Raw genomic sequence first — 72,089 nt, forward strand, 5'->3', positions numbered from 1 at the left:
CACACTGTGTACAGGTAATGCTATTATGCAGAGAAGTATCTTTTTATATTGTGACCTGAGTTAAGTAAGTTACGGACCGCCATATGGGGTTTACCTTGACGTGGTATGGTGGCTTTTCAACTTTATGATCATAACTTTGTAACTAAAAACCCCTGTTTTGTAAACACATGCATTTGCATTTATATTGAATTACTTATGAGACAGGGGACCAGGGAAGTGCATTGTAAGTAGCACTTCCATTATACTTAAATATATTTTGATTTAGCCTTAAGAGTGCTTCCACTAACCCCCCCCCCCTGAATTTTATAAATTGCAGTTGCTTAGATTTGTGGTGTCCTCCATGCTCTATATTTTCCTTTTCCCATTAAACTTTTTTTTGCAATGGAACAATCTATTTTACTGGAGAATCAATTTATGTGTAATTTAATTCATAGCTTTCCATAAAGAATAGTGATTGCATTCCCCCTTTCTGTTGAATTGTTGATTAATTGTCATTTCATAAACCACTTATGTAATGGCTGTGGTGGGTGCAGACATATTTATCTTCATTTTAACAAAGTTCTTTGTTTTTTATGTCATCTGATATTGCTGTATTTATTCATTGTCTGTTTTTTCCCCTTATTGCTTCCCTTATAGTATATGTCACCAAGCCATTCAAACGGGAGTATCTCTTCTCATCAGGTCTTTGACACACAGTATGAAAGGTAATGTATTTGAGTTAATGAAATAAAGGAATGCATGGGGCAGATATAGGGTAATTACAGGACTTTTGTACAGAAGTCTGGAGGAATCAGCAGGTTATTTTGTGCTATACACTGGGTAGCCAGCAACTACACAAAACTGATCTGGATCTGTGAGGGCAGAGCTGTGATTGGTTACCTGTATCCTTCTGTGTCTCTGGCCTGTTGGGACATATCCACAAAGATAGAATCTATTGGATGTTCAAGCAAAGGTGTAATTTGCCATTTTAATCAAAAGCCTTATGTTTTTTTTTCTTTTTTTAAACTAGTTGTTAGGCAATGCCCTTTACCCATATGTCACTTGAAACATAGATCCTATAGTGCAAGGCAGCACTGTCGATTCTGCTTATATGGCATGTAAGCATTGGAGGGGATAATTTTTAAACATTTGCCATTCCTTTCTGCATCTTGCAATAAATGTAAAAATTGCATCATACCAGCTGGTTGTCATTGTCTCCAATCTCAGCAACTGAAAAGTAGATTAATGCTGGCTAGAATTTTATTTAATGCTTATTGACTGTTTCCTTATTATTTGTTTTCTAGTTTTTATTCCAAACTGGGGAAGTTATTTATTGAAAAGTGGTAAAAAAAAATTGGTTGAAAGGGCTGATGTTTGGCCACTCTGTCCTGGTGGGCTCTAGGGAAATGCCACTTGCTTATTGGGATGACTAATTGAAACAATAGAGTAGTTACGGCACAAATCCTTGTACATAGTATAATCTTCTGGTTTGATGACTCCTGGATACCAGCAGTGCAGCAACCATATAGAAAGTAGATGCAGGATTATCTCCCATAATTGTTATCTCTCCCACTATGAAGCTTCAGTAAATAGGTAAAGCACTTAAAAGAGAACTAAACTCTAAAGTTAAAAAACCTCTACCCCTGTCCAGCGGAGTTCAGGGACACCATCTTCAGATGCTTTTGTAATCTTCGGAATGAGACAGGCAATTTTAGTGAAATTCGGCACATGTGCAGTTGTTGCGGGACAGATAAATTGCTACAATTGCACATGCGCCGCTACACTGGTCTCATTCCAAAGAATACCGAAGAGAAGAAGATGGCTGCCCTGAAATCTGCTGGATAGAATCTGCACGGAGGGGTAAGTAAAGAGTTAGGGGAATTTGCCCGGGGAGGGTGGCAGCTAGGCTGGAGGGGGGTCTATGTAGGGTAGGGTTTTTTTAACTTTTGGGTTGAATTATCCATTATGTACATGATTCCTATCTGCAATACCCACATGGTAAAAAAAATTGTTGTCACTCTTAGTATGAAGTGTTTTCAGTGTTTAATTCATCCCAACGTTTCTCTGTTTAGAGCCCTGCAGGAGAGCCTTCTTGGCAATTCCCAAAGTGCCCATTCCAGCCTCAGTAGCCAGTCTCCGTCTCAGTCTCTGAGTTTTGACAAAGACTTACAGTTTGCCATGGAGCTCTCAGCCAAGGAGCTGGAGGAGGCAGAAAGACAACGCCAGCAGGAAGAAGCTCAGTTGGAAGAGATCTTGCAGCTTTCCCTCATGGAAAAATAGACATTTAAAAAGGAAAATAAATAAATAAACAGCTGTAAAAATGCCTATAATACGGGTCTTGCCCCTCTCCTGCTAAAAACCAGCAGCATCGCCAAGTGTGGGGGGGGCCAAGAGGTTCCTCCACAGGACAAAAGATCACTCCACGGACTCTGCATCTACCAAAGAGCTGAGACCTTTTTGATACACCTTTTCTTCTCTGCTTCCTAATTGCAAATCTGGGACCTTTTCTACCATCAAGTTTCTTATATACAGCTGCAGATTTCTGTTTTAACCCTTTGAACCCAGAAACGTGCACTCTACAGACCTGGCACGCTAATTTTTATGCTTGCGGCGTATATTCAGTGTCGTTGGTAGTCAAAGGGTTAATAAAGAACTGCTGTAGGAAAATAAAATGAAGTAAGAAGTTTAACCTTTCTTGCATTGAACGTTTTGCTCCCGCATTTTTTTTTTTTTTTTTTTGGTTTTTTTTCATCCACTCCGTGACCTGGCGCCATATTCTGATACAGAACAAAGATCTCATTTGAGTTTTATCAAAGCAGCTGGTATTGTAGTTATCCATTTGATTCACCGTTTCATAAAGCTAGAGTACCCTGCATGGCAGGGCTTTAAAGTGACATCATACTGAATTAATTGTTTGGGAATCCAGTAGATGTTTTGCTAGGGTTTTCATGACATCTCATACATGACATCAAGCTGGCCAAATCAAATGACTGATCTGTGTGGGCAAATGGAACAAATATTTGAATTCTGTAATATCTGGCTAGTTTGTGTTCTGTACACACCGCTTTGGGAGGCTCTGGTTGACTTTATATGTTGAGACTTATCTGATAATGATTGCAGGTCGATCTATCTATCAACACTGATCACTGGCTGGAAAGTTTGGCTGACATTTATGGTCAGCCAAGGGTCCTCAGTACTGAAAGTTTCATTGTGCTCAGTAGAGCCAAACAGATCATCACTGCTCATGATAATGTGGCAGCTTAAAGCAATCTTTTATTGGGGTTTGAGAAAGAGATTTTATTTTCCCACAGCAGAGTGAGTTCATGCACACACATTAATAAATAGGTAAGCCAGGCTCAGTCTGTATAATAAATGCTTTTCAGGAACGTTAGTCTATAATTTATAGGAATATACATTGTATGGAAAGTTTGAATTAGGGGACCTTTCCCTTTAAATGCTTTTCTTTTCAGCACTGTTAAATTATTATTTTTATTTAAATTATATTCTGCTTTTAACTAGGAACTTGTTTCTCCTTAGAATTATTTCCCAATTTGGAAATCTTGTCCGGAAGAAATGGGTCAAGATGGGATGCAGTAGCACATACAATGATTTGTAGCTGCGTGTGTTTCTTAAAAGCAGTGGCTCCCAACATGAGGCCCTCTCATGTATTTCATTCACAAGGCTGCCAGTTAGGGACAGTGACTGTAACATCTATGTTTTTATAAACAAAGTGGGGGACTGAGCCTAAAAGTTTGAAAACCTCTGCTTTAAAGGGCATGTTCACCTTTGTATTAACTTTTAGTATGATGTAGAGAGTGATATCTTGATACAATTTGCAATTGGGTTTCATCTTTTTTTTTTTATTACTTGTGGTTTTCGAGTTATTTAGCTCTTTATTTGGCAGTAGTTATGTGTGGGCCTGGCCGAAGCCTGTGGGTGGGTTGAGCCTCTGATGGTCTTGACCCACAGCCTTCTGCCCCACTTCCACCTCTGTGAGCGACTTTTCATATACTTGTGCAGGCCCCACCCCCTTCTGTGATGTCACAGCAGGGCGGTCCCTGCTATATAAAGAGGGGTGCTTGTGCTGGGTTAGGTGGTGCATGCTGCTGCCCCCCTCCTCCCCCATGCGCTTACCTTTTTGAGCCTGAGGGGGTCCACAAGGGCGGCAGAGAGGGCCAGTACACTAGTGCAGACAGCCTAACTGCACTTTCTGCGCTAGAAGAGCCGAATTTACCGTTTTCAAACCGGAAATTCGGCTCTTAAAGTACCAGGAGCAGCATTTTTGCCACCCCTGGTACCTAGTGGGGTGCTGCCGTGTGATGCAACAGCCTCAACTCGCCTCATTGGCGAAGCACCCCTGCGGGCATGAGTGTTGTCACCGCTGGGTTAAGGTTGGATGTGGATGGAATTTTAGTCGACCTACACATCACTATTCAGCAGCACTCTAGTTTGCATACTGGTTGCTGGGGTCCAAATTGCCCTAGCAACCAAGTGCTATTATGAATAAGAGAGGGTCTGAATACAAAGATGAGTAATAAAAAGTAGCAATAACAATAAACGTGTAGCCTTACAGAGCATTTGTTTCTTAGATGGGGTCAGTGACCCCCATTTGAAAGCTGGGAAAGAGTCAGAAGAAGAAGACAAATAATTAGACTATACAAAATAAATGAAGACCAGTTGAAAAGTTGCTTCAAATTGGCCATTCTATATAATACTAAAAGTTAATGTAAAGGTGAAGCACCCCTTTAAGGAAATACATACTATTAATATTCAAAGAATGGGATTAAATCACTTCCCATTATATATGAAGTAGTGACATTTCCAACTTATCTGATGCACTTGGCAGCTCCTGCACCTTCAGAAACTTGTCATTTCTGGGAGATGCTGCAGCCCAAATTGATTTCAGTTGCATTTAGTATTTATAATTGTCACTTGTAGTACCATGTGTCACCGGTTTAGCATAGGCAGCAGTAAATAACACCACAGCAGTGACCTGCATGTAGGAAAGCTGCTGCAAGTCTTAACACTCCCAACCAGAGTGCACCTTTGCACCCCTTAGAGCTTTTGTGTCCAAAGTCATTCACGTTAGACTGTAGCATCTCTCAGACGTGGCAGATTCAGCTGACAGAAGACTGGAAAACATAGAGGCACACAAATTTAGGGGATATTTGCTTATGTTTGCAAGAGACACTGCCTATAACGGGAAGTGATTCCAGAAATTACATAGCAGCAGTTCTAACTTGCCCTTAGACAATTAGAGGTTCCAAATTCTAGTTTAAAGGAACCCCTGTGTGACACCATACAGCAATCTGTGGGTTCTGGCAAATACCAGAGGGACTGCTGCAAGATGCCATAGACCGTTTCTGGGGGGGGGGGAGCTGTTTGGCCCTCTGTGTACTTGAAATGCCAGGGCCTATGTTAAATCCCAGTCCAGTCCTGCTTATACCTTATTATTGATAATACGTTTTAGGAATAACAAAGTAGAACAATTCATTTAACCCACTATTTGAGCCCTGAAAACCCAAGCTGCAAATCACTTTTTTTTTTTGTCATCTCTCTATCTCAGCACTAATCTAGAGAGCTCTTATGGCTGCCATAGATACAAACGCTCCAATATTGTGCTTTTGTGCTGGGATGATTCCAGCTTGGTGCTAACATGGGTATGAGTTCCAGTACAATCTGATATGCAACTCTGACAATGCTTTTATAAAGGTAAACATGTTCTTTTGATCGTGGCTGACTGCTCTAATAACACCACATATACCAGGTACAGTCACAGTGGGGTCCAATGTTATTTAAATGTTGTACCCTACAGACTGTTTTGTATACATGCCATTGTATTACTCCACCCTATTTCTTATTTCTACTTTTATTGTCCTTGGACCCTTTTTGACAGTGGCCAGTGATTACCATCTGACTCCTAGGAAAGTCTCTGTCAGTCAATACATGTGTATCTGTATGCACACTGATCACTGGTCCTTCACTCCAAGTAAAATCAGAAGTGTGGAGACGTGTATTAACTTTGTATGGAGACATTGTGTTACAGTCTGCTCCATGGCAGTGCAAGAAGTACAATGTACATGGCTTGTTAAATGGAGTGCACCATTCATGAATAAAGTGGAACATGCTGAAATGACTTTTATCTGACGCCAAGATGGTTCTTTTCATTCACACTTTTTTGGGGGGAGAAAGATCTTATCTTTATTGTAGCCCTTGTGACATTTCATGTTCTGTGTTGGTATCCTAAAAATCCTCTCAATGCATTTATTCTGCTTGCTAATAGTTTGGGTTGATATTTAAGTAAAATTGGTTTAGTTCAGTCAGATGCAGATGCGAGTTACGGGAACTGAGCTTTTACTTTGCAGCAGGACTTGTCTGTGACATGCAGGAATAATGGCTCTACTTTACAATGCAATGTCTCTGTTTGGCTTAAACAGACACCCCCAATAGTATTGGCATCCATTACCAGAGACTTGAGCTCCGGTTATGGAGTTTGGATAAGTACTGGTATTTTGTTAATTGCTCATTGTTTAATCTCTATTGAAACCATATGAATCTGGCCATGCAGTCTTCTCTGATTAAACAAGTCGGCCATTTTTTTGTGGTTATCAGTATGTGTGTATGAGCACTGAGTAAATGCATTAAAGGTGATTTCCCAAAACAGAAATTTGGGTTGGCTTCTGGTGTTCTTTTGGAAGTGTCACTTACCAAAGCAGAACAACATGGAGCCATACTTGCACAATGATCTGCTCAGTCGATATGTTATCAGGGCTTTCCAAATAGCTTTCATCCATATGATCTGACCCCTGCTTGGCTTGGTTTACTTGTTATCAAGTCCAATGACATTCAGAATTAATTTAATATTATGAGGGATTTAGGTCACTACTTTGTGAAAATTGGAATGCAATCCAAGTTTTAAAGCCTTAAATAATTAAAGCTAACTAATGATGGCAGATGTTAAACATGGATAGACTCGTGGGTTCGTCAGATTGTTCAGTGGCTGGATAAGAGCTGCAGGACAGACTGAAGACAGCAGCAGGACCCGTATCTCTGTAGAGTCTGTTGTGGTCAATTTGAGGTTTGCAAAAGCTACTGCTGCCATCCATTGTCATTGTACTTTTCCCCCTGAGACCTAGTTACTATTTTTCCTATAACTCTGGCTTTTTTTGTGATATGTGTCTCCGGTATCTCGAAATAAAACCCAGAACTCCCAGAATTGCAGCCGATAGCAATTGGCTATTGTGTCATGCAAAAGCTTGCAATGGCAATACCAAATGCTATCATGGGCAAAGGGTAGTAGGCCATTGCCAACAAGTCTAAAAAACAGCTTTGGGGCTTTAGGGGCACATTTAGCTTTTCTCAGTGGTACTTGGTACCCATTACCTTATGGGAGTTACCATTAGAACAAATGCTTCTTTACTGATATTAAGATGGGCAGAGTGTGAGCAATGTGAGGGAGAAACTCATGGAAGGCTCAGTTAGGCTCTCTTACAGACTTTTCTGAATTTACATAAAAAGAAAAGGAACAAGGGCAGAGTAATGTAAATCTATTGATTTTGTCACATTTTATTTAGGGATTATATCTCACCCTTCAGGTGGCCAGTGTGATACAGTATCCAGGACTGTGATGCTGGCAGTGTGTTGCTGTTTACTGGGTAAATATGCAGTGTATTTGGGAATGTCATTATGTACTGCTATGATCTAACTTCTTAATAAAGAACAGTGGCCTTTTGACCATGAACTCATCTTGGCATGTATGCATTGTCAGGCTTTGTTCATGTGTTTTTGAAGGTAAGTTGTGCTCATCTGATCCCATGTCACTTTGCAATTTAGAAGTCACTAATTGACATTATCAGGCCAGCACATTATTAAGAGGCCCCTCATAAGAAAAGGAGGAAAAGGTGCTACATAGTACCAATGTCAATAACTCAACAAATGTAACAAGTGGTCCACGTGCATCAGCCCCAGACCCTCAGCTTCAGGGAGCGGCAATCCTAAATAAGGCAAACAAAACAAATGGGGCTATCTGGCAGTCAAGGGAATCCACAGGGCCAAAAAAACAAATAAAATGTACTCATCTCCATGGGCCCAACGTGTTTTGTGCCCTACAGGCACTTCATTAGCAGTCCATGACGAAGTACCTGTAAACTTAACAAATAAATATTTTTTTTTATTTCAGTTTTTTTTTGGCCCTGTTGATTCCCTTGACTGCCAGATAGCCCCATTTGTTTTGTTTGACTTATTTGAGGCCCGCAATACACATGCCAAAAGCTGCCAATTGGGTCTTTAAAAATACTCCATTTTATTGAGAGCAATTGCATTTTTTCTTTTTTAATTTCAGGCAGCCAACTACCATTCTAAAGATACAGCAAACACTTTAGCATCTTTAAATATCTATGCCTTACCCCCCCCCCCGTATACCTCCCCCATACTAACATCCCCCGCCCACACAGTATACCAGAAAATGTATAAAAATGTGTATGTAATAGGAGAAAGTGTACTGTTTTGCCCTGAATATCTTCCTGTTAAAATTCAATAAAGAAAGATTTTAAACTAAATATCTATGCCTTATCTGCCATGCTAATATCCCAGCCTTATTACACATTATAATTGTGTGGGCAAAATATTATGCAAACCATTTACAGCAGCATCATTTAGCCCTATGCAATGTTTCCGTGGAAATGAACCTGACCTATTGATGCAAACTTTGGTGTTAGATGAGAAGAACATGTGTACTTTATTAAATACGCTCCTCTCAGGACAGACCATACAACCTCAGATGGCTTCTCTGTCCCCCCTCAACAATGAAACACGAAACAGTCAAAGAATTTAGAAAGTTTATTCTTAAATAACACAAAAAAAAGACTGAATTACAAAATAAATTACAGACGAACCATTTCCTGAATAAAAGCCCGTTAGTGTTGGAACTCAGCAGTCATTTGATAAATAACTGAAAATAAAAGTAAATTCTGGGTTCCCAACATTCAGACCTTTCAGCTAACAATAAGGGCTCACAGATCTGATGCAGGGGGGCTTCCAACAATACTCACTTAAAGTGGTGGTTCACCTTCAAATTAACTTTTAGCATGTTATAGAATGGTCAATTCTAAGCAACTTTTCAATTGGGTCTTCATTATTTACAGTTTTTGAATTATTTGATGCCTTCTTGTGACTCTTTCCAGCTTTCAAATGGGGGTCACTGACCCCATTTGAAAAACAAATGCTCTGTAAGGCTACAAATGTATTGTTATTGGTACTTTTTATCACTCATCTTTCTATTCAGGCCTCTCCTATTCATATTGCATTGTCTTATTGAAATCAATGCATGAGCAAATTCTTATATGTAATGCATAGGATTTTACTCTTAGCAACCAGATAGCTAAAATTGCAAACTGGAGAGCTGCTGAATAAAAATCTAAATAACTTAAATAAAACACAATAATAAAAAATTAAAAAAGCAACTACAAATGGTCTCAGATATCACCTTCTATATCATACTAAAAGTTTATTTCAAGGTGAACAACCACTTTAAGTGTACCTTATTTACTATGACCTTGGGCATCTTACTGTAATGCATAGGATTTTGCTCTGCAGCTTTACAGCACTGGTGGTTTCAGCATTCTGCATCAACTATAAAAAAACCTGCAATACATGCAACTAAAATTCCGTTATTATTCATTTTAGGGATGCACCAAATCACTATTCTGACCAGTTGAAAAGTTGCTTAGAACTGGCCATTCTATAACATACTAAAAGTTAACTTAAAGGTGAACCACCACTTTAAGACAAATTATATTGGATATAAAGGAGTATCCTTCAAGGGTCCTCATGCATTTTAAACAGAAGCACATGTAGCTCAGTCAATAATTGTTCATTTGTTTGCCTTGTCAGTCCAGGATCAACTGGTTTACAGACTGGTGGTCATTTTGGGTGTCTTGTGTTAGTTGTTACCATTACAGCAGCTGCTCCCTATTGATCAGTTTAACATGGCGATGGCCCTAAGTGCTGCTTCTGCCTGGGGGAGTATAAGAGGCACAGAAAGCTTACACACACATGAACTGGCCTAGAACACTTTATAATGTAAATACAGAGAGAATCCAGTGCTTATTATATCAGTGTACAGCAGAGTGTCCCTGAGGAAGGAACGGCTTTATTCACAATAAACCTATAATGTTCCACACTGAGCCTTGCTTCATATGACACAGGCCTGAGTGCTGAACTACATTCATCTGGTTGACTCCATAAACTAGAATTAAAAACCTTTGTGTCATTGTACTGAAAATTTGAATCATAACTGACCTCAAATAAGTGCATGGATACACTATTGTACAGCAATAATACATATGCTAGGATTAAGGTTTTAGTAAATGCAGAATTGAGACTGTGAGGTATGAGTACTATACTTTTATACAGCTTATATTCTAGATATTATGCCCCTGTGTGAAAGTTCAAGATCTTCTCTGAGGCCTATGCCACACAAGCAGCAAAAGCCAGTCACTGATTGGTTGCTATGGGTTACTGCTCATGGGCAAATTTGCCTGATTTTATAAATGAGCCCCTCTGACTGCTGCACCCTACAGTCTGGACTGGCACAGACAAGTCAAGGGTGTATAGCAGTACGATCAGGGTATAAGAATAGCTGGGTGCACCTACTGAATGCAGGGTTGGTTACTGCTTAGACTGTTCCCTAAGTAGCTATGAAAATAAATATACAAGTTAAAGCCTTTATACAAAACCAACTATTACGCAGGCAATATATCTCCAAGGAAAGAAGAAACCGAGGGAGGATTATGGGAGAGATATTAGCAGCAAGTTGAATGGCGGTTGAAGCCATGTTATTCCTAGAGACAGGAGACATGCCCCGTATCTGCACAACGAGGGGTATCCTGATGCCAGAGCAATCTAGTCCAGGCCTGGGTGTCACTCTCATTATCGCCGTCGGACAGGTTTGTACACACACACAGCCAGTAGGATCATAGCAATGAACAGGATGCAGAGGATGCTGCCCAGCAGAACTGTAACACACAGACAAGTGCAGTTAGAACTCAGCTACACAATCACAATTATCTATTCATTCAATACATATACACACACATATATATATATATATATATATATATATATATATATATATATATATATATATAATGTTCAAAATGGACCAGCACTCCAAATCTTCAATCAAGAAAAAGTTTTTTTCAACATCACTCATGTGTCCAACGTTTTGGCCCACATTAGGGCCTTTATCAAGGATCCTTGATAAAGGCCCTAATGTGGACCAAAACGTTGGACACGTGAGTGATGTTGAAATAAACTTTTTCTTGATTGAAGATTTCGAGTGCTGGTCCATTTTGACTTATATATATATATATATATATACATATACACTTTCCTTGTCGCCTACCCTAGTCTGGTCCCCTGTCCCCTCACTCTTGTGCTGTTCTGCTCCCCTGTAGTCACATACACCCTCTGTAACTAATAATATCCCTATATTTTACAAGAGCAGGTCCTTTATCTACTATATATTATAAATGAAACCTGCAATGACAAGAGGAATTCTTCTAATAATGACAATGGGCAAATCTCTGCAAGTCACCAAGGGGGTATGTAATAAAAGGCACTAAGTTTGCAAAGGAGCAGTAACCCATAACAACCAATCAGCAGGTAGAATCTACTGGTCACCTGTTTAAAAGCAATCATCTCATTTGTTGCAACGGGTTACTACTACTTAGTGTCTTTTATTACATATTGAGGCGAGTGTTTTAAAGGGGGAACAATCCCCATGTCCTCTCCTAAATATCATCACACAGGCTTTCCGTATCTCCCACGTTCCCTGGTACCCGTTGGACTGGCAACCATATCACCAGGAAGCCCGGGCACCTCACATGCAGATGCCGCATTGCACTTGTCAACAGATACAGGGAAGATTCTGAGAGTCTGGCTGAAATGTTCAGGAGGGGGCACTGGGTCCTCTATTTACAGAGAGGCTACTAGTTATAAAGGGGTGGGGGTTGCTCTCCTTTAAATTAGTATTGGATTAACTTTGCACTCTCATCATTTGCTGATAACATGTTCTGGTGGATAAATAACACAGCATCCGAGCAGAGGTTTCCTTACAAAGGGCAGGCATGTAAATACTAGCTTCTGATTGGCTCCACCGGGCCACCACACTCGCTTCTGATTGGCTCCACCGGACCACCACACTTCCTACCTGTTGTAACATCCTCCAGTGTCCCTGTATCTCGGTACAGAGAGGGGAGGGACACTCCCATGTGACACTATGGAGGCGCTGAAGGATTGAACTGATACAAGGTTCAGACACGGAATATTCCCCCAACACCCCCATAAATAGGTGGGGGAGGGGGAGCTTGTGCTCCCTACACTTACACCATATGGACTCCCAGTGTCTCTTTCCTTCCGTGTAACCCCGCTAAGCGCTAACCTAGCCCATCCCCATCCAGTATCAGAGTGCCCAGAGCCCCCTCACCCAGGTTCTGTTTGAGTAGCACCGTGTAGGCTCTGCTGCTCTCGTCCGGGGATGTACTGTCAGTCTGAGCCTGCCCCCTCCATACGCACAGGGACAGCGGCACCAGCAGGGGCATCGCCATCATCCTAGAAGCCGCCATCTCCGTTTAGTTCGCACCTGGGACTCTCAGCAGGAGGAACAAGCCGATAGCAAAAAAAGAGCAGCCCGGAGGCGAGACATCCGGTGGGATGACAGGGTCTGTGCTTCTATTGGTTAAGCCTGGCTTGCACTGGGAGGGACAAAGCTTAATGATTGGCTGCTGGGTCGTGCTTCTATCTGGCCAATGTTTATGCTGCTGCATCCCCATCCCTGCCTTCCCTGCTTCCATGTAGTCGCACACTGACTCATTATTGATTTTTATTCACCGTCAGTGATTGTGCTCTCCTCATGGGCGTCCACAGGGGAAGAAAACATATTACACAAATTACTTGTACCCACATTTTGGTTTCTACACAAACCTAACAACAGCGTTTCTATAAATATATAGAGTAGTAACTGTTGCACATGTATAGCATTGCCATTCTCCAGGGCCGGAACTAGGGGTAGGCAGAAGAGGCACGTGCCTAGGGCGCAAAAGTAGAGGGGCGCCAGGCACTTACCTCTTCCGACGCCTTCCCCTAGTTCCAGAAGCAGTGGTAGCAGTTTTCCGCTCCCCTGCGCATGCGCACTTGTGCACCCCCATGCATGCGCACGCGCTTCCTTGGCGCATGCGCACTTGCGCGTCCTCTGCGCATGCGCACTTGCGCGTCGCGTCCTTGGCGCATGTGCAAATGGTGGGGGCGGAGTAGGCGCTGGGTTGCCTAGGGCAGCCGGCCTTCTTGGCCCGGCACTGCCATTCTCTTAGTGACACAAACTCCTTGTTTGCCAGGCCAGCACTTGGTATTTTCTACTTTCTTAACAAAATTACTAGCCAGAGGTTTGTAGAATGTTATTCCCTCTAGAGTTCTAGTTACAACTAGATACATACAGTAAAGCTTCCATTTTACATACCCTCATTTTAAGTATTTCCATATGTTATACAACATTTTGTGGTCTCACCAATATTTAATGCATAATACATTTCACTGACTTTACACCATTTTTCTGCTCCATTTTTTTTATATATGGCAAGAGAATATCCTCTATTATGAAGTGTGAGTGTGTGTGTGAGAGGGAGTGTGTGAGAGGAGTGTGTGTGAGAGTGCGTGTGAGAGAGTGTGTGTGAGAGAGAGGGAGTGTGTGTGTGTGTGAGAGAGGGAGTGCGTGTGTGAGAGGAGTGTGTGTGAGAGTGCGTGTGAGAGAGTGTGTGTGAGAGAGAGGGAGTGTGTGTGTGAGAGAGGGAGTGCGTGTGTGAGAGTGTGTATGTGAGAGGGAGTGTGTGTGTGAGAGGGAGTGTGTGTGTGAGAGGGAGTGCGTGTGTGAGAGTGCGTGTGTGTGCGAGAGAGGGAGTGAGTGTGTGTGTGAGAGTGAGTGTGTGCGTGAGAGAGGGAGTGCGTGTGTCAGAGTGCGTGTGTGTGTGAGAGAGAGAGGGAGTGTGTGAGTGAGAGAGTGTGTGTTTGAGAGAGGGTGTGTGTGAGAGAGGGAGTGTGTGTGTGAGAGAGAGAGAGAGGGAGTGTGTGAGTGAGAGAGAGTGTGTGTGTGTGAGAGAGGGAGTGTGAGAGTGAGTGTGTGAGAGAGAGAGAGGGAGTGTGTGAGTGAGAGAGAGAGAGTGTGTGTGTGAGAGAGAGGGAGTGTGAGAGTGAGTGTGTGAGAGAGAGAGAGGGAGTGTGTGTGTGAGAGAGCGAGTGTGTGTGTGAGTGTGTGTGTGTGAGAGAGGGAGTGTGAGTGAGAGAGTGTGTGTTTGAGAGAGGGTGTGTGTGAGAGAGGGAGTGTGTGTGTGAGAGAGAGAGAGGGAGTGTGTGTGTGAGAGAGGGAGTGTGAATGAGTGTGTGTGAGAGAGGGAGTGTGTGTGTGTGAGAGAGAGTGTGTGTGTGTGTGAGAGGGAGTGTGTGTGGAAATATTATGTAACAAACAATTTGTTTTTCTCTCAGTCCTCATTAAAGGAAGCACTGCATGCAAACACTGTCCTTGTCAGATTTAATTAGAAGGTGGAAGCATTCCTTAGCGCCTGCTACAGTATTGTACATACAAAATATCTGCGTTTCCCAGAAACTGCTTTGTAGGAGCCGTGTTATCTCTTGGAGAGGACAGGGGCGTATTTATATTAAGGCACCCGAGGGCCTGTGCCTAAGGTGGCAGGTTTTGGGGGTGGCCCTCGGAGGCCTATAAATTTATTTTTTAAATTAAAAAAAAAAGATTCCCTAGCCTCTGCCATGGATTTCCATTGGAAATCCGGTGACGGAGCTGGGGGGGGGATATGGTGAGGGGTTAGGGTGCATGGCATAGGGGGAATGTATAGCCCCTTGCTGGGTCTGCTGTACCCTACTAAAGCATATTTGTTGGGTGCAGCTCTAGTCTCAGTCTCTATAGACAAGTGACAATAGGCTGTGGCAATAGGCTGCAAGCTTCAAGGGATACTACTTGTGGGTGCCAAAGTACCCAAAATCTGCCTGTGTGCCATTGCTAAGGGGAGTGAGACAACATGAGAACTTGCTGTCCCACTGACTCTAAACCTGTGCTTATCTAGCTGTGCCTTAACTACAATTCTCAGCACCCCCTGTGACTGACTTGTAGTAATAGAATATAGTGTGTTTCTGTGGGTATTTCTTGTTTACTTGTTACAGCTTTTGAAGTGTTAGACAATTTACTCTGCTGCTCTTTAGCTGTTAATGTCAACTGCCATTTTCCAACTCCCATTGGCCAACTGTCCCACTCATCCTAGTTGCCTCAGAATTAGAGTAGATGATGGGTAGAGGAAGACCTAAGAAGAAAGACAAGTAGCACAAACCAGAACAATAGTTACATGCCTAGAATTAGGGTGCCTTGTGTTATGGGTGCAGGGGCACTGATCAGAGCTTGACTGGTTATGAAAGGCCCCAGTGGGCCCATTACTCACCTGGGCCTCTAATGGGAACCAGTGTCTTCTGCCCTAAAACACCCTGCCAGTAACATACAGCTTTACAGTAATGGCACAGAGGGGGATTTGGGATGTTTTGTCCCCATGTGATTTCCAGTTCAGTGTATGGCCAACCAAATGCTCACTCCCAAATGATCACTCCCGTTCATTTCTAAATTCAATTTAATTGAGCCCTGGTGAAAGCAATTGCAATAGAAATGAACGAGGGTGATTCCAAGTGTTCATTTAACTATTAGTTTGTGCATTGTGTCACCAGGACCCAACCTTGGTTAGCAGGGGTGTCTAGGGCCCTTGATTGCACCAATAAAGTCTGTCTCTCCCAATCAGCTCATTCATTCTATTAAAGTTGCTGCTGATTGGTGTTACTGGTTATTTATAAGGCACAACCATATTCAGTAGCGCAGTATTGATCTATTAAGGGAAATCCAGTATATACAGATATACAGTATATGGAAGAGAGGGTTCAGTTCACAATCTTCTCTCTCTTTCTCTACCCATAAAGTGAAATACGAGTGATTCGTAGTGATTGTCAGCGATTCCTAGTGATTGTCAGCGATTCTCAGCGATTCCCAGGAGCAGAAGGAGATAAAGAATTTGTGCTTAATGTGCACCTAAATATTACAGGTGTGGGATCCGTTATCCAGAAACCCATTATCCAAGAAGCTCTGAATTACGGAAAGTCCATCTCCCATTGACTTAATTTTATTCAACTAATCCAAATTTTTAAAAATGATTTCCTTTTTCTCTGTAATAATAAAACAATTTCATGTACTTGATTCAAACTAAGATATATTTATTGGAAGCAAAACTATCCTATTGGGTTTATTTAATGTGTACATGATTTTCTGGAATGGTATGAAGATCCAAATTACAGAAAAATCCGTTATCCAGAAAACCCCAGATCCCAAGCATTCTGCATAACAGGTCCCATACCCGTATAAGGATTTTACATAGTCTGAGTTATCTTGTTTGGTTTTACAGATGGTCCTAGGAACAACTCACAAACGGCACATGATACCAGCACCACCAGCAGTTTCCTCGGTACCAAATACCGATGCACCTCAGTCTAGGCACCACATCCTCAGGAAACAGCAGTAAGTATGGGGCACCTCAATTCCACCAGTGATGCCCCCCTTTCATCCACTGCACTTTCACCAGCGGTGCTTTCAGCCACCGTAGTTCCACCAGAGGTTCCCCTCCTTTATCCAAAATATGGTGTTATACACAGGAACTCATTTAAGCCAGTTGGTAGACCCTGCATTCCTTTTCATTCCATCCCTCAGACTGCAAATGCCGGGGTCTGCAGGCTGCACGGGGTCCAATGGAATGAAAAGGAATGAAGCATTCATCGTTTGGCTTAAATGTGCCCATGTTTATGCTGCCATATTCCCATATCTTTTTCATCTTTTCACCGCAGTCCCTTACCTTACCATATTCCCCCCCTCCACTTCCCTTGATTTAATTTGGTGCATTGATCGTAGGAGCAAATCCGATTGCCTTTAAGGGGTCAAGAAGGAATTTTTCCCTCTAGTAAAGGAAATTCGCTTTTCAGAGTTTTTTGCCTTCCTTGCGATCAAAAAGCGCAGTTTATCTAATTATTAATAAAGCTGTGCATTACACCGATTAAACAAAAAGTCATTGTGTGTATTTTTATTGTGGGTATTGGGCTAGGGATATGGCAGGGATAACATATAGAGGGGAAGGGAGAGAATAAGGCTCTTATAGAGCAGGAAATGGTCGCATTGGTTGTTACTCCTTGTTTCCTAACAATGAAACTGAAACAACATAAAACTGCTGTGTCAGTCCTACTATCCTCCATAGGACTTATAGGAACCTATGTAATACTGAGAGCCAATTAATATCCTTCCCAAATCTCACCCTAACTGGCCTTTGGACAACTCTTCCCTTTGGGCCTTTGGAAAAGAGCGGGCCCCACAGTTTAGAAGGGCCCTGATGGTCTGTGTTGGTTTAAGGAAGCCATGGAAATTGAATAATTAGAGGAAAAAACAGTTACATGCAGATCTGCAACCAAATTCTGTTTTAGAATCATCATCTCATGCTGTTTTACCTTAGCCTCTAAAATTCCCTGGAATTAGGAAGGAATCTACTAATTTAGTCTCTTCAGTAGATGATAACAAAGGCAAGTTATACTGGGTTGCAGCTGGATTAGGTGGGATATTTATATAGACTTGACACTGCCCAGCCTTTATCACACCCATTTATTAGTGTAAGAAGGTATAATCTATAGAGGTTTTATGAAACAGATGTTGAGAATCAGACTCCTGGAATGAACACAGGGTTGAACACAGCTAGCTGTACTGTATGGAGGAAGGTTATACAAGCTAAAAGTGCATTACACAATTCCCTCTGTAAAAAGCTGATAAAGCAACAGGGTAATACTGAGACTGTGGTGGTTAAATGACAGCAAGACCAGCAGTTTAGACATGTAGCACACCCTTGAGTGTACTTTTGCTGTGTATTAAGGCGATGTGTGACCAGGCTAAAACTGCTTGTAGTGTGCCCAGACCCCCAGTGTACCCGTGCAACTCCCGGTACCTGGTGTGGATAAATGCAGCAGGATATTCAGCCAGACAGTTTCTTTGCAGTAAACTATAACTGGTTTATTTACAGAGAACAGTGGCAAGGTAGTAGTTCACAAGCACTTTGATGTTCACAGCAATCATAGAATAGCTTCAAACAGCAATATTCCCTCCAGGGGGTACAAGGTACAGCAGACGGCTAATATTCAATATATCTCAAAGTTACAGCAACAATAGACTTGGGGAATAGTTACCACTCTCACTGGGCACTTTCCCTCTGGTGAAGCAATAAGGCATGGGTTTCTCAGCCTGGGGTCTTGTATCTTGGCACCGGACTTGGTCCTCACCTCACCCACTGTATTCAGCCTGGGGTCTTGGGTCTTGGTACCCTATCTGGTCCTCAACTCACCCACTGTAGTCCCTGCTCTAGTGGTTCAAATACCACGGGGTCCTAACCCCACTATTTCTCCTCGTTGAAGCCACATCTGCTCACTAGCTACCCTGTGCTGACTTTCACTCCTAGAGCGACTATTACTGTATTCACTATCACTAATTCACACTTAAAGGACCAGTAACATCAAAAAAAAATTTAAAAAAAATTCGTTAGTATTCAACGAAAAATAAACACCAAGACAAATTAAACTTTTAAATTTCAAAGCCTTTATTAAGAAATAACTTACCGAAACTTCACTTCCTGTCCTCATCAAAAAAGGCGATACGGCGACCATTTATCCTGCAGAGCTCGATTTCTCCTCCTGGCTATTCTAGTGACAGTCTGCAGCGCTTCCCCTATTCCCAGCAGCAGTAGCAGGTACTGGGAGAGCTGGATCAGTGGGGTGTGCATGCCACCTGCTTCCCATCGATGTGCCCATCTGAGTGCCCGGGGCTGGCAGTAGCCGCTGCTGAATCCTCCCAACAGAAAACGGCACCTCGTCTCCTCCTCAGTCCATGTCTCCTGCCCTCAGCGCCGTGCAGCAGCAGTATGTCCAGCGGCAGCCCCCACAGCATCTTGTCCAACAGGTCCGTGAGTCTGGAGGCTGCCCGCTGCTGCAGGAGAAGGCGGAAGAGCCATGCAGGTGCCTACCCGGTGTCCAGCCTCAACTCCATGGAGTTGCCTTGCTGAGCCAGTGTGTTGGTCTGGTGCGGGGAGTTGAAATCTCTGACTCTGCCGATGTGATACACCGCCCTGCTGTCAGAGATGTGGATGCTGCGATACTGCTTATTATACCGATTATTGGCCAAGCTCGTGCTGCTGCTGCTGGAGCCGTCAGTCTCCTAATGGGGACGAGTAGTGTTGGGCAGCCGGCGATGCCCAAGAAATAATCTGGGATAGCGCACCATCAGCATGGCAATATCGTAAGCACAGATCAATTCCTGGGAAAGGCTGCTGCCCGGAGCCGCTGCTGCTGCTGATCGCATATGAAGGCAAAGGATGCACGAGCTGTTCGGCTTCCCTTCCACGCCCTGTGCACTCAGCGTTTAGACTTCCCCGGCCACAAGTTGCAGCGCCGTGGCCAAGACTGACGGCTTCAGCAGCACGAGCTTGGCCAATAATCGGTATAATAAGCAGTATCGCAGCATCCACATCTCTGACAGCAGGGCGGTGTATCACATCGGCAGAGTCAGAGATTTCAACTCCCCGCACCAGACCAACACACTGGCTCAGCAAGGCAACTCCATGGAGTTGAGGCTGGACACCGGGTAGGCGCCTGCATGGCTCTTACGCCTTCTCCTGCAGCAGCGGGCAGCCTCCAGACTCACGGACCTGTTGGACAAGATGCTGTGGGGGCTGCCGCTGAACATACTGCTGCTGCTGCACGGTGCTGAGGGCAGGAGACATGGACTGAGGAGGAGATGAGGTGCCATTTTCTGTTGGGAGGATTCAGCAGCGGCCACTGCCAGCCCCGGGCACACTCAGATGGGCACATCGATGGGGAGCAGGTGGCATGCACACCCCACTGATCCAGCTCTCCCAGTACCTGCTACTGCTGCTGCTGCTGGGAATAAGGGAAGCGCTGCAGACTGTCACTAGAATAGCCAGGAGGAGAAATCGAGCTCTGCAGGATGGATGGTCGCCGTATCGCCTTTTTTGCAGAGGACAGGACGTGAAGTTTCGGTAAGTTATTTCTTAATAAGGCTTTGAAATTTAAAAGTTTAATTTGTCTTGGTGTTTATTTTTCGTTGAATACTAACGAATTTTTAAAAAACAAAATTTTGATGTTACTGGTCCTTTAACTAACTTCACCGGCAGACCTGGACCTGTAGTACCTCTCAGTGAGGCAAAGTCCCAGGACAGAACCAGACCGCATGGTGCTAAACCCTTTTATATTGACAAACAGTGCCATCTAGTGGACAAACTCCATGAACTAATGTGGACCCAGCAAGGGACATAGCTGCCTGAGTTAACTAAAGGACCCTTAGGTGTCCTTTACCAAGGGAAATGCCTGAGATAAATACACCCAAATCTCAGGGTCTCTACAGACATACAGTATGAATGAGGGTATTATAGATAAAGGGATCATGCAGGCAATTGGTTGGTGGAAGTGATGTCATGCGCAAAGTGTAGGGGGCGCGTTTAGATCAGGTGCCTAGGGTGGCATCGGACTTAAATACAGCCCTAGGAGAGAAACAAATTATCTGAAATTAAATGTTAGTTCCTTAAAATATTCAGTATCATGAAAACTTTACAAATAGTAAAGGAAACCAACAGCACTGTGTGGTATTTCTTTCAGAACATGGAATAGTACATTAGCTCTGATCTCTGTTTGCAAGTGATATCTATTGTTAATGTGGCTACACTTTCGAACAAGTTAAGCCTATTGTGTGTATGTCAGAGCACTGGAATGAGATACCTGTACTTGGATTCTTTCTGGCACATCTAGATAAGTACACCAAAAGGGATTCTATATATACACTTACATATTACAGCAGAGTTCTGGTAAGCCCAGAGGAATGTCCAAGATGACAGTTTTATGGTATTTCTCTTCACTAAAATGCACCATTTCAGGGGCCCTTAACTACTCAAAAGTGCTGCACATTATACTTCATGTTTGTAACACAACACAATACCTTTTTTTTTAAAAAAAAGAAATATACTAATTTTTGAGATACTATCTAGGCAGTTTTTATTGTGCAGCATAGTGGGATGTCTAAGCAGTTACTGAATGAAGCAACATTGCAGTGAGTTGGGACAAAGTGTATCATTTACGTTATATAAATACTTGAAGTCATATGGTGTCTGAGCAGCACATAACATTTTCACAACACAAAGACAAAGGAGGTACGATAATAAAAATGTTTTCACCAGGTGTCCCGGTGGGCCCAGGTGTCAGTGGGCCCTCATGCTGCTACACATTTGGCATATTTCATGGTTTATTCTTTATTTCTATGGGAACAAAAAGACTAAATAGATGGAATAATAGATGATAGATTATATTATGTAAAGAAAAGAGACTAGGAGAATAGTGGATGAGCGAGGAGAGGAAGAATAATAGTACTGAGAGTGGGCCCCTGGTCTAAGGTTTTTGGGTGGGCCCCTGGTGTCCCTGGTGACAAGATCAGCATGAAGTACAAGGCAGTGCCCCCTCCTTGCCCCTATATGTGGACGCCCATGGCCCTGCTGCTACTGCTGCACATAAGTACTTGGTAACTGCCCCACTCCCTCACGAAGACACGAGCCCAGCCTTTTACTATCCGTGTCATGGCACATTACACTTCTCCTATGTATTATGCAATGAAAGTATTTAAGATAGGATAAATGGAAAAAAACACCTAATTTTGTAGGCAATTATGAGTAATATATGATGTTGCTTTTACATGGTGCTAAAAATGAATATTATCTATAAAAATAACCCCTTTATTGCAGCTCCCTATAGATGTTCACTGGTCTCTGTTTCATTATTCATACGAGGGGTTTGCGGTGTCCTAACGGTCCCTGCCAGAAGCACAGTAGGAGGGGGATAACCAATTACAGCCCTACAGTCACACAAGCACAGACAGGCTTCAGTTCCCTATCAGGTCCTGCTTGCTGCTGATTGGTTCCTGTCCTACAGAGCAGTGAGCTGAGAGCCGCTGGCTCCCCTGCACAGCCTGGGAATTCAGGGAACAGGAAGTGGAAAAGAAGGGAGGAATTATTAGGGTTTGTGCAGAAATATTTAATTAATCAGCCTGAAACACTACTTTTTTAAGCACAATTCTGCTATATCTAAATGAGTGCTACGTAATGGTACGTTCTTATTTTTTACACAAAATGTCTCCTTTAACAGATGATGCACAATCTAATAGGACTGCTCTGTTGCTCTCTCTACATTTTCCTCAAGGCGTCTCTGATGTTGAAGCTCCAGGGGATGTGATCTCTAATCACCCATGCCAGAAGGCTCAGCAGTGAAATACATTATTAAATAGAAAGATTAACAGTGGTTGAAGAGGGTTAAAAAGTTGAAGGGATGGTATGTGCTGTGTGTGTGTGGCCCACAGTGCTGTTATACTTTTTAAATCAAGTTCTCTCTCTTTCTGGGGCTGCAATTAGGGTTGCCACCCGGCCGGTATTGTACCAGCCTAGCCGGTAAAACACCTGTCAAGGCTGGGGCAGATATTACAAATTTACTAGCAATGTAGCTGCTGGTAAATTTGTAATACCCTTAAAAAAAGCCCTTGGCCTGCCCCCAATTCGCTTAGAGCTTACCGTTTTTTATGGGCTCCTAACCATCGCGCGGCGTGGCTCCGCCCCTTCTGTATCTGCACGTGGCCCCCTTTTTGCATCACGGAATGCCCCTTTTGTTCCTGCCCCCCCCCCACCGGCCGGTAAAAACTTTGAGAAAAGGTGCCAACCCTTGCTGCAATTAACCCCACATTTTATGACACAATAACCCCCAGCAATTTAGGATACAGAAAGCCCATCTTTTCATGAGAAAGTGATCCAGGCAGTTATGGCACTGTGGACTGAGCATTTCACAGCATTCCCAGCTGGCAAGTAACCCCTCTAGCACAGTTGCTCCAGGGAATTTCCAAGAAGGAGTGTGAAGCCCTGAATGTGAGTGTATGATGAGCTCATGAGTGAGGAGTTCTGAAGCAAACACACCAGTTTTACCAGCACAGGGCAACACTACATTCAATTTTAATTACTTTATAAATACTTTCTTTCTTTTTTTTAGTGTGTAGTGTAGTAATGTTCATTCCTAAGTGTCCATTGAGAAACCTCTGATAATGAGCTGCTCAAGGTGTTACTTAGAGAAGGGAGCGGGTTTGTTTGTTTAAAGGTGTTTAAAGGTAGATAAAGAACAAATTTCCCTGTTAATAAAGGGAAGGTGAGAACGTTGAGTGAAAATAACCCAACATTCAAATTAGTGTTTAGGCTACTGCCACACAGGGCAGTTTCTTGGACACTCCATTCTGATCCACTCTCCACCCAGAGTCACTGCCAGGCCCAGACTTGTGGGGGCGGCATCTCCACTAGGGCTAGGCGGGAGATCTTGGCAGCTGTTTCAATCTCCCGCCTGCCCAGTGGAAGAGATCACAAGCTGGAATAGTGGCAGCAGTAGGGACTAGCAGGTGGCTAAGAGGGGTGCGTAGGGTTGCCACCTGGCCAGTATTTCATCGGCCTAGCCAGTATATACCAGCCAAGGTCGGCGCCAGTATTACAAATTTACTGTCAATGTATTAGCCGGTAAATTTGTAATACCTATTGTTCTGCCCCTGGTCTGCCTTAGATCCGCCCCTCTCAGCTCCTCCAACTCACCTAATCCAAGCGTTGCAGTTGCTTCCAGGCCAAACCGGTATCGAAACGTAGTGACTCCGCCTCCAAAACATCACAACTCCGCCTCCGAAATGTCACAACTCCATCCCCGAAACATCACAACACCGCCCCTCTCTGGCCTGCCCCCACCCTCTACTTCACCATCCTGTAGGGCCAGAACTAAAATGTGACAACCCTAGGGGTGCGAGAAGTGAAGGGACAGGTGCGAGTGTTGGGGAAGTGTGTGTGTGGGGGGGGAAGAGGATGCTAGTTATAGAGAGGGCAAGGGGCACAAAAACTTTAAAGCCGGCCCTTGTCACTGCATCAGGCTGGGTGTAGACACACAGACGCACAGTGTGCATTTTCATGCCAAAATCCTCTCTGTGTGTTTGCACTGAGGCCAATACCATGACTCTGGTTGCAGGAGAATTGGAGAGAAAATTGGAGCAGTTATACACAGGCCGAGAAACTGCCCTGTGTAGCAGTAGCCTAAGAATGGCAAAAAATCATATATATGTCCTTCTGTCTAAGGTGGGGACAATATTTTTGTTTTCTTTCAGATTTCTTATCCTTGCAATACACTACATAGAAAGGGTGACTTGTTCCATTATAATAATTTGTAGTTACATTTTCTGTGCTATGGCTATGGGTGTTAATGTATTGCTATTCAGCTAAAAGCAGTGACTATTGATGTGAACTAAAGTTACAATGAACAGGCCTAGAGCTGGCTTAAGGAGACATATGGGATCAAAGTTTTGCCCTATTGAGTAAGAGCAGTGCACACAGTAAAGTATTGGCACTTTAATATATACCAGTATACAAAGGTTTAATTTCAATTTCATTCAGTCTTTCAACCACATGCTAATTGTGTGGATCACTGTTTGGCTACAAAACATTTAATTGGATGCTTTAAAAAACAGCCCATGTGTGGTCACTATAAGCTTTTACTGAACAACAACATTTAGCATTCTCTGATAGTTGCAGTAAGATGTAATGCAGATAAATATTTTCATGCAGCATGAGATTTATACGTGAGAGATATATGCATAAGATATATTCATGGATCTTCTTGAAATGACACCTATTGTTTGTTTTAGCACCTCTACCTGGATGGTTTAATAACACACCATAGCTCCAATAATGCCAGTCAAATAACTAGCAAAATGAAAAATACAGCAAGTCCAGTTGACTTGACTTGTTACTATACTGTAGATATACAATGACCTGGATGAATGAGAAACTTCACAGACATATTGAAATCAGTTTTCTGATGCCTACATCCAGGCTGGGCAGGAGTCACTAACCATTCTAATTCAAACAAACAACACTGAGTGAAATTGTAATGGTTTTGTCACAATTTTATTACAAAATGAAAGACCTGAGATCAACACCCATGATTGCCCTAAGTGATACTGTATATTTTATAAGCCACATGGATGTCTCCAGAAGTGCACCAAAACGACTGAAACTATGAATACTGCAATTCTACAGAACAAACACGATGGCCAAAATAATTACTACCCATCATATAACGTTAGAGTCAAACTGCAATAGTAATGGTCTAAATATCATACTGGTTAGAGGTCATTTTTCCATTCTGTGCTGTGATGTTCCTGTTTGTACAACAATAAATACTCACGTGTGTGTCAGGCAGTTTAAATGGCCTAATGTGTAAATGATAAATAATATTCTATATCTTGTATTCCTACAGAGGTACCCATAGTTACACATTAAAGGGATTCTGTCATGATTTTTATGATGTCATTTTTATTTCTAAATTGCACTGTTTACACTACAATATAAAATTGAATTCCTGAACCAGCAAATGTATTTTTTTTTTCATTTTGCCTGGTCATGTGATTTCAGAAAGAGCCATCACTTTAGGATGGAACTGCTTTCTGCCAGGCTGTTGTTTCACCTACTCAATGTAACTGAATGTGACCTGGATTGAAGTGATTGAAGTTTATCAGAGCACAATGACAAGTCACATGACTGGGGCAGCTGGGAAACTGACAATATGTCTAGCCCCATGTCAGATTTCAAAATTAAATAGAAAAAAAAATCTGTTTGCTCTTTTGAAAAACAGATTTCATTGCAGATGTCTGCTGGAGCAGCACTATTAACTGATGCATTTTGAAAAAAACTTTTTTTTCCCATGACAGTATCCCTTTAAAGACTTACAAATGTTTCACCAAGAACCAGTGTCAGTGAAAACATTAATGGAAACACACTGACATTAGCTGATGCACAGAAAATGATGCAGCAAAAGGCAAAACAGCTTATTCCATAACTATAATATCCGTGTGGGAATCAAGGGGTGCCTACTGAACAGTTAGTGACTCATTATGTATAGTATACATATTATGGAAAGAATCTGTAAGGGTTTCAAGCTTGGGTTATTACAGTTAAATACTAATAAGGTTATAATAGAATACCAGTCTAACTGAAAAAGCAAACAGAGCGTTAAGGGGAGCACAACCTACATCAATTTTCTTTTTTTAACATTTTTCTGATTCATTGCTCGTTCATTCATTTGCACCTTCTGACACCTCTGCAGGTCTGCCTGCATCATCACGGGCATAGGAATGATTCATGGCGTTGGATGACTCAACTCCACTTGGGAATCATTTAATTGTGTAGTGCTTCAACAATGAGGCAACAAAGAGAATACGATAGTTCATGATTCAGTTATGACGTTATTCAGAAAGTTTTTCGATCCTGATAGAAATTAGAAGATGTAATCGTATGACTTCTATATATATATTTATATACATATACACAAATACTTCAGTAGACATGCGTACCTGATGCTTTTTAAAAACAGGCAAAAAGCTCTCATTGGCAGTCATTTTCCTGGATACAGCACCCCTTAAATAAAAATACATATCTTTATAATAATTACTTGATTAACTCCAACAACCGTTTATCAGTGTTACTGCATTTATAAACCCCACATGAGGTGAGCGGACACCATAAAAATGCACCAATGACTGATTCGCTGTTACTCCTCTCCTGTATCTGGTTTATAATGGAGCTTGGAATTATTTATTTAGGGTTCAGATGCCATGCACATGGAATCTAGCTGTTGATCCCTCACTGCCTTCTCTGGTCGGACACAGACAGCCAGACGCTGATGGGGCAAAAAAAAAAAAATAGTTTGACATTTATATAACACTGTCTTATTAACCAAAAGCATCACTAAAATAAAGTTGTCTTATTTCCCCACCAAAAGCAGCACACAATATCAAGGATTGGAAGGTGCATACACATGTGATTTTTTTGGGTTAAGCACCTCTTTGTGTTTAAATAAGAAACACTAACAAACACCGATCCCACTCACCGCTGATGCGTACACTCCAACTGGCAGGGTCTGTAACAAGCCGACTGGGAGTAGCTATCCCTTGGCGTTCCAAGCCAAAACACAAGCAGAAGAAATGAAGAATGGAGCACATATATGTCTAGTAGAAGTACATCTAGAGCAACTGGACTTGCTTATTAATCATCCGAGCAGCTTCTTCAACTGACTGGTACGGGAATTCCTCTGCATATAAACTCTTCCAATAATCCAATCATAGGGGTAAATTTATCAAAGAGTGAAGTTCCGCCACTAGAGTGAAATTCAGAATTCATTTCTATGGGATTTTGAAAGGCATATTTATCAATGGGTGAAAGTGAAAGTTCACCCTTTGATAAATACGCCTTTAAAAATCCCATAGAAATGAATGGAAAGTGGTGGAATTTCACTCTAGTGGCGGAACTTCACTATTAACTTCACTCTTTGATAAATATACCCCATAATGTTGTGTAACTATCCAAAGAGGTAACAAGTGAAATGAAGAAGCTGCTCGGATGAGTAGTGAAATATCTTCAATAAATAAATAAATCAGCACGTCCAGTTGCTCTAGATTTACTTCTACTAGATACAGTATACCATGACCTTCATTGATTCATTTCATGTAGTTAAAAGACACACAGCATACCATGCCTGGCGTATTTCAAGCACCCAAAATGTGTCAGGCGTGGTATGCAAGTGTCTTTTAACTACATGAAATAAATGAGAAGCTCTGTGGCCTTTTATCCCAAATATGTTTATCCATTTATTTCTGGATATTTCTCAGAGAAGAATAAATAGATCATAAATCAGCCACTGCTTAAAAGAGAAGGAAAGCTCTATTTACTTGTTAGGCACCCCAAGTGATTGTATTGACTTACCTGAAACCCCCGCCAGTGCTCCTATCAGCAGAAAACTGCAACGGTCCGGGTGTTCTTCCAGCGAGCACCACGGAGAGATTGATTCCTTCTTCGCATGGGTGCGCATGTGCAGTAGCATGAAAAGCCGAACTTTAACGAAGAAGCCAGCTATTTCGTTCTACTGAGCATGCGTCTACCCCAGGAAATTTGAAGAATGAAGAAGCCGGAAGCCAATCGCTCAGTGGTGCTCACTGAAAGAACCCCCTGACCAGGTATGTATATACAATCACTTGGAGGTGCCTATGGTTAAGTATCTGAATGATATGAAATGCATAAGGCTGTATCCTTGTGTATTGTAATAAAACTACTTGTGATTTGACAAGCCTGCCTGGAGGATTGGTCTTTGGAAGTGCCTGCTCTTTTTCTCTAACTTTTGGCACCCCCAAGTAAATAGAGCTTTCCTTCTCCTTTAATAGGCCTACAAATATGTTTCAGTTCAGCAGTATTATATATTTAAACTCACTGTGGACACGAATGACAAAGCGAAATGAAGGGCATCATTATATTTTATGTACTGTTCCCTATAAGAATGGCAAAATAGAAGTTGAACAATTAAAGCTAGCTATGCTACATTTGGGAAAACTGGAGTGTTGCTCAGCAATACACTTTTAGGCCTAGTTTACACATGTTTTAGTCACAGCCTTGCCAGAGAGAACTGTGTTTTCTTAATAAAAAAAACACATTTTTTACCGCATGCAGGCAGGTATTGCTTAAATACTGATTCTACTTTCATAAGCAATTTGTGCTTATCAAGTGAGAGGAAACAGCAGTCTGATTGCTAAATTCTTCTCAGGGTAAAGGACATCAGTCTGAACACCTGGAACTGCTGATAGCTGCTTCACATCATGGGGCCTATTTATCATGCTGTGTATAATGATTAATGCAGAAAAACAGTGCCGAAAACTATCAGAAATAACTTGTGTATTTTATGCCGTCATTTTACTCCTCTACATGCCTAGCGTAATCTATTAAAAGCCAATGGGAATGATTCAATCATCAAGAAAGCTCCAGAAGACATTGCACTGTAAATAAAGAGATGAAAAGGGAGATGAATGCCATATTTTATCATAGTGTTATATCAAGTGACTGCTGCTTTTTATGCTGGATTTTTTTACAAAGGTATGCAATTGTATGAAATCCATACACAGCATGATAAATATGGTTGTTACATGGCAATGTGTGGTGTATCTGGTTGCCATTTTTCTATACATCCCCTATATGAAAAGGAATTATGTTAATAGGGTTTGTATTCCATGCTAATTGTCCTACATTTGATGCAGTGTTTTTCTCTGGCAACTTTGATAATACTACTCAGCATAATCATATTTTAATAATAAGTTGCTTCACACTTTCAGAGTTAATCTTTTGTTTAATAGGATTCAGCATGGAAAGGCCCACCTCCTTAAGAGATCCTGGAGTCCATACCAACTTGTACACCATGTAGACAGGTATCCAAATGAAAGAAGATGCTCCAATAAGAAATCCAACAGAGGTGGTCCATTCTGGGTATCGATAGTCAAATAATGTAAGAGGTGGCTGATCCATAAGAGAGCTGACAATGATAAACTGGAAAGAAACAAAATCCATAAATTCTTTCATTTTTAACACAACGCCCTCTATTACAAGTTTTCACAGAGATGGGAAGTCTACTGTACTTATAGAATCGTTCAATTAACAGCAGAATAACTACTGCAAGAATATATAAAACATTCCATTGTAAATGTAGAATGAACACCATTGTAGCAAATATAAATAATAAATACTCAGTATGATGATGATGATAAAGACAAAACTCCACAGATTTGTAATGGTAATACATACTGCTAAAAATGCCGGGCTGATTGCTACCCAACAAATCCTCCAAAATATTCCAGGAGCAAAGCCCAGCATGGACTTCACATCATTAGAGAATCTTTGTATCCCTATAAAGAAAAATATATGCTATAATTTTCACCTTTAGTACTTAACTATATAAAGCCGTAATCAATGAGAAATATGGATTCATTGTTTTATTATTTATTTTAAAGCAGCACAAATAATATACTGAGCAGTGAAAATTTCATGGAAGGCACAATGTACCACTGATCACCACCCCTTAAACATGCAGAAGCCAATAGATATGTGCTTGCTATACTCAGTTTGGTCAAATAATACATGAAACGTGTGTTCTCTCCTTTTCCTCTCCTTTATACAAGCTGCTGCTATGGGTACACACCCCAGTCTACATCAGTCACTACTTTCACTCATCTAAAGCACCTTTTGTTGTTAATGTACAAATTAGTGTTGCAAGCAATTCTGTATACTGATTTCTATTTTGCTTACTGAAGCAAAAATATTCCTGTTATGTAATCAGAATAGTGCAAAAGCAATCTAAAATTCAAAAAAAGATGATCTTACCATAAAACCATGATACAGCAATGGCCTCTAAAAATACAACTGCAATAATAGGACAGCCAGCACCAAATTGTTCCAAAAGTTTAACAACATAAGCACCTCCCTGGGGTAAAATGACAAGGTTTAAAATTATTAGCATGTTAATACAATATAAATTGTAGAACATTTTGTTTGCTATATCAACAAGGGTACAATAAACAATATAATGCTATTTATCACTATTTCTATACATAAAAATGGCAAATTAAAGCAGTATTGTATTTCACCATCCCCAACAACACTATCTCACACTTATCTCACATTTTTTCAATAGTTGCTGCAATGCCAAAAATTATAAGAAGGCAAGGCCATAACTAGGGGCAAGTAGCAGAGGGATATGTGTGCCTAGGGTCCTATTGGGGGAGGTGGGGGTACAATTTCAGGTCAAGTAACAGGTGGATGAGCAAATGGAAAGATGAGGGGGCAGGACAAGTAGTATTGCTCATCTCTGTAAGAAGATGTTTATTTTAAAGTTTAATTCTCATATGGGTCACATTAGGCTGGTCCTTCTTTTTAGTCAAACTGCTATCAGTGCTGTCCAGATGGTTGGTCTGCCAGAAGCAGCACTCTATGAGATTGTTTTGTTTGTTTTCCCGGTTTGTTTTGTTTGTTTTCTTCTTATGAAGAGCTGCCATAATACTTCTCTGTATGTATCAACCTCTTAGTTTAACCCAAGGGCAGAACCTTTGATACATTGGATTTATCACACTACGTGGACAATTATGGATTAATCTATTCAATTAAGCAGATAAGTGGGTTTCGGACATAACTCATACTGAATACTTACATGAGTCAGAGTACTGAGGGATCCAGTAAAGCAGACTATGACCAATCCGAGGACAAACAACTCTCGCCTCTTGGACAATATATGTGGGTATTCATCCATAACAGCTGTGATAATGGCTTCCAGGCCTCCAAACTGGGAATAAGTCAATATGTCAGTATTTATGTATTAATTTAGTACTGTAAATTGACTGATTTGTCAGAAATTTCAGGCAGCTTCTTCAAATCGAATTAGGTGAAACATATCACAACCACCTCAAGAGCAGAAAGAATGTTACTCACCTTCCTACTATTTCACACAAAAAAAGCCATAGCCATTAAATGGAAGGATGAGTCCTCTCCTACCCTCAACTTTTGGATAACTCTGGTTAAGAAAATTACCAGCATTGGAACAAATATACACTGCAAGGGGCTGCCCCACGAAATTCAACAAAATTTGGACACTCTGGATCTTACGAAATGAGTCATACACAAATAGGACCAACCACTGGACTGGATTGAAATTACTGTCCAAGACTTGCCTACGTAGTTTCATAATGGGCACCCCAGATACCAGAAACTAATATAAGATTAGTTTAAGTTTAAGATTAGTGTAAGTAATGTATTGAGATTATTATTTTATTTTATTATGCTTTCTCCTCTCATTTGCTAAAAGGGCTAGTGGCAATGTGTTGATGCCTCAAATTTTCGCCTTCTAAACTAGGCAACCTCCCCCCACTATACTATAATTTACTCTCTTTTTCCTCTTTTCCTCCTCCATTTTTCTAATCATCTCTCTTAGGTTGGGGATCCCAAGGTTGAAAATAAAATAAAAAAGTTTCCAGGGGAAACCAAATACGAAAATGGTTATAAAGTTGACTTTGTAAATGCAAAATGTATGGAAACCTCTTGGAAATAAATAAATAAATGCATTGGCAGGTGCATATGACTCAGGAATGAAGACAACAGTGCAGATGTGTGATTCCCCAAGCCAACTGGGAATGGCTGCGGAAAAGTACATTTTGACTGGTTCTTTAATAAAAAACGCTAAAGAGCAAAATTATTTAATTTATAATTTTTTCTGCAATCAGAGATCCCAAATGTATCCAAACTTCATGTTCTCAGGACTCAATTTTCTAGATTTATCAATTGCAAAAATCTTGAAAATTTTAATGAAAAGCTAAAACCTGGGTAGCTTCAATAGAAAATTAGTTTTTTCAACACTAAAGCTATTTTGAGTATTTTTTTTATAATCGGAACAGTGAGATTATTGGGTTTTTTCGGGGGGGGGGGGTTCCCCACAACGAAAATACGTTTTTCCAATTTAAGTTTTCGTAAATATGCTAGTAACAGAAAAAAAAATTATGCTATCATTTAATATACCGTACATTTTCTCTGCAACTAAATTTTTAAAAAACACACAAATACAAAAAATAAATTGGTGTCTCTATATGTGTTGTTGCACTCACATCTGCAATATTCTGTATTTTAAGCAACTAAAGATTTCTGAAAATGCTTGGTTGCACGAGGGTATTTGTCAATAGCCGAAACTGTTCACCTATGCCTGAAAGATACTTTGTTCAAATTGTAGCATGTGTAATACAATGTTTATGTAGATGTAGCAGCAATGTATAGGGAGTAAGGAATCCATTTTTGTCCAGGTGACCCAGTATCTGCTTTAGAAAATCAGCCATGCTTACCGTGCTATCTAGACCAAGGGTTATCATCATCATGAAAAAGATTATGGCAAAGAATGTAGATCCCACCATATTCGCAATGGCTTCTGGATATGTTATAAAGAGGAGACTTGGACCTGTCCATACAATGAAGATACACAATTAAGAATTATATCACTAGCTGATTACATTTTCTCTCAACGTTGTGTGGTTCCTTCTGCTCATAATTTCATGCTGACATAAATAATACAAGTTATTCAGGATAGGTTTAAATGCCATGAAGGTAAATGGAAATACCCCTTAGGCAGCTAAAGGGCAACAGTAACTGTGGCTCAGTCTATAATGCACGGGTGACGTGTGACCCTCCTGATGTTACTGAATCATATTTGCCGGAGGAAAAGTGATGTAAGTTAATTGGGAAATGGCAATAAAACTGAATTTAGTCCTACATTATGGAGGGTAGTTAGATACACATCTTAGTTTTGAAATGGAAACAATTATGATCGAGACATAATTCAGCAGCATAATTCTGACATCAGGTAATGGACATTAAGGAGCTTATTAGTCCAAATGCCAAAAACTCGAAAAGTTAAAAAAAATCTGAATTTTTAGTTAAAAAAAACCTTCATTTTTTCAGAATTTATTATACCCCGAGGAGTCAATTGGGGAAAAACTGATTTTTCGGGCAGAAATTCCAAAAAATTCTTACAATTTTCAAGATTTTTTTTGTTTTTTCACGAACTGGAATTTTTGGGTAAATGTATTGATAAATAAGGGAAAATATCCCCTGCGGATTTGGTCGGAGTATATTTCAGAAAATAATATTATAAATTCCGATTTTGATAAATAACCCCCTAAGTTATAATTGTCTTCCTTTAGTGGGGATTCATTAAAGGCAGTATAAAGTGAAAAAGAAATACACAGAAATTACAGCACTGACCTTTGTCTTTTGCCACATCCTCAACTTCAACACCCCTCATTTCAGCCATATAACCGAGTACTGTGAAAATCACAAAACCAGACAAAAAGCTGGTCAAGCAGTTCACTGTGCTGGTAATAAGTGCATCTCTGAAAGGCATAAAATGAGGAAATAGATCGGAAATACATGAAAAAAAAAAAACTCAGAAAAAGATTTCTCAATATGTTTTTAAAATTATTTATACAAAGTTATCGGACTACAGACACGCAGGATGCATTTTAGAGGGCCTGCTATTGGGGAAGGTGGGTGCCTTGCATTAGGCAGAACATTACTGGGGGCAGCAAAAAGTCTCCAGTGGTAACTTTGAAAGCTGAATTTTCACTCCAAGGTTCCTCTGCACATTTCCCTGGTCTCTTTGCAGCAGCTTGCATCCCTCTCGTATGAGGAATCTTTTATGTAGCAGAATGTTCCCTTAGTGAGCATGCCACCCAAAAAGGGCTTAAATCATACATAGTGCCATTAATTAATATTCTGTGCACATTTTATGCACAATGGGAACTTAATCTAAGCAGGCATTTGCAAGCACAAGTGCAGTGTGCAATGTGCATTTTGGATGCAAGTCACCATGTTTTTTACCCTAACTAGCCAAAAAAAATTTCCAAAATGAGTAAAGGCAATTGAACTGAAGTTATAAAAGGGAAGGTTTCAGGAAGTGAGGCAGAGATGCGTCATGGGAAGCAAGATGAGCAGAGGGCACTACAGCAGTACAGTCATCTCCTGGAAGAGCTATTGAGCCTAGATAGTGTGAGGCCTAGTGGTGTAACAGTACACTCTAGGACAGGGGTGCCCAGACTTTGTTACCCTGGGATCTACCCTCGACACCTGGCCCCCATCAGAAGACCTACCTTGATAAAAAATAGTGGGCCGTCTAACGTACAGCACAAGACCGAGTATTCCAAGCCCATAAAATGGTTATAATACTACACTATACCTGCCATAAAGTAAGACAAAACTGCTGTTTCCTATGACAGAAAAGAAGCGAAGACAGACACAGTGTGTGACCCAGTTATTGATGGTTTTATATGGAAATCAGTACCGGGCCAAGAGGTATATGTGCCCAATTCAATGAGGGGGAAAAGAGAAAATATACAGTAATTGTACTTTACGATTGTGCTCACCTGCAGAAGCCTATTGTGCCTACCCCTAGTTTCTGCTCCTAATGGATATGCACAATCGGGCAAATCAAAGAAGTCACTCCACAGGGAGGGGCCGAGGTGGCCATCTTTACTAAGGGGCCGTGCGTTCCACAGTGGAACACACAGGCCTTCACCAGCAGCTGGAGTAGCAGCGGGGGTTCCATCTCCCCACCTCTCTGGTCCAGGCAGCTGGCAGGTTATGGTCTACCGGGAACATTACTGGGATCTACTGTTAGCCTGCAATCGATATCCTGGGCACCCCTGCTCTAGGAAGTGTAAGTAAGAGAGGTAGCTAGCATGGGCAGCTATTGCCCCAACTAGCAGGAATCCCACCAGCCAGGGTTTAAGAGGAAAAGCTAGTTCTGGAGTTAGCCGTCCAGGACGCAGGGGAGGTGCCTGCTAGTATGTGTCCCCCCTGGCAGTGTGCTATTTGGGCAATGTTTTGCAAAAGGCTGGGAGATTGAGCCCTGTGAATGTGCTGCTGTTCTGCTGAAGACCTTGACAAATAAAGAGAACATGATGAACTAAAACTCTTGTGGGGTCTGGTGTGCTTCACTCAAGGGTTCCCCCACACAAAAAGTCAGTGGTACATTAAGGGTTAACAATGGGTAAGGCACAGGAGATATTTGCCCCGTTACAGTCTGATAATAAGATTGTAACACTTTAATACGGGCCAAATGGACGGTACCTACCTGTAACAGTTGTTGTGGAATGGGTTATAGCTTGATAGTGCTAAGAGAACTCCAAATCCAGGTCCCAGAGAGAAAAAAATCTGTGCTGCCGCATCCACCCAGACCTAGGGAAAAAAAGTTATTTACTTACTATTTATTAAATCACTTTATTAGACAGTTGAAGAAGAAAAGACAGGATTAAATTCTGTCTCATGACAGCAAACACATCTGGGGATGGGCTGATTCTATTTGCTTTATATGCTATACAAAAATTCATTTTCCATCCTGTCAGGTGCAGTAAATGCATAGTTCATATTTAAAAAATTATGTTTATGAGAGGAAAATGTCATTTAAGTAACTGCTTACTATTTCTTCATGTTTTCCTGCATTAATACTTTTTAACCTCTTAAGTGCAATATGCCTGCCACCAATGTCGGACTGGCCCACCGGGATACCAGGAAAAGTCCCGGTGGGCCCAGGTGTCAGTGGGCCCTCATGCTGCTGCAGTTGACCTATTTTATGGTCATTCCCTATTTCTATGAGGCTGAATAGATGGAATAATTGATTATAGTATGTAAAGAAAAGAGACTAGGGGAATAGAGGTTGAGTGAGGAGAGGAAGAATAATAGTTCTGTCAGTGGAACCTGGTCTAAGGTTTTTGGGTGGGCCCCTGGTGTCCCAGTCCGACACTGCCTGCCACTAACAGTGACTATGACCCACTTTTATAGGGTGTACAGAAAACTGCACACAAAAAAAGGGCATCTGAACTTGTACTGTATATCAGTGTATATGAGATCAATATTCTCTGTGCAGTTATGGAAAGTAAATGTTTGAAATTGGGTCTGTGTGCCATAGAAACCATTAAGAAGCAACTATATATGTAAGTGGCTGTAGGGTGGAACGCATACTTAATTATGGCTCTGTGAAGGAGAGTATACACCTTGGCAGCTGCCATTCAGAGCTGGACTGATTTGAGTGTTATTTAACATTTTAATTTGAAAGTGTAAGGCTGATTACATTTCACATTGTAAAGCAATCACTCATCTGAAATTACAAGCAGGAAGAGTATTGTAAACAATGCTTTTAAAATCACAGGAGGCAGCTTTAATACAGACCAGAGGAAAATGAGATGGGTAATTGAATGAATCATTTCCATATCCAAGGGTTTGTTCTGCAAGTCTCTTTCTCTGCAGATATAATAATAATAATGCCATCCCTGCTCTTCAGATCTCTGATTTACCCGGACCCTCTGGCGGGAGTATGTCTGTGATGTGAAACCAGCTGCCAGGACAGATGTGTAGGGGGGATGATAGAAACAAATAAGGCATTTGCCACAGCTGCTTGCTTTATTTTTTGTTTTGTTTCTATTATATTGTTTTCAAATAAAATGTCAGCAAATAAATATGGGAAAATAAATAATTTTAATACTTACGTTTTATATCAGCGTTTATATTATTAAAAATAGCACGCAAATAAATCTTAAGCTTTGTTTTACCTGATACCAAAAGTGTATTTCTAAGCAGTGCTAATGGGAAAACTGTGTTACATCAGTTTGAACAAATACTGCGTTTGGCTTTCAGCTTGTTTACATTGTCTGTGTACACTAGCACTCAGATATGAACGAAAATAGAGTTTGACAGTAAATGAGATCTGACAGAAAACATTCCTTGTGTCAACCATGACTAATAAATACTTTTTATGCTTATGTCATTCTGGGTCAGTGTTCCTTCTATTTATTGTAGGCTCAGTGATTTGGAGCAAGTCAAATAAAAAGATGGACTAAACTACCTCTCTATCAGCTGAATCGGTTAAGGCACGTTTCTTCTGAAAGTCTAGGGACCAATGTAAATATTATAGAGAAGGACAGTAATAGATCAATGGCAAACAACATTATTTACTCACAACATGTTTTAGGCACCTGTGTGCCTTTTTAAGTGAAATGTAAAGAACAGAAGTGCAACACTTTATGCCCACACGTACAAGTCCCACCCATTTAGTTCTGAAACATTATCGGAGTTCTCAAATGTCCATTTCATGCAAATGGCTATAAAATGTAGTACAGTGTAGATAAAGTTTAGCATGGTCCGTTGGATCCATATAAACAGCCATTAATGCAGTGGCCACTGTAATGAAAATATAAATGCTCTTCTAGAAAGCAAATATACCAGCCAGAGAGTTTACTTTTTACTGGACTGCCTCACTATGTTTTGTGCTTAAACAGCAAACACAGGGCACCTCATTGGGCCAAAACACCCCTTCATTTGTAAAGCACTTTATTAACTGTTTTTGGCATTTTATTGGCAGTATCTATTCATCTATCTATCATCTGGGGCTTATTGTTTTTTTGCATTGTTGTTTTGTACTTGAATAGGGCACACAGTGTTGCGGGTAAATTAGATTGTTTGCATTTGATCTATTAGCGCCTGTTCCTCTCAAAATATTTTATTGATTTAGAGTAATTGCTATCGTATGCAAAGTTCAGTTTGTATACCATTGTAATACAGTTATGGGAGCTGTAATCCAGAATGCTCGGGACCTGGGGGATATTGGATAATGAATCTTTCTGTCATTTGGATCTTCACACCTTAAGTCTAATAGAAAATCATTTAAACGTTAAATAAACCTAAGATAATTATATCTTAGTATGGATCAAGTACAAGGTATAGTTTTATTACTACAGAGAAAAAGAAAATCATGTTTAAAATGTGGATTATTTGGATTCTATGGGAGACAGCCTTTCAGTAATTCGGAGCTTTCCGGATCGCATACCTGTACTGATTTGTAAAACTAGTTTACATGATGTGATTTTTAATGCATGAGGTTTAGCAATATATTCTTTTGAAGCTGTTGTTCCTTTATACTGGAAAGTGATAAAACTTGTCTGAAAGTCAACCAGTCCACTGGCCATCACATGCTGGAAAAACTAACTTCCCCTTGTATAAACTCACTTACTTAAGCAGAGGCTTTATATGCACAGATATAAGAAATATTTGGATGTCTGGATAGTTGATTATGCCATAAACACCAACAATGTTTGGTGATAGATGTCCTACCTAGATAATTCATTATCCTATCAAAAGCACAATCTCTCTTCTATTCTCTCCCTTCCTATTCCTCTGTATCTCTTCTTTTCATTTATTATGCACTGTTCAAATTGCTCCCTGTTGTACTTTATTTATTTGTGGTACACTGATCTGTTTGTGTTCGAGTGGAAAACAAACATGAAAACTGTGATTATGTGAACCTTGATTTTGGCAGACAAACAAAATCAATTTACAAGATATAGGTTATCAATTATACTGCTTATTATTCTATGGAAGCTCTATTATTATACTCTGGAAACTGATTAGTGCTATTTTATAAATGGTCTAATATGGACACTTACTGCAGTATCTGTTAGTTTTTCCCACTTGGGCCTTAAGTAAAATAAAATCCCCCTCCAGGCCCCTGGAAGAGTAGCTCCTCGAATCAATAGGATGAAAAGTACCACATAAGGGAGGGTTGCTGTTACCCATACCACCTGAAAAGAAAGAAACAGCAAGAATGTGATCACCTATTATTCTGTTCACAATATGTACAATTCTGCATTGTCGGATACAGGGGCGCTTCGCCAATGAGGCGAATTTAGGCTGTCGCCTCAGACGGCAGTGCCCCACTAGGTACCAGGGGCAGCAAAAATGTTGCTACTGGTACTTTAAGAGCCGAATTTCCGTTTTTTAAACCGGAAATTCTGCTCTTCTAGTGCAGAGAGCGCAGTTAGGCTCTCTGCGCTAGCAAACTGGCCCTCTCTGCCGGCCTTGTGGATCCCCCCTGGACCCCCTCAGGCGCAAAAAGTGCACGGGGGAGGGGCGGCAGCAACTGCTGCTGCCTCAGGTAGCGGAGGGGCCAGGATCGCCCCTGGTCGGATAAGCAAACTCAATCTCAGTTATCCGTCGTTCTGAGTTTATACTTACCTGCCCCATCATGTTATCCAGATTTCCTGAATGCCTTACATAAGCAGGTGGGATAAATATTAATTTATTAAAGGAACAAAAACAATATACTGATCACCTGTAAAATGTCATTTTAAATAGCAGTTGCATATTAAAAAAAATAATAGTTGGCCATCAGGAGCGAGGCTGAACAAACTTTATGATGTGTATGATTTTGCTGATTTCAGAAAAGACAATTAAATGTTATGTATCCGCTACTACATTTTATTCACACACAAAGAAAAGCATTAGTGTCATTAGATTACTGACCAAGAGTTAGAAAGTCTTATTTTTTTTGCTTTGCTCTCTTATTACCTTCCCAGAGGTTTTCACTCCTTTCCACAGACTGAAGTATACAATGGTAAATATTATAAAAAGGCAGAGAAGCAGCTGCCAGCGTAAGCCTCCAACATCATCTAAGCCGTCTGCTTCATGAATTCCAAGGACTTTTCTCCTGCAGCAAAAATGAACAATCACACAGTGGATAGTCATAGTGACACTAAAGATTTAAAGGGCTTATTCACCTTAAAACTAATTTTAAGTATGATGTAGAAAGTGATATTCTGAGGCAATTTGCAATTGGTTTTCATTTTCTATTATTTGTGGTTTTTGAGTTATTTAGTTCTTTATTTGACAGCTTTCCAGTTTGCATTGATTTGAATAAAAGACTGCAATATGAATAGGAGAGGGACTGAATAGAAAGATGAGCAATCAAAAGTAGCAATAACAATAAGGGGCGCATTTACTATTGGTCGAATATCGAGGGTTAATTAACCCTCGATATTCGACCGTCGAAGTAAAATCCTTCGACTTCGAATATTGAAGTCAAAGGATTTACAGCATTTCCTTCGATCGAACGATTCGAAGGATTTTAATCCATCGATCAAACGATTTTCCTTACATCAAAAAAAGCTAGGAAAGCCTATCGGGACCTTCGAAGTAGCCAAATCAATGGTCAAAGTAGCCAAAAAAATACTTCGAAATTCAAAGTTTTTTTTATTCTAATCCTTCACTCGAGCTAAGTAAATGTGCCCATAAATGTGTAGCCTTATAGAGCATTTGTTTTTCAGATGGGGTCAGTGATCCCATTTGGAAAGCTTTGAACAGTCAGAAGAAAAGAAAAATATACTATTAAAAAGAAAAACATAAGGCCAATTCAAAAGTTGCTTAGCATTAGCCATTCAATAACATAGTAAAAGTTTACTTAAAAATGAATCACCCCTTTTTTTCTCTTTATTTATTGTGTTTTTTCCAACAAATACATATATTGTATATTCATATACTTCTCTAAGGAGTAAGATCTAGCAAGAATTACCCCTTTAATAACATATCTGAAAATTATTTAGTAATTTTGATACATTGTAGAATATTTAGCAGAAAACCGTAAAGTTGATTTGGCCACTTGCCAGTGTCTTTAAATACTGTATCACCTTAACGTCTTAGTTATATCCACTTACATGCACTTACGTATAAAACTCTTCTGCTGGAGATTTAGAATAATTGTTCCAGGTTATGTTAGATTTGCCAAAGTAGTTGGTGCAGTTGGGAGTATTCCAGGGATTATCACAGTTTGTCCATGGCAAGGTGTCAGTGAAAGAGGAATAGAAGTAGAACAAGGCCCAGGCTATGATGGTGTTGTAGTAGAACGAGACATACAAAGCAATTATGCAAATTGCATATCCAATACCTGTAAATTAAGAATAGTGATTTTGATTCCTACGTAGTTCTTTAACCTCTGCCTTAAATGGCTAAAGCAGAAAAAGAATAAGTATATATATATATATATATATATACTGTATACACAGCATGTTAAAATAAATAATTGTATTTGAAAAAAACTGGAGTGCTGGTCCTTACTAATACGGCTATAATACAGATTGACCGTGCACCCAGGAAAAAAGCAATGTTGGAACCTGAACTAAATATATATATATATACAGTCACATTTAGGGGCTGATTTATCAAAAATCAAGAGGATATCCTTTGTAACCTCAAATAGTCGAGTCGAGAATAAAACCATGAAAAGTTGCCAGAAAAAACTCTGCAAGTAAAAGGTTGTATAGCATTCAATGAGAATGTTCTCTGACAACTTTATTTACCCAGTTTTTTAAAACATTTGAGATTTTATTTTTTTTCTTAAATAAGCTGGCATTTGAGAGAAAAAGTCACACGAGTTTTGGCTGCGGTTTTTTTTTCCATCTGTGTTTTTTTGTTTTCACGAACTTGGATTTTGATAAATCTGCCCCTTAGAATTGGATACCTAGAAAATATACAATGTTACTGCCTTATCAGAAACAACAGAAAAATCAAAACAATCCCTTTTTTACATGAGCAGCTTCACTGGTGAAACTGCATCAAGGGGCAAGTTAGCAACAGTCCCTCATATGTACTCCATTCCCAGGAACTAAGGGTCAGGTCCGCTCCGGCCACGAGGCAAGGTGAGAGCGGCTTTACCAGTGGCGTCAAAAAGCCGCCTCTGGTAACTTTAAGAGCAGATGCTGCACTAGCGATGTGGCCCCTCCTTGACCCGCTTGGACGCTACAAGTTAGAAGCGCAGAGCAGGATGGGGGAGGGGGCAGCAGCCCCTGGAACGTGCCTGCTAAGGGTGTTGTAAAAATGACCCATTCGGTGCAACATATACTATATATTATGGTTAAAGTAGGTTAAAGTAGGTTAGGCTTTGCTGTCTATTTAATATAAACTAAATAGAAGACGGAGACAACATATAAGTAGTGTGTATTTCTTTGAAGGCTAATGTCACACAGTTTGGCTTTTTCTAAGGGGTTTATATATGGCGTTTACCTTGACGTGGTATGGTGGCTTGCAAAGGTATGATCCTTAGTTTGTAAATTTTAAAAATATATGCAGTTGTACAGACACTAACTACTAAGGAAACAAAGGGCCAGGGAATATGAATTGATCAATCCCCTCTCTTTTGTATGTTTGTAGCTATTTTGGCAATGTATACATTGGCTTCATTAGCCATTTAATTAATACTTATAGTTTCAAAGGCAGAAAAGAATGAAGATCATCAGAGTGCTGAACAAAAGTGTCACCTTATGCCAAGATCGAGTTGCAGCAATATTTACCTTTAAAGATCGGACAGATACGTTTCCATATAGGGATGGCACCCATTCTGTGAAATTGACCAAGGGCTAACTCCATGTAGAAGAGAGGGACCCCTCCAAAAATTGCCATGATAGTATATGGAATCAAGAATGCTCCTGAAGGGAAAAAAAGAGCACTGATCAATCTGGATGCATTATATCTGTCTGTCTGCAAAACACTAAACATGTATACGCATTGAATATTCGTGAGGATTATAAGGATATAAACATCAGACACAAGTGTATGGGCTTCTTCTCATGAAGAAGGGGACATTTTCTAATGGCTTCATTTTCCAATGCACAAGTATCACCTGGTCTCCTTCAACTGCTTTCTCAAGTACAGGTAACTAAGGAAAATCTTATTACTTTAAAGGGGTTGTTCACATTTGAGTTAACTTTTAATATGATGTAGGGAGTGGTATTCAATTTGAAATTGGTTTTTGTTTTTTATTAATTGTGGTTTTGGAGTTATTTAGGTTTTTATTCGGCAGCTCTTCATTATGGCACTTCAGCAGTCTGGTTGCTAGGGTCCAAATTACCATAGCAGCCATGAATTGATCTGAATAAGAGACTGGAACATGAATAGGAGAGGATCTAAATAGAAAGACGAGTAATAAAAATTTGCATTAACAATACATTTGTTGCTTTACAGGGCTTTTGTTTTTTAATTGGGGTCAGTGATCCCATTTGAAGCCAGGAAGGCGTCAGAAGAAGAAGGCAAAAAAAATCAGAAACTATAACAAAGAAAAAATGAAGGCCAATTAAAAAGTTACATAGAATTAGCCATTGTATAACATACCAAAAGTTAACTTAAAGGTGAACCACCCCTATAAATGCAGTAAAGAAGTAGCTTGTATGGCCCAACGCCTAACCTTTTTATGCAGCTGAGGATAATAATACTTGAGGATAATAACCTGGGAATAGTTGCTATTAAATATCAAGGTGCAAGTCACCTCAGTAAATGAGGCATTAGGCTAGGCCCATATTTGTTGCTTTATTTGTCTTATTCAACCATACCTGATTTAGCTTGCTCTAGTTTTGAGTATTGCTGTGTTCAGCTACCAATGACTCCTAGCTAAATAAACTCAGCACTGGATATAGGCAATCCACAATAGAAAGAAAGTCTTACCCTCTGAAACTGGTGAAAAAAACCTCTGATATCTAACTGGCAGCAGAAGAGTCCAGTAATTATGTCAGAAATGCAATACGACCCTTACTTTAGAGATGTTCGTATCATATTCAAGTATTAATGCTGGTTATGTGTGGCAGTGCACTACTGCTTTCTAAAAAGAACCATCCATACAGGCATATTATCAACCAGTGAAACCACCTGAAACCACCCATGCAATTGAACATTGTCTAAATTGTAAATTACTGTTCACTATATTCATCCCCCAAAACACCAGCCTAGATTATACCATGTGTCATAGCTCCCTGCCCTCTTTCTCAGAAATGAAAAGCCTTGTACTTTAGTAGTGTACAGGAATGGGATATATTATCCTGAAACCCATTATCCAGAAAGCTCCTAATTACTGAAAGACCTCCCTTAGCCTCCATTTTATTCAAATAATCCAATTTTTTTAAATCATTTCCTTTGTCGCTGTAATAATATAGCAGTACCTTGTTCTTGATCAAAACTAAGATATAATGAATCCTTAAACTAGGGATGCACCGAATCTAGTATTCAGTTCGGGATTCAGACAGGATTCGGATTCGGCCGAATCCTTCTTCCTGGCCGAACCAAATCCTAATCTGCATATGCAAATTAGGGGTGGGGAGGTAAATCACGTGACTTTTTGTCACAAAACAAGGAAGTAAAAAATGTTTTCCCCTTCCCACCCCTAAATTGCATATGCAAATTAGGATTCGATTCGGTTCGGTATTCCGCCGAATCTTTCGTGAAGGATTCGGGGGTTCGGCCGAATCCAAAATAGTGGATTTGGTGCATCCCTACCTTGAACATAACCTCATCTCCCTTTACTTGATTTTTTGCAAAGGACAGTCTGAAGGTCACTGCAACGCAGATGCACTTCGCCTTAAAGGGGTACTAAATACTCCATTGCCCTTTGGCTCAGTGTAATGACTTCTAAAATGACTCTTTTTAATTGCTTGAATTGTAGCCTTACAGGTTATGTGTATGGCCTCCAGTGTTCCCAAGTTTTCCACAGATGTCTGACTATGAAATCATCATAATATCAATATCATCTGTCCCCTAAACATGTAGTACAGCTATATGAAGATCAGTGGATCTTGAGCAGTCTGGGAGTAATACAAATATCATGGAAGGTCTCATTCAGCCCGCAGGCCACCAGCTCAACAGCTCTGATAGTTATAATGTAAACATGAACAGTACTTTTCTCAGCTCTCAGCTAAGGTCAGGACTGTTTTTATGTCAATTTGCCTAGGTAATTTGTATGCCTAATTAAAATAAAATGGCTGACAATGCCTTAGGAAATCTGAGTTCTAATTCATTTTAGTATGCCTTTGCCTTGGTATCTGAGAGTGTCGTAAATAATTAATAGTGCATGTTGCATAATTAATAATTAAGCACTTATTAGCAAGATTTATAACTTCATAATGTATGGTGTGGTAACTTATCTGTTGCATATTTAAGATATCTATATATTTGGTGCAAATTTGACGCTAGGGTAAATGAGCAATAAAAAAAATCTATTCTTTTAAAGTGGTGTACAGAAAAATAAATACACAGTTTCGATGAATGAAAATGGGTCAGCCCAAAAGTGCAGTTGCAGAATCTCTTTGGAATTATGTGAGTTAACAGGTACCGTATAATTAGATCCAGTGTCCTCCAATATATATATATATACCATTCCATAATTTTTACCAGCCAGGCCAGTAAAATACCAGCCAGGTGGCAACCCTACATACAATATAACTTACCATTCTTATTTGACCAGTTTTCTCTCATGCACAGTATTTTATTATTTACAAATGTGCTATAGTATTGCATGTGGCCAAAATATAAAATAGTGTTTCTTATTCACAACAGTCCCAAATATTCACACCAAGATATGATGCTGTGATTTGAAATATAAAAAGGTCAGTCTGCATGAGCATCTACATCTTTAATTCAAGTTAATTCAGGGCATCAAAAACCAGAACTTTACAGAATAATACATAAGGCGCAATACCCTGTAGCTTGTCCATATTCCTTGAGTAGGCAGTAATTTCATAGTTTCCATTGTGTGTTACAACAATAGGCATTCCTATATGTGCCAGCTGTATTGCACCATAGCCTATTATGCCTACTAAAGCCTACTATATATCAAAAGACAAATCAAACACACATTTATATCTACATTTTGTAGAAGTAAAATCATCCTGGAATTCTGGGTGCAGCATTGCGCATAGTAAACATAGTGATCTGCACTGATATTTTGCACATGAAACTCTAGTAAAAGAGCCTTCCTGTGTTCAAAAACCAATGCCTGCTGCCTGTCTGCCAAAGCAATATTGCAATCTGACACCCTTACATTGAACAGCAGTAGAGAATAAAACATTTATTGAGCAATTTGATTATCTCTCTGAAATAAAATGTGCTTAAACCATTAAAACTATTTATGGGAGATCATGGTGCACGTAAAACATAGAAATAGCATACTTCATTTCCTGAGTCAAAAACTCTACAACAGACAACAACAACTCCTTTAGAGAACAACTAAATCAAAACTACTGGGGGGATCCACTTTGTATGTCATCCCCCCCCAGCAACAGAAATCATGTTTCTCGCTCCTTGACAGTTTCTATAGAAAGAACGCACCAGGTCAGTGTTGCACTTGTTTGTAGGAGAGCAAAATTTGGCCTGAAAGCCCAAATATTTCCTTTATTGCACATGCACACAACCCAGAGCAACAGCGAGGATCACAGAGACTGGAAGCTGAGCCCTCTATCTTTATTGAGCTGTAAGTTATCAGCTGAAAAATAACCGTATATGTTTTTTGTATCTAAAATAAAAAAAAAGCTACAATCATTTATTACTTAACAAGCCTTATATCACAAAATGCACTAATGCATTCTGCACTGATGGCATTCTTTTTTATACCCTTGCGCTCGCCCTGCTCCTTTTGTGACATCATCGGCAGGCTGGGGCAGCGAGGGTTTATATAGCGGGAGGAGGCAGATGCGGGAGCGTTTTGTTGAGGCGGCTGTGGGTCAAGTTTTTCTCGACCTGCAAATCACTACTGCCTATGGGCAGAACAAAACTATGTAAAATCCTGTAAAAAGTTGGATGGCTGCTAAGTACCCTGGACAGATCCACCATTTTACCTGGAGTGGCTGTCTTTTCATTTTCTTCTGACAAGCAGAATTTGCTTCAGTTCCTTAAAGGGATACTGTCTGGGAATTCTTTTTCCAAAATGCATCATTTAATAGTGCTGCTCCAGCAGAATTCTGCACTGAAATCCGTTTCTCAAAGGAGCAAACAGATTTTTTTTAAAAATCTGACATGGAGCTAGACATATTGTCAGTTTTCCAGCTGCCCCCAGTCATGTGACTTGTGCTCTAAAAAACTTCAGTCACTCTTTAGTGCTGTAATGCTAGTTGGAGTGATATCACCCCCTCCCCCCAGCAGTCTAACAACAGAACAATGAGAAGGTAACCAGATAGCAGCTCCCTAACACAAGATAACAGCTACCTGGTAGATATAAGAACAACTCAGTAGTAAAATCCAGGTCCCACTGCGACACATTCAGTTACATTGAATAGGAGAAAAAACAGCCTGACAGAAAGCAGTAACATCCTAAAGTGCTGACTCTTTCTGAAAGCACATGGCCAGGCAAAATGACCTGAGATGGCTGCCTACACACCAATATTACAAATAAAAAAATACACTTGCTGGTTAAGGAATTACATTTTATATTGGAGAGTGAATTATTTGCAGTGTAATTTAGAAATAAAAACTATATCATAAAAACCATGTTTGAATCCCTTTAAAGGGAAACTAGTCAAAAGTTTGCATGTATATGTTGTTACATACATGCATTGTTACATTTTGTATCCTTGATAAAAAATTCAGTATCTGACATGACACATTTGACAGTTTCTGAACACTTTACACTGACTTTTCTATATGCTTTTCAATAATGCCAAAAATAACTGTCACATAAGTAACTCCGCAACAAAGAATAGTAGGAAAAGCAAAACAGAATAATTTTAAAAAATGGGGGTTGCTAATCACACCAATGCAAACACAATTGTAAGTAATCTAAACCCCAAACTAACAGGTAAAAGTTTAGAGAAACATAACACACATATTAGGGATGCACTGAATCCAGGATTTCTTTTGGGATTCGGGCAAAAAAATTATGTGACTTTTCGTGTAAAAACAAACAAGGAAGTCAAAATATTTTTCTCTTTCCCCCTAATTTACATACGCAAATTAGGGTTCAGATTCAGTTCTTTCTTTCACAAAGGATTAGGGATTCTGCAGAATCCTAAAAAAGCGGATTTGGTGCATCCCTAATACATATGCAATAAAGGAGTCTGTTACTGAAAGAAGCAACCAGTGAAGCCAGATGATTTGTAGTTGCACTGGGACCCAGTTCTAAATGTGGTACATGGAAATGTAGTCATTTGTCCAGTGATTAGATGATGATTATTATGTGTTCTCAACCTAGCATTTTTTCCTACTCAAATGACTAAAGCCTGCTGTATCAGCTGGTTAACACAAGTGACTCAGAATGTGTTGTTTGTGGACCAAAAAAAATTTTAAGGAAATTTTAAGGACAATTTGTCAAACCCAAATATTTTAAACAATAGGAGGACATTTTTATCACCTGCAGACTTTTAATCATAAAGTTACCACGGCTGTTAAACATTACCATGCCTTTGTAATCAATCTCCTACCTTCTTGAACAATATGGAAGCTTAACTGATTGTAAGAATGGTTTTGATAGTACCAAACATGTTCTGCTTGGTTATCATGGCCTTGAGTGAACGCTGATGCTTTTTCAATAGCTGAAATGGTCTTTTTAAAAAGGGAAAGATAGGAAAAAAGGTTTGCAGGGTGGATGGATAGGACGTTGTCTGCCTGGATGTATAGCACATTTTTACAATTAATTTGCACTCTAGACAATCACTGTATTATATAATGTACATCTGCCAAAGTCAGTCTCTCTATGCCCATCTAGCTTTGGTAGATTTTATCAAATTTCATTTGGCATTGTTCTGCCCAGATACCTAAGTCTCTGCGTGACAGAAATGTGGTGACACAGTGTTGACACTGGTATAGGAGAAAAAACATTTGGCTCATTACCCCTATACTAGGGATTCTTAACCTGCAGGTTTGGCATGGGTGGATTTTCAGTAAGGCTAAGGCAAAGCCTCCCCAAATCTCTGACATCTAAAAAGTCCCAGAACAACTGCCTGAGAATCTGAATGGCTGGAGGGTGAATTGTGAACTTCCCTCCAGTCAATCTATTTCAGGGCAAAAACAGTATGGAGAAGAAAAGTTATGGGATTCTGTAGGAGTGGATGGAATTCCTTTAGCGGCAGGCTGCTGCTGTTACTGAAGGTTTTACCCTAGTTCCATACACATGGTCCCTTGTTTCTAAAGCTGTTCTGTTTTTTGCTTCCCCTCCCCAAACACTGTCTTTATCTTTCCTACAGCCCCTATTGAGTTCTGGCCCTGAAGCTTCTTCCATCACAACATTAACCCTTCTCTTGCCCTAACCAGCCATGTTATTTGTTTAACTAATTAGAAGTAAAAACAAGATAGCAGAAATGTGGGACAGAATGATAGGTGTGTGCAGATAAGATAAGGGTTAATGCTAAATTCATTATTCATGCTGATATATGTTCTGAGAAGTGAACCCTGTGGGTTTATTGCAGGTCAGTGGGGCACACCATTTGCGGGTCGCGGACCTTACACTGCCGGCTTCCTGCTTCCAACTTACGGTTTCATAGGCGAGCGCCCGTCCCTTTTGTGATGTCATCAGTGGGGCAGGGTGGCGCGGGTCTAAGGCAGGTTTGTGTCTGGCATGTTTGTGTCTGGTGGGGGCCAAGTTTTTCTTGACCCGCACATCACTAGTTCTGAGGGTCTTTTACGTGAAATTTGAATAAAATTTACACTGCAATAAACCCACAATTCTTTTAGAACATATACATATGAAATAAGCATTTTATTTGCTCTGATATATGTTCCCTAATATAAGTGTCCTGCTAAGTGTTTTGTGGGTATTATGCCTGAAATTTACATTGCATTTACCTTCTTGCTTTTGGGTCATTGTAGATGGAATGAACGTTGAATTTGTCCTAGATTTTGCTTTTGGGAGATAATGCATGTTATTGGCAATTAATTAACCTTGAATGCATCCTAACGCTAATGTTTCTGCACCTCATATGACATTATGAGCCTGGTGTATCAGTGTGCACTAGTATGCATCCAGGGTTAATGAAGTGCCAATATCATGCATTAAAAAATGTATGATAAATTCAATGTTAATTCTATGCATAATGACCCAAAAACTAAGGCATGATAAATGCAATATTGCCGTACTATATAAAGTGCTTGCTGGGTATGTATCCCCTTGATCAACTAGAGCTTAGGCAGGTTTCAAAAAGTTGAATCTGATGGACCTGCTTTTTTTCAACCTAAATTACTATGTTACCATGTCACTGTATATTGTGTGTATAGTGTTAATATTCACAGTCTTTCATTTTAAATAATGAACTTGGGGGCAGAACCCATTACTCCCATTATATAATATAATTGTGATGCTATTACACTAGTCTGCTTGTAAAGGAGTACTACCAGAAAAAAGCTAGTAATTCATAAGGTATTTTGGAAGAAATCATTACCATCTGCATGATTCTCATTGAATTCAGGGGAGATCAAGAAAGATAGCTGTTAAGAGCAGGTCCCCATAATCCCCTTCTTATAACATGCAGTTTCTTTCATCAGTAGAAAACAATAATAGTAATAAGGTGTAGGTCTCTTTCTGAACCAATTTTTAAGTAGTGAAGCTCATTTATAGACTTAATTTGGGGCCCTTGAGAAAGGTTAACAAAACATTGCCCAATACGTCTTCCAGTCAGATTTAATCATGGAAAAAATACTGTTTCCAATAAGCATTATCTTTATTGGAAATAAACCTTTAGACAATTCCCTCAACCCTTTGTTGTCAACAACTGAACAGCATGTCCTGAATGCCACAAAACTATCAACTCCTTTGTACTGGTAAGCGACATCTCCATCTATTGTAAATAAGAGAATTAAACAGTAAAATGAAACATATATTAATAACAATGCTGACACCATAAGCCTACAAATACACAAGTGACACAGGATACCTTCAAACCTCTTCACTGTAACAATGATTCATTTAAACCCATCCTCCATTTGGTTTTTCCCTGATTCTGCCTCTTTTCTTTAGAATTAATCTTTTGGATTCACTTCACCAACATAAATATACACACATATATTTGCTTCAAAACCTACTGACCTTGCTTTGCAGTGTTATGTTTTCTGCGTGTTTGCATCTTAGAGTTTTATGTTCCCTATTTCTTCCTTATTTTCTTCAAACTATACTCAATACATATGATGTGACAAGTCTATTTGGCATAACGGATCTTATCACATTACTGGTGCCCTCTGTATGGTGGTCACTGAGTTTGGTATGATTGATTTTATTTTGATATTCAGTGCTACAACTGAATTTTACAATTTATATCAACTTGCTTAAGGCTGTGGACTTACAGTTTAAGTAACAAGTAACAAATGGTTTCTAATTTAAGAAAAAACTCGAATCAGCCAGTTCGGGTTAACAACCCAAAAACTCAAATTGATCAATTAATCAGCAGGAAAAAATTGGAATGACTCGAATTGATCTAGTTTTTGGGCGCAAAACCCTCTGAAAAAAAGAAACATCATGAAGGCTATTAACATTTTCAAATGGTTCAAGGGACCTCTGCCACTGAGGTTTTAGATGGTGTATTTTTTGGATTTGAGCTATTTCCAGGGCGGGGGTATAGTATTTGAGTTTAAAAAAAAAACGTTTTTTTTAATCCAATTGATTTTTGAAAAAAAAAACCTCAAAAACTTTAATTTTTGTGGAAAACACAACTCAAACCTTAATAAATCTGCCCCTTACTGTGCAGTTTTATGCCAACTATAACCCCTGATTTACTGATATTAGGAAAACTTAAGTTATATACATTAACATACATGTTTATTTTCTTAAGAACTGATTTGTGCATTTCTAATGTATTATTCATAATGAGTGGCCCCTCCCACAACTGACATTGTCTTATGCTTTTATGGGTTAGGGTTTTTTAACCGTGTCGGCAGAATTGTCGGTTGGTCCCTCACTCCAAATGTATCAGGGTTCTATCAAACAGAGTCAGTGGCACCATCCAAGCCACAATATATCCAAGGTAAAAGTAAAGTTCACTCTGGAGAACCACATTCAATTCAGTGTATTTTATTTAAACACAACATGTTTCGAACAGACATGTCCTTCATCAGGTGCTAATTAATTAGCACCTGATGAAGGACATGTCTGTCCGAAACATGTTGTGTTTAAATAAAATACACTGAATCGAATGTGGTTCTCCAGAGTGAACTTTACTTTCACCTTTTATCTATACATATTGTTTGGAGTGATTTGGTGTCAACAAGGGGTCAAGCCCTTTTTTTGGTTTGGCTTACAGTTCTTCATTACATTCAGGACACCCTTGCTGATGGTATACTTTATTTGTTATTTTGTTGATAGGAACCCTTAACTGTAGTAGTAGTACAGTATAGATATCCCATTCAACACTTCTTTGTGTTTCATTAGCAGGCATACAATATTGGTGGATTATTGGATATTGGAACACATTGCTCTATATCTGGGACAAATATAGGATAAACTGGTAGATTGCCAATATTCCCAGGTAGACAGCACCACACATCCAGTCATATTCCTTAAAAAGCCTTTATTGGCAAAAGGGCTTTAATAAGACAGAAATACAGCGACGTTTCAGGCCGACAACAGCCTTTCCTCAAGCTTGTAGATTGTCAAGATCTGATTAAAAGACATCAAAATCTACAACCTGTATAGTTGGAGAGTTTTTTCTCAAAGGATCAGTAAAAACAACTTTTGGTACTCCAGCTTCTACAGAACTATAAAAAGCAAGTACAATACCACTTCCCATGATAATGTGTGTCTTTCTAGGTGTTTTAAAGGAGGGGATAGTTATAGTTTTACAACAGCTGTAGCTCCAGTATTTGTCTGTTCTTAGCCTCCAGTATTTGTCTGTTCTACAGCCTAGTAGCATTTGGAATACTCTACAACCAGGGAAGAAGGAAACTACTGCATTTTCTAAAGTGCATAGGACTAACCTGTTGAAAATGGAAATGATTGCAGTGATGTAAATCATGTGGTACAAACATTCTGTCAAAAATCATAGATTAAAGAAACAGTAAAGTTGAAAATGCGTTACTCTTAAGCACTAAAAAACATACTTTAATTAATTGAGTTTCACACAATACAGGTGTAGTCCAGCAGAGGAAATATAATTATATTTAAACAACCTCTAGCCATTGAAATCATTTAGTAAATGCCTGCAATTAGTTATTTTTAAGTATCAGCATGTCATTTAATGTGGGAACAAACATTTTTTAGTGTTATAGTTCCTTAAACTTAATAATTTCATCACTGCAGAAACTGACTATATAAAGTTACCATTGTTTTTTCAAGTAAAAGTAACAATCACCTACCGCCACCATTCTGATAACAGATATAAGGAAAGCGCCACACATTTCCCAAGTCGACAGCAAACCCAATGACAGAAAGAAGAAAATCCATCTTTTTGCTCCATTTATCCCTGGAGTCAGACTGGGTTATGAGTGGTAGAGGCATGGCATTATTGTTAGGTGTAGGTGACTCTTGTTTGGGGAGCTTGTCCACAGGAGCTGTGCAGTTTAGCTCTGACATGCTGCCTCTCCTGTGAATCAGGCAGGGTTTCAGCTGAATTAGTGAATGTGGATGGTAGATTTCTTAAGGCTGGTGACAAGAGAAAAGGAGGAGGAGGGTTCACTACAAGAGGGACTCTCCCCTACACAGCCCCAAATGCACTAAAAGACTATAAAGCTATCATGTTATCATGTAGGACAGACTGCAGGACAAATGCACAGGTACATGTATTTTTAATACTGCAGAGTAACTTGAATTGCAGCAATAATAAAGTTTTATTTGCTAAACTTCAAGATTATTGCTGTTTGAAAAATAAAATGGACACAGTATAATAAATATAATATTAAGTAACAGCATGTCAATTAATTTTAGCTTCTCTATGGATAAGACAACACCTATGCTGTAATGTATTTGTTTCAGACCTATAAAAGCTTATTTACAAAGAGGGCAAGGTGTAATGTAAGGGTTTTGCCCACAATGCAAGCTACCCATGTTTTGCTCTTAACAGACACAATTTATTATGTATTCAGTGTGGAGCACTACCCAACTTTGAATGCTACCCAACTGTGAATACTGCACCAGAGTGAACAATTTGCATCTACTATGGAAGCAGTAGCATGTGGAAAGGACTTGGGCAAGATGAGGGCATCCCCTTGAGAATAACCACAAGGGGACACAAGGCACAGCGAAAGCCCTGTACTTACTACCTGCTAGGAACTAAAAACTGTCCTGCAACAATGAGCAATGTCCTCTTTGGACAGTGCAAAAGGTGCACTTTGTGCAAGTGGTTACTGTAAGGATAGTGATCTAAGGACTATAATGCTGTGGTCTTTAGCACTTGCACTACCCCTTCAACAAATTTAAGAGGAGTGAAATACAGTATGTTGTTCAGGAACTGGTGTTGCTTAAATTAATTTGCCACAACAAAACACAAAATGTATCTTAAAGCAAATGGGTAAAGTGTAAAATATTACAATAGGCCTCCCTGTAGAAAGAACAGTATAGTTATGGGATCTATTAGCCAGTATGTTTGGCCAATCTTGGGTGGCCACTTCAGTATCCTTTGCCAGCTCATGCAATTTTGAAGCCACAGCTAGCACTGGAAATGTGCTCTGAGTTCATGAGTGAGGATGTGCCTGTCAAGCGAGTGAGAGAACTGAGAAGTTTCACTAACAAGGGCAGCAAATGCTAGGAGGTTGTATTAAATATTCAACAGTGGACTGTGAAAATCTGTAAAGAAAAATATAAAACCAGAAGCCTTCTGCCAGTTTTGCAAGAAGCAATATTCTCCCCACCCAAACAGGTATGGAATCCATTATCCAGAAAGCTTCAAATTACAGAATGCCCGTCTCCTATAGACTCTTTTTATCCAAATAATACAAATGTTAATAAACTATTTCCTTTGTAATAATAAAACAGCGGGGGTCATTTATCAACACTGGGCAAATTTGCTCAAGGGCAGTAACCCATGGCAACCAATCAGATTACTGCATTCATTGTACTGCTTGCACTAATCACTGAATGGTTGCTATAGGTAACTGCCCATTGGCAAATTTGCCCAGTGTTGATAAATGAGCCCCACTACCTTGTACTTGATCCAAACTATAATATTTAAACTATAGTTTAAAATGTATATTTATATATAACTATAAATGTAATCCTTATTGGAAGCAAAGCCAGCCTACTGGGTTTATTTAATAATAATGCAGGATTTCCTTGTAGACTTAAGGTATGAAGATCCAAAATACGGAAAGATCCGTTATCTGGAAAACCTCAGGTCCCGAGCATTCTGGATAACATTCTGTAATGACAGAAAATTATCATAATTAAAATGAACCATAATTATTAATGCATATTACTTTGACAGAATGTAAAACTAGATCTTAAAGGGTCCATTGGTGTGTTAGAATGTGCTTACATAATAATGTAAAGCTTCACCATTGCTAAATAGTGAATAAACCACTAAATATACTCCTAAAAAATCATTAAAGTTCCTCAAAATACTTTTACAGTTGCCTAGTTCTGCCAATAGTGCTACTATTAAAGCTCCAGGTCAAACTTGGAAGCTGTATTCTTGTTGTGAGCATATTCTGTGTGTCACTTTGAATAACTGACAGATAGCCGAGTCTTCATCCTTGAAGGAATTTTCCCTAGAGGTGTTCATGTCAAGGAGGCACAAATGAAAGAAGAGAGAAGGGTTTCCACCTATCTGACTGTGCTGTGTGCACATCGCATCAGTCAGTGGGGTGCTCAGTTCCAGCCCTGAAGATGGCTTGTACTGTCAGGTCAATTATGGGCAGATGTTATAGTCACCAAACTTACTTATGCAAGCCCCTGTATTGAATGTATTATAAGTGCATGTGATATGTGATCATTTATCAGCTGCACATTTTAAATTTAAAACTCTTCATTACAAAATATTTAATTGAAAGGCTCAATATGGCATGTTCAACATAAATTCACTTAATTGGGCATGCATTAACAACTATAGCATTTTTTAAAATTTCTAGAAATTTCAGTCATTAAATACAGCCATTACATCTAGTGCGAGTGTTAACAGTCTAGTTGTGCAATTACTGTATCATTATGTTGTGAACAGCCGTAATAAATCAAAACAGCAAAACAAAGTAACTAGAACAGATAACTATAGCGTTTTTATCATTCTGTTTACACCTCCATGTTTCTTCATAGCAATTGAGGGAGAAGAAGGTAAACGAAAGTTGTCACAACATAATGATCTTCCATAAGCCTTTGTCACAAGCAGCTGATGGGAAGTGAAAGCTTCATTTATACAGATACTTTTTTCTCCCTTTACATAATGCTAATAAGCAAATGAAAAATACAACAATGACCCATAAGTGCTTTATTATAAAAACAATACAGAGCAATTTTACTTAAAAGCATTTATTTAAAAAATAAACTTTTTTATATAATGCATAACCAAATTAAAAAATCAGGGTTCTCTATTAAATAGTTTATACATGTCAGTACATTGTAATTTAGCCACATATACACTACAAAACACCATCAAATTAATATCCTTATTGTTTTTTTCACAGTGCGTTATTGCTCCACTAGCTTTAGACACAGATCCATGTCTGCCTAAGATTAGCCTCTGGGGAGCTGAAAGCCTCAAACTTTGAACAAGGAAAGCTTGTATACTTCAAAAGCTTGAGAGTCGAGCTCTTAGTCATTGGCATAACTAGATATTACTGGGCTCCACAGCAAATAATTTTTCAGGCCCCCAAAATGTCTAGAGGTTGATCTGTTCTACCAATATTTATTGAAATTGTATATAAATAAGGGCCTCATGGGGCCCCTATACCTCCTGCCCCCCCTGCAGCCGCAGGGTCTGCTTCCTCTATAGTTACTTATAAATTACAAGCATGCACAGTATCTCACTCAAAACATTTACCAGTGCAACTCAACCACAACACAATCTACATTACAAGGCATCTTAACACAACACACCACAATGCAGTGTCTCCCCCCAGTCTGCCTACCTTATGTTAGAGCCACTCCCTCCTGACGCATTTCCCACTATTATGCGCTTCATCTGATGAAGTGTCCAATAGTGCAAAACGCATCAGGAGGGAGAAATACTTTCCTAAATCTGTAACCTTGTTATGAACTAGGGGGTCTTGATCCAAGGTAGGACCTCCAAAGGGGTGGCCAAACTGAAAGGTCTGCCAGCACATGATTTAAGATGAACTTAATGTGTTGGTGCTCACTAGCTTAATCTGATTGAATCACAGAAAGTCTCTGGTACTAGAGTCCTGCAGCAGGTTGGGTGCCCGCGGGTTACCCGCAAAAACCTGCGGGTTGAAGTTCTCTGTATAGACGAAGGTTGCGGTTCTGCGGGTCGTGAGTCGGCCCGCGGATCTTCTCAATAGCGATTTTTACTCCTTTTTTCTGATCACGCCTACTTCCGATTATGTCACTTCCGGTTTACAATGACAGCACTTCTTGATGGTCAGCGGGTCGTGGGTCCGGGTTGCGGATAAGGTACTTGAGGGTCGGGTAGTGGGTAAGAATAGGGGTTGCGGGTCCGGGTTGCAGGTTGCGGGTACGGGTCGGGTTCCAAAAAATGGACCTGCGCAGGACTCTATCTGGTACTGTGCAAGAATAATGGGAACGCATCTCTCAGCACCCTCTATAATAATTCCACTTATTTGTATGTTGCAGTGAATCAGTATATTTTCTGTTGGATGAGAAATGTTGGTAATTAAAGTAATCCATTAATAACAGTTGTAATTGAGAAATTGTTGCCTTTTCTGCCTTCAGCAATTTAAATAATTCAGGTATAGAGGCCTAATACTAATTTTAAAATAGAAAAATATAACAGAGAAGATCAGTTTGCCTGAAGCTTCTGTTGCTATTCACTGGCTTAATAAGAGGGGAGAGTAGGGCAATGACTTTAAAAACAATGCATAAAAATCAGGGGTGTTTGCCAATGAGGCGAGTTGAGGCTGTCGCCTCAGGCGGCAGCACCCCACTAGGTACCAGGGGCAGCAAAAATGCTGCTCCTGGTACTTTAAAAACAAATTTCCGGGGGAGGGGGGGGCAGCAGCAACTGCTGCTGCCTCAGGCAGCGGAGGGGCCAGGATCGCCCCTGATAATAATAGAATTGTTTTCATCTAAAAACTTATTCTAGAATTGCTCTGCCTGCACTGATTCATACATAACTGCTATTATTATTACTTATATGATTGTTCAGTATATGCTTCAAAGGTTTTTCTTTTACCATAAAATGGTGAATGATTAAATTTGATTTGCAATGGAACAACACTTGATAAAACTGCTTATATATGTTGTACACTTGTCTGTTCTACACATTTTGTGTATATTTTAAAATACCATCACAATACACATTTCATGAGCACAGAGGCTATAAGAGCACACCTCAAATAAATGTAAATTACTGGGGTGTACTGATTGTAGGGAAATGTTGATAAATGAGTTCCAGTTGTCCCCAGTTTTTTCACATGATTTTACTTTGAGCTGCTGATGACATTCATCCTAAGGACTCTTACACACGGGTTTTTTTTTTAAACGCATGCTGAGCGCAAAAGATGAATATATTGCATTTAAACATGTTGACAGATGAAAAAGCATCAAGCGCAAGAAAATGCAATATGCTGCATCTAAACAAATGCAATAAAACAAAAATGGAGTATAACGCAACTCAGAGTACAACCAGGCAGAATATAATGGAATCAATTAGCGAATGCATTTATTTTCGTTCTGCATTTAAATACAGAAAAAAACACCCGCATGTAAGAGCCCTAACCAACCCCTGGTTGCTCTCCATGGTCCTGTCAGAAGTACAGGTATGTAATGTAGTAGTAGCAACACTAATTTAGGTTGAAAAAAGACACACATTCATCAAGTTTAACTTGTTGTTCTAAATTAAACTTGCCTAACTGCTAGATGACCCAGTAAAAGATGAAGAACACCTGTAGACTCTCCCATATGCTTCAGGGTGGGAGAATTGAATGGAGAGTGGTGGAATTTAACACTAGTGGATTGTGGTGATCTCTAACTTCATTCTTTGATAAATATAACCCTATGAAGGCAATCAGATCACTCCCAGGATCAGCTCCCTGTATTTTCCTATTTGCCTAAAAGTCATGCAATCCTCTTCTCAAAGCTATCTAAGGTATCTGTCAGTACAACTACTTCAAAGAGAGAGTTTCATAACATTACAGCTGTCACTGTAAAAAAAATTATATTGCCAGCAAACTATCTTTATTCAAATCTCAATGTATGCCCTTGTGTCTCACAGAAGAACCAACTGGTGAATCAAGCATCAGACAGTTTATTATATGGTCCCCCTGTATGTTTGTACATAGTTATCATACCTTACTTTGAAGGAGAACTAAACCCTAAAAATGAATATGGCTAAAAATGCCATATTTTTTATACTGCAGTTATTGCACCAGCCTAAATTTTCAGCTTCTCAATAGCAGCAATGATCCAGGACTTCAGACTTTCACAGGGGGTCACCATCTTGGAAAGTGTCTGTGACATGTCACATGCTCAGTGGGCTCTGAGCAGCTGTTGAGAAGCTAAAGTTAGGGGTCATCTCAAATTATCAAGCAGAAAAATGAGGTTGGTCTGTAATAGAAGCTGATGCTACAAGGCTGATTATAACATTTTCATGCTAGTTTCATTGGTTTCTGTGCTGACATGTAGTAATTATTTGTATTAATTACTAATCAGCCCTATATTATGACATTTATATTCTATGGGTACTGTATATTGTATACTGTATATTGTGAGTGGGTCCCTAAGCTCAGTAAGTATCTATTTAATCTATTTAACCAGTTTTTATTTTTATACTGAACAATTTCTTTTATCACCTTCTCCAGTGTAAGTAAAATGATAGCCAGCCTTTATTTATAACTGAGATATGTCATAACATTAAAAAGCTTATTTGCATTCTTTGGACTCAAGACACGGCAGAAGCCCCTCTTCTGGGGGCACAAAACATGGCAGAAGCCCCTCATCTGGGGGCACAAGACACGGCAGAAGCCCCTCTTCTGGGGGCACAAGACACGGCAGAAGCCCCCCTCCTGGTGGCACAAGACACGGCAGAAGCCCCTCTCCTGGTGGCACAAGACACGGCAGAAGCCCCTCTCCTGGGGGCACAGGACACGGCAGAAGCCCCCCTCCTAGGGGCACAGCACATGGCAGAAGCCCCACTCCTAAGGGCACAGGACATAGCATGGGTACAGGAGGCAGCTGCTGGGGAGCCAGTCGCCTGGAAAGCCTATCTAGAGCTGAGCGCAGCGGAGGCTGCTGGGGAACTGGCTCTGGGGCTGAAGGCAGCTGCGGGTGTAGGGATGGCCCGACTGGAGCTGTAGACAGCGGTGGCTGCTGGGAAGGCCCCTCTGGAGCAGTAGACAGCGGCGGCTGCTGGGAAGGCCCCTCTGGAGCTGTAGGCAGCGGCGGCTGCTGGGGAAGCCCCACTGGAACAGTAGGCAACTGCTGGGAAGGCCCCTCTGGAGCTGTAGGCAGCGGCGGCTGCTGGGGAAGCCCCACTGGAACAGTAGGCAGCAGATGCTGCTGGGGAAGCCCCACTGAACAGTAGGCAGCTGGGAAACCACCTTTGGAGCTGTTGGCAGCGGATGCAGCTGGGGAAGCCCCATTAGAACTGTGGCCAGCAGCTGCTGCTGAGGAACCAGTTGCTGAGGGATTAATTCTAGGGTTACCACAGCGGCCTGTGTTAATTGACACAGCAAACATGAAAGAATCAGGCACAGATGTCATCCAAACCCAAAGATTTACAGCGCAACTGAGTCCAAGTTACATCATAGCACATGTACTATCATGTGTTTTAATGTGTTTAATTGTCCAATGACACTATAATTAGGGAGAAAGCTGCACTGTGGGTAAAAACATGACGTTTTGCCCGGTTACTGAAGTTTGTTACTGTACTTGGAAATAGGTCTGGACTGGGAGTCAAAATAGGCCCTGACAAGAGGCCCAAGCAGCCCCCAAACAGTTCACTCCAAATGACTGCCTATGGCAATTTACAGCAGCCCCTCTGGCATTTGTCAGAACTCACAGATTGCCAGTCCAGGCCTGCTTGGAAATAAGCCCTTAGTCTTTACTTACTTTATACAGGCAGTATTAAGAGAATGAGGTTATTTAACCATATCTTCATTAAGTTGTGTTCCACCTGAATTTGCCATTTCCCTGTGGAAAAGTGAGTACAAACTGATAGAAAAGCATGGGCTGCATTAACTCATGCATATGTAGTGGAAAACATGAAAACACAGGAGAATGCATGATGCAAGAGTCCTTATTGACATTATCTTTAATATTTTTAGGTACAGTAAGAGTTCAAACCTCTTATCTTTGAGTCTATCATCACTAAAATGTCACTTGCAAGAGATATATATGTAAAAAATGAAGTACCATTTTAATTCTACTTTGCTTTGTAGTTACCTACAATGATGCATTTTATTGAAACCTAGTTTATAAACAGTTTGATTACATTACTTTATGATTTGCCAATTTATTTGGGGCTTTGGGAATTTAGATACTGTATTGTGGTCGATACTGCCTTTGGCATTCTTATCCAGGACTGGCTGTGAAATGTTGCTTTTGGAAAGGTAAGCCTCAGAAGTATAGTTTGTGATGCTTTTGCCCCTATTGCTACCTAATCTGTTTTGACTACTGTTTTGACTACTTTCTGAAATCTGATATTCTCCTTAAAGAACCAGTTACTTCAAAAATGTGTAGTATGCACCTTGTATGTACTTCTACAACATCACTTAGATTGTAAGCCTTATGGTGCAGGGACCTCCTTTTTCTTTAACATATAATCTTGCATTTAACTGTACTTTGTATTTATTTGTATTAATTATTGTATTGACCCCTGTTTATTCTATTCATTTATTTTTGCTGCTGCATTGTGTACATACGTAGTGCCATATAAATAAAAATATACATATATACCCCTAAAGCATAAAATGTTAATTTATGTGTATATTCTCTATGGCTGTATGGGTCAAAGTTTGTATAAATGCCAGATTAAAAACTTTTGTAGTTAGTGAGCACATAATAAAATATTGCTATAAACTGAGAAGTTTTGCAAATACTCTATAGATAGACACCCTCCAAAATCTGACACCCAAATCATATGACGGTTAAACACCCACTAAATGGACAAATAGCCCAGATAATTTTCCCCAAATCTTTTAGTATAAATCCCAAGTGGTAATATTCAACTATGACAACCATATGTTTCTAACTCTGTTCTCTATCCTAATATCCTATACTTTTAAATGGTGAGTTGTACTGATATTTACTAGATGGATGGTGATGATGTAGAAATGTAATAACAGAAAAAAAATCAAAAGGATAACCTTGAAACCTTTAAGGCTAAAGATGAGGCTAAAACCTCAAAAACTAACCAAAAACAAAGATGTTAGTAAATGAAAAAGCTGAAGGTTTTGTTAAAGTGTACATTTAGTCTGATGTAATTCTCTTGTATTACTATACAGAAATAACCAGCAAATACACCTGGATGTAAATAAGATGAATATTGTGAAATTTGCTCAGTGGTTCAATTCTTCCTTAAGGTAGACTGACCCTCTGCTTTTCCCAACCAGTGAAAGATAGAAGCTGACAGTCCATATAAGACTATCAGTGTCAGTAAGGAAAGACCTGTCCATTTAATAGTACTTTGCCTGGAGGAACATAGCCAGATTGACAAGAGTGAAAATTGTAAGATACATCCCACAAGATGATATAGTTATATTTTACTTTAAAAACAGGAACTCAAAGGTCGCAGGGGTGCTACAATTTGCTGTATCTGTCCCTTTCAAGTGACCTAAGCCTCCCTCTTTTCAATTCAGTCCCGCTATTCCCCTTTGACTCCTTTTTAAATGCATTAACCCAGGAGACCTACAGAAACCGTAACTTTGTGTACAACAAAATAAAACAGAACTATTGGTCAGTACCTTCAATGGAATTTTTAGGATTTTAATTTTTAAAGATATGCCCTGCTAGACGGAGCTGGTTATAAAGTAAAGGGAAAAAAACTAAAACTGATAACTAATTAAAATGTATGTGCACTGATATTTGTCTGTATAATGATAGTTTCAGGACTTTTTAGAACAATTGAGGACTTTACAAACATCATACAAATAATTTATTTATAAAGGGCATAAAAACAAAAATAACATTAAGCAGCTATTTTGGAGATTGCAGGTTGCAGGGACACAACAATAGAAAGGTATTATACGCTGCAGAAATTAATATAGGAAGTAAAGGAGGCCATACATAGATAGTTCTTTGCCCAGTTTAAACGTCTGGGTTGCTTTAAAGTACTGGTGGATCCAGTGCAAAGATTTGGTTGTGGGACCCCAAAGCTACCCTAAGAAATTTGTGGCAGTACTACTGTTTAGCATGGTAACTTGCATATAATAAGGCAGGTAATAAAGGAAACAACCATGAATACTTGCTTTTTATTAGAAATATCCCTTAGGAACGCTTGTTCCAAAAGAAACTTAGATCTTATAGATGCTTACAGTATGAGATCTTTTATTTCTGGTGGATGCTTAATATAAAAGTCATAGCAGCCCTGACATAGAGGGCCCTAAGCAAATGACCCTTTTGGCATTTATTAAAATAGCTGTGAAACAAGGAGTCATTCACATGAGGAGTGGTCAAAACTGGTTTGCAGGATACCAAATTCAAATAATCAACATGGAGTTCACATGCACAAAAAAAATACATTTCTAGGTACAGGTGTAAACACCATGTGGATTTGCAACTGGAAATATGAATTTTCAAAAAAGAAATGGCAGCGAAGTAAAGAGTAGATGTTTCATGCCCCCTGGCATTTTGCTGTGGATAATGTATAATGTATAAAAATAATGTATAGCTTTCCCTATATAAATGCAATATGGGTGACAGTACCTGAGGCAAAGAGTAAACTAATCTTAAGGTGGTTTAAGCAGTATGATGCAAAAAAGGTAACAGAATTAAACTTATTAGTATGGGTGATATAAACTTATTTATTTGATCAGCATTTGATCTTCACCAAGGACCTTGAGGACTGAAATGTTGATCCAATAAATAAGTTGTCTTTTTTAAGATAAATCCTGGTACGCATCAGCCTTTTTTATATATATCTTCACTGTGCCCATTTTGCTATGGCCCAAACTGTAAATTATATCCTTAGAAATGTTGCATTGTAGCGTCAGAATGTGCCATTTATAACTTAAAGAGACATGCACTTCTGTGTGTCTCTCATACCTTGGCATTATATCACCTGTATATAAGCATAATATATATGCTTAACCCCTTGGCGATTCCTAATATCCTTAGGATAAATAGCAGTAGGGGGTACATTATAAAATTATACACAGTACACACACACACACACACACACACACACACACACACACACATATATATTATGTTATGTACATACTCTGTATACTGTATATGTACTTTGTATTGTATTTGAAAGAAAGCCCCAAGCTATTTCTAGTCTAACTGTAATAAAGCAAACTAGAAGCTTATACTGCATGCTGTGGAGACTAGAGATATAGGATATGATATATGTCATGAGAATGTACAAGACATCAATATATCTGATTATATTACAATGTCATAACTTGAAAGATACTGTAGATGTATCTGTGATTCTCAATTATATTTATGCTCCAACAGAACCAGATGTACTGTACATCACATATGTTTGTCAACATCCTCAGGTGGAAATACTAACTACCAATATGTCAAATTTCTATTTCTATTATTGTTTATGAGATGTTCAAAGTAGCTTTTTATTCTAAATTGTACTTTATTGCATAGTACCATCCAGCAAGGAAGCCAGGTTTGGGGCATAAGCAGAGAAGCCTCTTTGTAAAAGGTATAACACGGATACATTTTTACACATTAGCGTGACTCCTCTATATTCTCTATTACTATTATGCATATAACAAATGACTGGTTAGCTCTTTAGTGTATTGCACTTGTGTACTTTTTACATAATATTAGAATGGAGTACCACATCAAACAGAAACAAACAAACACAACAAATCTGCAGCATTTTTGTGTTTGTAATATCTGTTAAATTGAGCACTGCATCTTAAGCTTTAGCTGACTGTCTATTTTTCTGTGTTACATATTCCTAACCGTGGACCTTTTTCAATAATTTAAATGGTTTGTAACATTTTATACCAATAGCAATGCAGTCTAGCTATACAATATTTTGATAAGGTCCTGGAAGATTAAGACATGGTTACAACATTGCTCTTCCCTTAATACTCTTTACCATATAGTCATTTTAAAGTACAGCAAAATCATTTTTACATACTGAATTAGTTCCTCATGTGTGACTTTTAGCTGTTTATTTATCAAAGGTCGCGTTTTAGAGCTTTCTTACGTTTTTTTATACATTGAATGAACTCACAACACACAAATTTTTTTTTCTGATTTAAGGATAATCTTGAATAGAAAAAACTACAAGTCGGATGTAGTTGCATGGGTTAAAAAGTACACGGAAGCTATGTCATCAGACAGCGACGTAACTAGAGGGGGGCGGGCCCTGGCGCGGGACATGCAGCCGGGCCCGCCCCCCTCTGTAAGGCCAGAAACGGCTGCATCAGAACAGTGGCGCGAGCTGCCGGGGGGGGCCCCGAGGGGGGGCGGGCCCTGGCCCAATCGCACCCCCTGCTCCCCCGGTAGTTACGCCACTGTTATCAGACACAACATCGGAACGCTGCATGTTGTGTCTTCATCTTAACAGATACAATTTGATGGTATCTGACAGACTATTTCTTCTTATTGAAATAGATTGTCGTATGTCGATGCATGAATAAAATAAAAATCAACTTTATTTGATCTGACTTCAATTGCAGCTGCAAGGATCAGGATTTTGCATGACATCCTGCGATGTTGATGTGGGTCAGAAAAAAAAATCTGTTCAAAAATCTCCTGTATAGTTTATCTCTTAGGGGCATATGTATCAAGGGTCAAAATTCGAATTGAAAAAACTTTCGAAATTCGAATTCAAAAAGACCAACCGAAATTAAGTCAACGGTTTGTTTTTTTGGTTGAATAGGTCCATTTTCTATCAAATAGGTTGGCCGAATTCGAATAGTACGAATCGAAGGAATGTCGCATTCGATTCGAAGTTTTCCCAAAAAAAACTTTGATTTTTCAAAGTCCACCAATTGACTCCAAATATGTTCTTGGAGGTCTCCCATAGGCTAAAACAGCAATTCGGCAGGTTTTAGATGGCAAATGGTCGAAGTCAAATTTTTAAAGAGACAGTACATGATAAATTTCAATATTCTAATTTTTTAAGTTTTTTTTTAAAATTCGAATCGAATTTGGACTATTCCCTAGTCAAAGTACACAAAAAACAGCTCGAATTCCAATTTTTTTAATTCAAAAATTCACCTCGACCTTTGATAAATCTGCCCCTTAGTATTCCCTAACAGGATTTTGACAACACAGTCATCCATTCACATCCCAAGATCATCTGGCTAATTTGCCAGTGCAGAAAGTGGAAGAGTAAGCAATGCTGTGGGGCAGCCAGCCAAAAATGCTCTGGCTCTCTCTGAGGGGTAATTTTTATCAAAAAGTCTAGTTAGAGTCCTCTAGAGTGAAATTTTGCCACTCTCCATTCATTTCTATGGGATTTTGAAAGACATATTTATCAAAGAATGAACTTTCACTTTCACCCGATGATAAATACGCTTTTAAAAATCCCATAGAAATGAATGGAGAGTGGCGGAATTTCACTCTAGAGGACTGTGGCGGCCTCTAACTTCACTGTTTGATAAATATACCCCTTAAAGTCAGTAACACAGAATGAATATGCCATTCCTTAAACTACAGAGAAGACTATATGCAGCTTTATTAGATTTTTTTCAAATCAGTTTGTTTAAGGTTAGAATAAGGGATTCAATGAATTACAAAAAAAATGACAATTTAATAATATAAATAGAGTAAAAAGAACAGAATATAATAGATCCGGCCACAAAATATTCACTTGTGTTTTTATGCTTCATTGCATGCATTGTGTTTATTGCCTCCATAATGTGGCACTGACCTGTCACCTAGTTACTGAACCTCATCTAATTATCTGATATGCATGTTGATCTTCTGAGTATCTTTCCCATTGATCCTGGTAATATCTCATGCATATTTAATGATTTTTCCTATGCTAAAAAGGGCATTGGGAATTAAATTTGAAACAATAATAGCGGTGGGCCCCTGGTGTTAAATCAGGTAACACCCTGTGCATAAAATTACCCTTTATTTGTTTTTATCTGAATTACTTTTACGGCTGGCTGTGCCATTGAAAGAATGATACAATTCTTCCTGTGGCCACCTTGAACTGTATGAAAAATAATATTCTACACAAACTGAAAGCTTCAGAAATATTAAGGGGAGAGAAAGCACATGCACCCAATCTATTCAACCGAAGGTGTTCTGAGATATATCTGCATATACTGTAATTACATGTACACTTAGCAAAGAAGAGCACACTACATATGGGTGAATAGGCCAACATTTCCATATATATATGACCTGTTATCCAGAATGCTGGAGACCTGGGGTTCTCCGGATAATGGATCTTTCCGTAATTTGGGTCTTCATGCCAAGTCTACTAGAAATTCATTTTAACATTAAATAAACCCAATAGGCTGGTTTTGCTTCCAATAAGGATTAATTATATCTTATTTGGGATCAAGTACAAGATACGGTTTTATTATTACAGAGAAAAAAGAAATCATTTTTAAAAGTTTGGATTATTTGGATAAAATGGAGTCTGTGGGAGACAGCCATTCCGTAATTTGGAGCTTTCTGGATATCGGGTTTCCAGATAAGGGATCCAATACCTGTATAAATATATATATATATATATATATATATATATATATATATATACAGTGTTTGTCAAAGTAAATGTGCCCTCAATTGTCTCCAAACGATCTGTTGAGGATAAAGGTCCCATTGTGGACTGAAAATTGAGGGGTCACAAGTGGTATGTGAAAAGACATTTTGCTATTTTAAAAGGGACCTTTCACCCAGACATAAAAAGCTGTTTAATGATAGTAATTTTAAACAAAAAAAAACAAACTATTTTTATTTATTTTTTTTTAAACTGAAAGTTTTATTAAGCAGTTTCATATATGTAACATCATATATATGGGTATATATATTATGAGAATAGGATGAATGGGAAGGGGGGAAAAGAAAAAGAAGGTTGAAGGGGGAGGGGGTAAAGTAAAAAGTCTGTATATTCACAGTAGCAGAAAAACACAAGCAGTTTGGCTGCAGGTCCTGTATTAAAAAAAGAGAGTCCATAAGTGAAAGTGTCCATCATACATCTATGGCGAGGGAAACTTGAAAGTTTCATCCTTCATTTCGTTGAGGTGTGCCTATGAAGTGAGGGTTCCCCCCTAGTCGGAGTTAAAACTATTTTTATTTTTATTAAAACATCCATACCAACTTATTTAAAAGTCTCAGCTGTCAAAATGATGCTTGCCTGCTTGCTGTGATTTTGAAATCTAAGACTAAAAAAACTATATTTTAATAATTTTTCTAGTGTTTGTGAAGTTTATTTTGCTTGTTTAACATAATAAAATAGGATTTGGAACTATTTCTTAAGTTGGCAGGTCCCCTTTAAATCTAATGCAAAAGAGTGCTGGTCCTCACACACAATAACACACATATTGATTCCAGCAGACTGGACAAAGCAGTTTTCTGTTCTCCCCACAAAACGGCAAAACCTAGCCTAGTGTGGTATAACAATAGTAGCACCTTTAAAAATTGTACAGGTGTCTACTGAGATGTACTGATATGCTGGTGAAATTTAAAGACTAATTTTTAACTGTAAATCTGGACGTAATAAAACAGATGCAAGGTGGTTTGCGTACTGGATTACTTCAATGAAGGTACATGTGACCAAACTAGTTTCTTACACTTCTACATATTTTCTCTGAGTGTCAATGAGGCCATCCTACCTCTTCTAGAAATGGTGTTAATGTGCCCTTAAACTAGCAGTGGCAATAAGGCATTTATCTACTAAATAGAAACATTATACTCACAGTCTAAGACTGGAGAAAATACATAAGATTTGTAGAATTTTTTTTTTTAACAAATAAACTGTATAATTTTAAATTGTGTGGACATTTGGCATAATTATGTATTTCTCATAGTTATGGGCTATTTTGCTTCTTATCTGAATCTATGGCCAGTCATTAATTAATTTTATATAAATACTGTATTATACGATGTAAAAATAGTCAGTCAGTGAGCAGCATAGATGATTATAGTGTTTCATGTTCCCTCTTGTGGTAGAAAAGCATATGGTGATTCATTTCATGAAGACCTTTACATTGTAGTATGCATAAAGAGGACATGGGCAAAGATGAATATAAATAAAACTAGTATTCCTTTACCATATAAAATACAGAAGATACAAGCTCCATAAATTCTAAACTTCTCTTTGATGTTTGAAGGTGGATGAGTTTTGTGACCTCTTGTAAGATCTCTTTTTTTTGTAAATTGTATATCAAGCCTGACCATGTGCACCCAATGAAGGAAGGGATGAGCTGCATTTCATTGTTTATTTAAAAAAAAAAATAAATAAATAAAAAAATAAAAAAGAATATATATATATATATATATATATTTAACCCTAATTTGGTTACCGTCTCTTTAAATTGCAATTTACCCTTTGCAATCCAGGGCCCTGAATAACTTTTGAATATGAAAAGTACTGGGAACTGGGATTTACAGTGCAGTGCCTCGATTTAGTGTACACTTAGGAACACACCTCAGGGGGGGTTCCACTAGGAAAAATAAAAGTTTTCAATGAAACAAATATAAACTTTATGTAAAACTGTAGTGAAAGAACTTGGGCAATCTAATAAACAATGCACTCCGGCACTGGGGACACATGGGACCTACGTAACCGACTAGGTATCACTTTGATTGTCTCTCCAACACAGTCCTTTGTATTATCACAGTTCCAATCCTCTGAAAGGGTTAAATAACCGCACAGTTCAGTTCAATTGGAATATCCCTTCCCAAGAGCTCTTATACCCCAGGTAGTTCTACCTTTCCCAAAAGTACCTCTCCCTTTGGAACTCAGCAACCACTCCCACGTGGCAGGTGAATGCACAAGACCTGTCTTCAAGCTGGGGCCCCACACTTGCCAATATCCTCCCTTGGGTGGCTCACTCACCGGGGTGCTCTCAGAGGCAGTCACACTGGAGATTACAGGCAGCTCTGCAGCAGGATTAATTTTACCAGTGGCACTTTTTAACTCCTGAGTCTCTAGCAGCTTGACAAGGAACAGAATGGGTTCTCTCTGTACATCTAGAGATACAGAACTCTAAACCAAAACAGCACAGCATGAAACAGCAACTTATCTGCATTCCTGGACAGTTTCACACTCACTGGTTCTGGCTTGATGCTGCAGCAGGGGTACTTTTATAACCCCTCTCTCGCAACCCCTTCCAATTGGCTCCAAACACAGGCTCTTCCAGGATCCTCCTCTTTTTCACAGACAGCCTCTGGTGCTTCCAACCACTCGTTCACTACCCTGCTTGTAACCAGGCTCTGTGATGTCACCGGCAGAACAGGGGGAAGGCTTGTCTGATCCGATATACTGTATATTTAAATATATATATTTTATTTTTATATATATATATATATATATATATATATATATATATATATATATATATATATATATATATATATATATATATATATATATATATATATAAAGCTAAGCTAGATTCTCCATTATAACTAGTGGCAGCTATGTACTTGAAAGTCTGACTGGTGAAAGAGGCTGTAAGTTAATCATTGAGGTTCCACTTATCGGCAGAATACAAATAATGACTAAACTACGATGGGTTGCATATAGGGTACTGGGCAACACACTTTTTTCAGATAAATAGTAAAAAATATTAGGGTTACTTACCACTGGATAATTACACTGCCTCTTGTAGTGGAATGGGCATCATTTGACCCTTTAGATCAATTATTATTATTTCAGACATTCACCACTTGCAATCTCCCCATCATGTGTGACTGTTGCTGCACATCTGTAGCTTCTTGCTCATCAATGCTACACAAACACATCAGTTCAGATTCTTCTAAGCCAGATGTCTTTAAATGTGTTGGGTTCCGTACCTCCTTTGAAAAATTAAAGATGAATTTCAGATGACTACACAAGGGACAACTTTGCTTAACTGGCCCACCAATCAGATCTTGTTATATTTGGCCCTACTAATAGTTGACTAAATTGTACTGCTCTGAATGATCATCTCATAAGGCAGTTAATGGGATAGTCGATTGAATCACTATAGAAAGCTGATCTATCTTCAGATTGGCCAACTACTCCAATGGTGGCTATGGACATCAGCTGTGTACAAAAATAGTGCTTTATTAAAAAAAATATACACACAGTACATAGATACAGAATATTCCGTTTTGGGCACTGATTAGGATCCTCCAAAAGAATCACAATGAGGCTGATGAGCAATGCTTAAACATGTTTAAAAATTGTTGCACTGACATACAATATTATCCTACCAGTATAACAACAATTGTATATTTTTTATTTACTGCCAATTCATAAGGTTTACTGTGCTGCAGTCTGTAAATATTGTATTGATGTCTGAGTTTATTTAAATAATATAAACATACCAAAAAGTAGACTATGTTACTATTCCTCAGCATTTCTTGAACTAAATGGAAGAAAAGATTATCTGCAGGAAGAAATAAAAGGTTTGTACCTGCACTCATATCATACTGTTAAAATGCTTTTGACACTATTAATCGTGTCATGCCTGCCATAATCGCTGGGAACAAGTTGTCCTTTGTCTCACTAGAATTCATTTAATACTCACTTT

General features: G+C 39.4%; 2 protein-coding genes and 1 long non-coding RNA gene across 3 annotated transcripts in view; 1 reads left to right on the forward strand and 2 right to left on the reverse strand.

The window, feature by feature from the left end:
* Positions 1-2,668, forward strand: part of ankrd13a.L (ankyrin repeat domain 13A L homeolog) — a 23,897-nt gene extending 21,229 nt beyond the window's left edge. Inside the window, 2 exon segments of the mRNA NM_001094574.2 lie at positions 637-704; positions 2,052-2,668. Coding sequence (NP_001088043.1) covers positions 637-704; positions 2,052-2,259 — 276 coding nt within the window. The 3' untranslated portion in view covers positions 2,260-2,668.
* A 6,592-nt stretch (positions 2,669-9,260) lies between these two features.
* LOC108715669 lies at positions 9,261-13,160 on the reverse strand. Its single transcript, XR_001935568.2, has 2 exons — positions 12,467-13,160; positions 9,261-10,994 (listed from the first exon to the last, which is right to left on the reverse strand). It is a non-coding gene; the product is annotated as an uncharacterized LOC108715669 (long non-coding RNA).
* Positions 13,161-25,882: 12,722 nt separating this feature from the next.
* Positions 25,883-53,697, reverse strand: slc6a4l.L (solute carrier family 6 (neurotransmitter transporter), member 4 like L homeolog). The gene is made up of 13 exons (XM_018224459.2): positions 53,481-53,697; positions 42,743-42,877; positions 41,121-41,340; positions 39,969-40,107; positions 39,068-39,202; positions 35,704-35,807; positions 33,837-33,964; positions 32,921-33,033; positions 31,246-31,377; positions 30,423-30,522; positions 29,847-29,947; positions 29,424-29,591; positions 25,883-26,904 (listed from the first exon to the last, which is right to left on the reverse strand). The coding sequence occupies exons 1-13, from the start codon at positions 53,695-53,697 to the stop codon at positions 26,824-26,826; spliced, it is 1,773 nt and encodes a 590-aa protein (XP_018079948.1). The 3' UTR covers positions 25,883-26,823.
* Positions 53,698-72,089: the final 18,392 nt, after the last annotated feature.

Source organism: Xenopus laevis, chromosome 1L (assembly GCF_017654675.1).
Source record: "Xenopus laevis strain J_2021 chromosome 1L, Xenopus_laevis_v10.1, whole genome shotgun sequence".
In the NCBI taxonomy this organism is placed as follows: Eukaryota; Metazoa; Chordata; class Amphibia; order Anura; family Pipidae; genus Xenopus; species Xenopus laevis.

What these genes read in the sequence shown, in the direction of transcription:
- slc6a4l.L (XM_018224459.2), bottom strand. Translation starts at nt 53,697, where the DNA reads ATGTCAGAGCTAAACTGCACAGCTCCTGTGGACAAGCTCCCCAAACAA. An exon ending in GGATGTGGCAAAAGACAAAG is followed by an intron (nt 33,034 to 33,836) that starts GTCAGTGCTGTA and finishes TTGTATGGACAG; the next exon opens with GTCCAAGTCTCCTCTTTATA. An exon ending in CTCCAGGATCTCTTAAGGAG is followed by an intron (nt 26,905 to 29,423) that starts GTGGGCCTTTCC and finishes TTGCCCCATCAG; the next exon opens with CGTCTGGCTGTCTGTGTCCG.